Source organism: Cibotium barometz, chromosome 41 (genome assembly GCF_041138505.1).
Source record: "Cibotium barometz isolate CiBa-2024 chromosome 41, ASM4113850v1, whole genome shotgun sequence".
NCBI classification, from domain to species: domain Eukaryota; kingdom Viridiplantae; phylum Streptophyta; class Polypodiopsida; order Cyatheales; family Cibotiaceae; genus Cibotium; species Cibotium barometz.
In genome coordinates, this window is record NC_141086.1 from 32465707 (window position 1) to 32537795 (window position 72089).

Genomic DNA, 72089 nt, shown 5'->3' on the forward strand with positions numbered 1-72089 from the left:
AACACAATCCCCATTAACACAAGTTCAAAGGATTGCCCCTTGCAAGCATCCTCGTCAAGACCACCACATAAACAAAAGCCACTGGGACAAGTCTTAACTTATTGAATGTAAGAGACAAGTTCATTCAGAAGGCCCCTCTTAATGTATTAACACCTGATGAAAGTTAGGAGCAGAGTAGCTGCTCATACAGGTGAAGAGGCTTCCACCTCTCAACCATAAACCATAAAGGGCTTAAGGAGAGAAGGGCCAGTACATATCTTGTATACCATCACAAGCCCTGATAGCTATAGAAGGGCGAGCATTCACGCTCCCAGAGACATTGCTGGTCTCTTTGCCTTTCTATCTTCTCAAGTCCAGATGCCCATTGGCTCCTTGCTCTAAGGAAGGCCAAGCTTAAAGACTAGATGGATGGAATGCTTAGAGTAGGTAGAGCGAGCTTAATAATTCTTCTTTCGTTGCTTGGTGGTCCCAGTGGGCTATATACCCTGACCTATGCAAATGAGTGTATGGCCTAGCAACACTTGACCAAGTTCATCCCCTAGGGACCTACCTCAACATGGCCCCTTTACTTATAAGAGTAATCTATCAAGTTACTGACTCCTTGGATAACCTACCACCCCTGCTAACAATTGCAGGAGCAGGTGTCTAACTAAAGACACCGACCAAAGTCAAGAAAGAAAAGAGAGGACCTAAGGGAAGCAGTAGTGAGGAGCCACCTCCTAAGAAGCAAAAGTTTACTACTGGTAATAAGCAAGGGAAGATCACTATATTGAGTTTGGGTCAGAGCTTGAGATGGACACAGAAGAAGACAAAGAACTTGAAAAGAAAAAAGATAAAGGAAAGGTAGAAAAGGGCAAGGAAGTGCGGTAGAGCAATTGGTGAAGCGTGTATGTGTTTGGGGTAAGGTCTCATGATCGAGTCTTACTTCCATCTCTCATCCGTAAGGACACTGCTTGGTACAAATAAAAATCTCGCATTACACAAAAAAAAAAAGGGGAAAGGAAGCCAAAGCTAAGGTTGAGAATGAACAACAAAGCACACCAGTCCTATCGAAGCCAGCCACACATAGCCCTTAACATAACCACCACCACAACCTCAGTAGTATTCACCTCAATGTTGTTAGCTGGGCAGTTTATTACCAAGCTTTTTGAAAATGCCAAGTAGATAGCACAATTGTTGGATGTAGGAGACATTATTGACTATGCAGTCATGCCAAGCAAAAGCTAGAGGAGGGGTGTGCCAAAGCTATAGTGGACAATACCTTGTACCTTTTGCAGTCTCATGCAACCAAAGTGTAGATGTATGAAACCACATTGAAAGAAGCACAAAGTGCATAGCAAAGATATGCACAAGAGGCTAAGCCACTCTACATGGAAAGGATTGTGCTTGGAGATAAGATCAGACGCAGCAGCTAAAAGCAAAGGTAGAGATAAAAGAGAAAGTGTCTTTCGAGCTCATGCAAAAGATAGCCCTACTAGAAGAACACCTGTCAAAGTCCAACAAGATTGTACAACAAAAAAATCAAATCATCAACAAATGTAGCACAAATTTGGCAAAAGCAAGCTACAAGACTAGTGAAATATAGGGTTAAATTAGACAAAATGTACAGAGCCCTAGAGCAAAATACAAAAGATATGCTATAGTAGGTGGAGGTCAAGGATGACTATCAGAAGGCTTTGGAGGAGGAGGAGTTGCAATCTCTAAAAGATGAACAGAAATAGGATATTTTTATTTGAAAAGACACTGATGGATGTTTAGACAAACAATGCATTAAACTTATATAGCTAAAGAAGGTGCCAATGGATATGGCTATGTACCAAGCAGATCTTAAATAGCTTAAGGGCACAGGAAAGCAGTTGACTGCAAGGCCTACTGAAAGTCAACAGAGATGGCATAGCCGACCTATGAGCCCACAAACTTTTTACTGCTCTATATCATCAGAGTCCAAAAACAGCTGAAACTACATTAGAGGAAGTATTTTGAGAGGCAGAGGCCACAAACTCCTCCTTCATAAACTCTCAAAAGCTTCCCTCTGCGCCACCTAGTGAAGCCATAATCACATAATAGTGGATGCTTGAGGTAATGAGATAATAGTGGATGCTTGAGGTAATGAGCATGTTCATGGGGGGCAAGCACAAGGATTCTAAAGACTTGCATGTCCAAGCCACTTGCAAGATCTTTCATATGTTAGACTACCTATCTTGAAGGATAATAGTGGATGCTTGAGGTAATGAGCATGTTCATGGGCAAGCACAAGGATGCACAAGGATTCTAAAGACTTGCATGTCCAAGCCACTTGCAAGATCTTTTATATGTTAGACTACCTATCTTGAAGGATTCACAAGGTGAAGAGCTCTTAGGGGATGGCATATTTACCATGAAAGCAAAGGTCTTTGACTTCGCCACCACCATCGACCCAACTACTATGAGTGGGTCTCATACTTACCTTCCCATCATCAATGGACTTTTGAGGAGTGCTTCTTGACAAAATTCTTCCAATGTAGCATCATGTCGAAGATCTTCCAACCATTCTCTATCAATCCTCTACTTTGACATGATGCCATCAAAAACTTCTCTCTTGCACCGCTCTGCAATATAGGAACGCTTCCGAGGATTGAAGCTAAACTAGGCATGGGGTTGTTACTCCTTTTCCATACGCATTTCATAATCCCCACCTTAGCTTAGGTATTTCATATTACATATGACCAGGAGACCACCTTTGTAATGGAAGCCATAAAGGCTTATACATATGAGAAGAACATGTTTTGGTCACCCCATAAGTGTGGGCGGAAGCCGAGCAAAGCCTAGATGTATATAAGTAACTTATAAGGTTGTGGAAGGTCACTTTTTTGTAATATTGTCCCTACAATTGAGATAAAAATTAGCTCGAGCATCGTTTATCAGTCATAGTTAAGCGTAACCTTGTATCATCAGTAATCCGATGATCTATAGATTTTTATATCGCCATAGATACATGAAAATGTAATACATCCTTTCCATGAGGTCTCGATTTTGGTTGCTTAGGAATTGAGAAAGACCTATCCGCTAGTTCTCTGGGCTACTCCAACTTAGCTAAATAGTAGGTTAAGCTACAAATCTCACACACATCTCACACATCTTAAAGGCCAAATCACTTTTTTCTTATCAAAATTTGGTAAAACACAAAAATGACCAAAAAAAAAATGAATCTCTTAACACTCAGATTTTTAACTTCATGCCCTTGAAAAATAAAAACCATGCTTTTTAAAAAACCAAATTCCCTTGAATACAAGTGAAAGAGACCTAGCTATGTTATATGCTATCATCTCACATACATTTCACTCACTCAAATCTTGCATATGTCACACACGTCTCAAATACTTTTCACACTTCTCAAGGTAAATAGAGCAAGGTATATGCCATCAAAAGGCATCCCAACAAATGACCATAACTTATTAAATAAGCTCAAATGAGGCACAAACTATCAAATTTATTCATAATAAATCACAAGCATTTATATTCATCCATATTTAATCACAAATATGTATAAAATTTGACTTAAAAGAATAAAAAACAACCACAACCAACTTATCAAAAAGATAAGTTTTATGTATCTATACACTAATGTTTTTGAAGAAGTACATTGGTGTGGATAGCACATAGGTTTATATCCTCATACGTGCTTACCATGAAGGATTCTACCGCCTCTTGTGTGTACATGATTACATTGGGGATGAGCTACATATCAAACATGCTTACCACCATAAACGCTTCTACCACCTCTTGTGTTGAAATGGAGTGATCATAAAGCTACGATATGAGATATAATCACCCCATTGATTCATACAAGATTAAGAATATAATGTCATATAATAGCGATGATGCCTAAGTGAGTTAGCCTTCCACCAAGAGGATGGAAATAGCCTTCCACAAGCCAAGGTATGAAATCCATGAGGCTCCAAGAGTCAAGATGATCAAATATCATAATATGTCCCAAAGATACAATAGTGGTCATAAGCCCCCTTTTATTCTTGAGCCCATGACCATGATCCTAGACCTAATCTATAAGTTGTTGCTTCATTAAAAACCATCCCCTCCTATAATGATTTCGTCCTCGAAATCAAAGGGTGTTCATGCAAAAATCAAACATATACAAAAGGATATATATGGAAGCCAAAATACATGACCAAGTGTCACCATCACAGAGAACCAATACCAATAAGTGAATACCATGACCCCCGGGGTCAAATGAAAATGATAAAGGAATCTCGTCGTCGATGATGGCTAGTCGGGTATCCTCTAGGATCAAATGGAAACGATACAAGTATCACCCCGATGATGGCTAGTCGGGTATCCTCTAGGATCAAATGGAAATGATACAAGTATCACTCCGAAGATGAGGTAATCCATACAAATGTGACCGCATAGGTGGAATGTAAATCCAAACCATATAGACTCCAAAGAAATGGCTCTCAGACCGCCTGGATCGAATGGAAAATGTAGAGAGTCAATGTCATCAATGTCGTGGTTGGCCAATCCTCCTAGATCAAATGGATAGCCACCCATGTCGATGACGTAACACGCTATATATACGCATGGATCAAATCGATAGCTAAAGTATAGACTATCCAACCATGGGAAAAATGTGTGACCACCTGGATCGAGAAGGAAGTTTCCAAGTTCCTCATCCAAGGTGAAATGACCACCAAAAATACCATCAAATCCATGGTCCAAATAGCTTCTCAAGTGAAAATATAAATGTGATGCATGTAATTCCACATAATGTGCCACATAATTAAATACCATGCATCCCAAATGACATATACAGCATCCAAAAGTAAATGTCTTGGCTCCAAAGAAAATGGGATCATGAGACAACACCCATAGGAGCCAAAATAACATATCTCAAGGTTGGCATCATGCGAGGGTAAGATTGAACCAACGGCATGAACCCATGTAGCATCACTCGAAAAGTCAAAGACATGATCCACTACATTAATAGATACATGGGCATGAGCCAAACCATGCACTACCTTGTCATGTACAAAACCCTCTGTGTATGATGATCTCAGATATCAATACAATCATCAACATCATCATAGTCATCACTGAAAAATGAAGAGGTATCCTCACATGAAAGATAAATGGTATCATCTCCTAAATCATCATCTATGGCATCCCTAAGGCCTCCTAGGTCATCCTCATAAACATAGTTTATCTCCATTAATGATGTCCCTATGTGATCTACATCCATGATAAATCTATCTCCAACAATATACGATCTAAGGAGATGTCTAAATCAAACGCAAATCTCTCAAGATCTATGCCATATGATCTACTATGGATATGATCAATATAAAAAATCCTACTACGATGTCTCACCTTAATGAAATCATCACTACTCTCATGGAATAGCCTTAACTGCTCAAATATATGGACTCTATCCACATAAACGCTACCAAGAATACTATGAATACTAGGAGTAGTGGTCGTATCAATGATATCTCCACAAATAGAAATCCCAAAAGAATAGCCTGATGAATCTAACACTAGAAACTCAGGTCTATACTCATAGGTGTCTTTGTCACTCATATGCGGAGTATCACTAACCTCAAGTTTTCCTATGGATAAATCACTAATCAAATGCACACTATCCTCTAGAATGTCACCGTGATCAACTAGAGTGCCCACATGATCCATAGGAAAGATGATAGGCATAGAAGTGTCGATGCTCGATATTATCATTGCCATATCTACCCTCAAGATCATGCCCACATGATTTGACACACACATCACTATCACATATATCATCATCATGTGCATATGTGTCAGTGGCATCATGTGCACATATATCACTATGATCATGTGCATGTGTGTGATACATCAATGTCATCATGTGTGTGTGTGATACAACATCATCATCTCCATCATAAAAAAATGAATGAATCGGTGTAGGTAAGTGAATCAATTAGATGATGACTAGTCGATGTCATGGGTGAGTCATAGTAGAAGATATCGAGGCCCATGCAAACACCACTGCGATAGCGGCAAAAGTGTAAGCATGCTCAATACACATCCTCCAAGGATCCAAACCTGTCATGCCATAACTCACTACATGTATCCCCTGAATGACCACCATATAATCATCCATAGCCACATCACGAACATCATCTCATTACAAGTATCTATGTTGGTGTAGTCCACGTCCTCATCAAGAACATAATCACGATGAACTAAGAGTGTGGGAAAGTCAATCAAGTCACCAAAAGAAGAATCATCCCATGCGAACAATATTGAACCATCCGTGCCAATGTAGCCAGCAATGAAGCAATGAAACCACCGTGTATGGACCACCAAGACCAATTGGCACATATCTCCTCCCCATCGAACAAATGTCACATGACTAGGCATCAAACTATGAAGCTCGAACATCCAATATTGGTATTAATATGCTGCCTCATGATAGCAAGAAGTCGACGAGTGAAGATGTAGAGGTCTAATCCTCAAGTGAAGATGTGATAGCAAGAAGTCGACGAGTGAATATGTAGAGGTCTAAGCCTTGAAATACCAAGGCATGTGCGAATGCGGCAAAAGATATGCAATACATGACACGAGAGGGAAATCATAAAATGGCAATCATAGAGCCACGATGATAGTGTATGAACAGCTCTCCTACAATCACAATCAGAAATGCTGCCAAAATGATGTTGATGATACGATCTAAATTTGCAACATGGCGATCAAACGAAGGATAAAACTAATAGGTATAACCCATGGTTGCATCTGAACACTACCCAAAGTGTATGCAATAAAACACAATGCACAACAAATGTGAACACACCTCTCAAACACAAGGCGTATAGGATGTATGAACAACCAACCAATAAGGACTAAGGTGTGAAAAAACTCACAAAATCCCCCAAATGTGTGACACAAGCCCACAATGTGCTAACGCGCATGATCAAGGCTATAAAAGCACAAATAGTATGAGAAAATGCTAGCAATGTCCAAATGTGCCTGAATAAAGGCTAGCAATGCACATCGCACGTGAACAAGCCCAAATACTCATCTCAATACATGTGACACACCTTGCACGCATGAAAAATCCCTAAATGTGAGTGACCTCCAAGAACACTCACAGTGTGTGAACACTCCTCATCAAACACCACCCATGTGAATAGCCCTAAACTCAAATAATCAACGTGTGTGAACACACCTCAACAAGCTCAACAAGTGTAGAACAAGATTGGACAAAGGTAATATGAATACCTAGTGATCAATGGTTAAAGATTTTAGTGGCCCCACAATTAAGAGATAAATGCTTGAGTGGGTCAGTGATTAAGCGGGCAAAACTTAGGTTAAGGGAAATTTGAAAGAGAGAGTGTGAAAAGTAAGGAAAATTAGCCTAGAAAGAAGAAAGTCCCTTCTCCCTCTTTTACGTTTGTCAAGATTTTATTTTCTTTCCCTTCTTTCTCAAGCATTGGTGCCTAGAGCTGAGAGCATATTTTTCTTCCCCCCTTCTTTCTCAAGCATTGGCACCTAGAGCTGAGAGCTGATTTTCTCTTCTCTTTCACTCTAGCGGACCAGATGTGCTTGAAGTGGCTGAGCTTTTTTAAAAGGCTATGAAGCTATTTTTTTAAAATAAATCTTTTCTCTATGTGCTGTGTTGTTTGAACGCTGAACTTCAATAATAAACAAAGGCATGTACACACATGTAATGAAGCAACAACTTATAGATTAGCTCTAGGATCATGGTCATGGGCTCAAGTATTAAACCCGCTCATGAACCACTGTTGTATCTTTTCGACATATTATGATATTTGATCATCCTGACTCTTGGAGCCTCTTGGCTTTCATACCTTGGCTTGTGGAAGGCTATTTCCATCCTCTTGGTGGGAGGTTAACTCACTTAGGCATCATGGCTAATGTATGAGATTATCTCTTTAATCTTATATTAATCCATGGTGATTATTCTATATCTCAGCTTTATGATCACTCCGTTTGAAACGGTATCAGAGTTCTTGACTTAGATTCTTGTTTAGGGAGTGATTAAAAGATTAATCATTTTCGGATTACTATTATTATAATATTTCAGAATGCATTTTCTTGATCATGATTAGTGATAATCATTTTTGGATTTAATGCTAATACATTTTTTAAAACAAATTTTCTTGATCATGATTAGTGTTAATCATTCTCGGATTAGGAATTTCCACAGTTTTCAAAATGCGTTTTCTTGATTTTCTTGCATTTCTTGATGTTCTTGAAATCTTCTTGATTTTCTTGAATTTTAGAGAAATTCTACATGGATTAGAGTTTATTTTCATCAAATCTTTACACAAACCTTAGTTTACGGCTATCATTTGCAAGATCCTTTCAGTTTCTTGCATTCTTGGGGAGATTCTTGGTTGTTGTGTAGTTTTGATGAAAGATTCATCAAGAAAGGTGCTAATTATCAAAGAAATTAGAGACAAATTGTAAATATTGTGAAACCTTGGTGCAATTTCAAGAAAGTTTACAAAATACAATTGCAAAATACATTATTGTGCAGTTTCAAGTGCAGAGTTGAAGAACATCGAAGATTTATTTCAAGATCAGTCTAGAGTTAAAGATTATAGCGTAGAGTATTGTTCTATTTGCAGAATTGGAGATTATAGTGCATAGTACTTTTCTGTTGTTGCAGATCTACAAGTACTTTTCTGTTGTTGCAGATCTACAGTGCAGAGACTAGAGCAATTTACAAATTATGAAAAGCTTATTGTGCTGAAACCAAATCTTGATGTAGAACAGCAACAAACAGTAAGTGATTATTGATCATAATCTTTCTAATCTTGTCACTTTCTTGCAAAGATATTGGACAAAGATTATAAATCTATTGGAATAGTATAAATCTACATAGATTAGGGTGAATCTTGATGTACTGCAAGTAAAGATAGAAAGAAAAGTGTTGAGAAAACATTGTTTGCAAGCACACATTGTGGATTACAGCATTTTAGTACATTTTTCATCAAGAAATGTATAGCATGTTGTTCTATTACAGATCTAGGCATTAATGTTAAGCAGAGAGCATGTTGATGAATAATTATTGCAAGAGTGTGTAAGCTTAACAAATTCAAGTGCAAAAATGGCCCTACTGGGAATTGAACCCAATCCACTAGTGTGAGCCAATGTGCACCATACACCACATGGTTTCCGAACTTGCAAACACATGGTGCAATGTAGTTCATATGGTATAAGTGTAGTGATTTACCCAGTGCAAGACTTCTGCAAGTCATTTCAGAGTTTCACGCTATTTTGGGGTACTATTTTACCACTAGGCAAAGTGAAGATAGGGTCAATGACTTGAGACAAGAGAAGGCATAGTGCAACAAGCAAGCAGTGGGGAAGGACTTTACAGGGGTTTCACACCTCATAACAGGATGAGAATGATATGACAAGAGATGGTGAGACTAACAACACATACTAGTGATGTGGTTGTTGAGTTCAAGGCCACCATGATGCTTATCAAGAGGTGGGAACTACATCAATTTATCTTATATGGTCTACGTTTGGCTTGGCTTTATTCAAGCATCAGTAAGTCTTCTGCATAAGCCTATATCAGAAGCAGCTGAGAAGCAACCATCAAACAGCAACTACTAAGGCAGCTATATCATTTCCCTGGTTAACTGCAAAGAGAAGAAACAAATGATCAAAACAAGGACAATCTAATCGCACTGCCCTGAGTGTCATGTAAAGAATGAGGGGATATCCTTTATAATCGCACTGCCCTGAGTGTCATGTAAAGAATGAGGGGATATCCTTTATAATCTTATGATTGGCTATTTATAGTTATTCTAAATTTGCATTTTGAAATAAGTTACTCTAACTATAAGCTTATGATTGGCTATTTATAGTTATTCTAAATTTGCATTTTGAAACAAGTTACTCTTCCTATAAGGTTATGATTGACTATTTAAAGTTATTCTAAATTTGCATTTTAAAATAAGTTGCTCTTCCTATACAAAAGAACCATAAACTCTAACCTATTGACTTTATAATCAAATTTTAAGTTCTTATTTAGTAACCAAAATTTTAAAAATCCTTAACACCCAAAGTTTAACTTAGGGTACTGAAGTCCCCTTTTTCCATTGCATTCCCCTATAGATTTGTGTTTGATGCCATGTAGTATGTCTCAAGGGATGTTTTGAGAGCCCTAGAAATGGCAAACTACTTTTCTCTTTCTTTTGATTTCAAATCCTAAACACACATTGATGAAACTAACTGAACATTTTCAACAATAACTTGATAGGCATTAGATCCCCACCATGCCTTTTGTTCTTGAAATATGATTCTCTAGCTCTGAAGCGAGATTCTTCCAAGCCTTGTGTACTTTCATATGCTCAAAGAGTTGTACGTTTTTGTATATAATTGTCCATGCATATACAAGTTATGTTTCATAACAAATTTACACAAAATTGTTATAACTGGGAAGAGGCAAACATAGGATTATGAGCATAATATGTAATGTGATATGTGTTTCTCTCCAATCTTGTCTTTCTCAAGTTTGTCATTGCATTCATAAAATCCTTGTGGTAGTCTCTTCTCTTACCAACATTGCCAGCATGGATAACTATTCTATTCAACATTTCTTCTACCCTCTTCATGTCTCATTTAGGTGATTACATTGTATGCTCAACTAGCGTGGCGCAACCAATGTGCAATTCCAAGCTCTTGTTCATTTGTGGTGTTGTCACTCTTCAGTGTTGAACTCTGTTTTAAAAAAAAGGCCATTTTGTGGCTTTTAAAGACTTTTGCAAAAAGTTCATTTCTTGTTAACTATAATGTTTTAATCAAATTTCTTCTACGTAATCCATGAGATACTAGTAGAAAAAATATTAACTCTAAAAAAAGTTTACAAAACATTACTTTTAATTGTTATCATTAATTCACTTGCAAGAAAAGGTTATTATTTGTTAATTTTTTCTTTGAAAACACCTTAAGTTTTTGAGTATTTAGGCACATTTTTTTACAAATACAATACAAAAACTTTCCTATATGTATTTAAGACATACATTTTTTCATTGTTCTCCTCAAAGGTGAAGCTAACACTTTTATAGTATTTTTAGTATTTTCAAAAATTCACAAATTTACAAGGCATGTGTTTTTTTAAAATTAAAAAAATGGCATATGTAGATTCATGCATACTCAAGTAATTTCCTGGGATTTTAACTACTTGGGGCATTTTTTGGTTGAAGCCACTTCTATAGCTCATTTATCAACCAAGTGAAAAGAGTCTCTTGGCTTTCTTTGGGAATTCTAAATGCATCACCACATGAACCATGGCACCATTTGTGAGTGTAATACTAAAACATTCTAGCTTGTTTCCCCTTAGTCACGAGTGTATCAACCTAATAAGCTCAGTATATTCAAATACAATTGCATCCTTTATTTAGGGGCACAGATTCATTCTTTCTTTAATCTAAGCATACTTCCAAAAATAACTTTTCATGTCCTTTATCACTACTCTATCTAGTAAGCCTCCCTTTCCATGGCCTTGGAAGAATCAGAGCTACAACCCCCTCTTTAAGGGTATACTTCATGATATGAAATCTAGCTTCATTTCCATGGACTTAAATATAAGGCATTTCATGACAATGTAATGCTTCAAATTGACGAGAATTTTGTGTTAAAAGTTAAGAGAAAGACTTAGGTTGTTTCAAGGTGTGAGAGAGGGTTCTGAAACACATACCACAAGGGTTGATCTGAACCCTGTAACTCTCATTTGGGAGGCAAGGGTGCAGCTATGCCTACAAGTTCTATGTCTTTTACCACTGCATTACCATTTGAAACATACACAATCTATTTTTTTCACCGATTGCATAGCTTCGGTCGTGCCCAAAGGAAGAATACATGTCCATGGTCAACTTGTTCAAGCATGCTGATTTATCCACACCAAACTTTGGGAAAAAACTTGATTTTAGTTGCTACACGCGCATGCTAGATTTTTTTTTTTAAAGAAATAAGCCAAAATCAAAAATTATTTGGGTGTTTCGTCACACACACACACACACACATGCTAGATTGGAGAACCAAAAAGAAAAAACAAAAAACAAAAAGGTTGATTTTCTTCAAGTGTTCACATATTGACCCTCTTACCCTACATGCATGATCCCACTAAATGAAAAGTGAAATCAAATCCAAAACTCTAAATCATATCAGCTCTTAAATACCAATTACTACAGCCACAATATAGAAACAATGTACTCTCTGGAGCTCCATAGCAGAAAACATGGAAGATTTCCTGCTGCAGTCTCAACAAAATCTTTTCGAGACCACATACTTATGGCCTGCAAACTCATAAAAGGAATTTGAACAATATCCGGCACACCCTGCTAGTCTCTCTTCTTTCATTGCATATTTACAAGCCTTTTATAAAACAACAAATACGCTTGATCCTGCAAAACCCTGCTAGCTCCTACTACCGACACCACTCCATCATCATACCGCAACCACTGACCATCAAGTTGCTTTGAATGTGCTGTGTAGTGCCCACGAGAGGGATCCTTCCCATGGTGAGTTACAGTGGCCACCAACTCATAAATCCGTGACTGTTAAAAGCATAAGAAAGAAGTTAAGCTAACCTGAAAAAGCACAATAAGATTAGCAGGCATTAAAGCTATGTCATACGTGCGCCCACCCAGCCCACCACCACCCCGAGGTCGGAAATTTCGTATAGACAATCTATGGGATTTACCTCGGATCCAGAGCTGACTGTATTGGTCAGTAGATCCCGTCCCAATGTAAGATTGAAGGGGAAACGCAGAGCCTTATGCAACTTGCTGCTGCCTTGGGCACCATAGCTGAACCTCTTTACATGAAGGATTAACACCTGGGGCAAGGACTGAAGCTTCACTGACTTGCTCGCACTGACCACGGCAGCCTGAAAATAACAGGAAAAACTGTCAAATGAAATTCCGAGCAAAGACCACTTACAACAAACCTCAACACTTCGTATGGTATGCAAACCATACACTGTACACAGCTCACCCCTGCCCACTATGGTATACACTTAACAGTTCATAAAAATAGAAGTAACTAGAGCTTGAAAACAAAGCTGATATATCAAATGAGCTAAGAGGACCTTTCCAGCCATAGTTTTGTAGCCTTCAAGAGTCTCGGGGGCAGCAAACAACTTCAGTGCATCCTCCACAGTATGGACAGCTTCCGGCAGGATGTCTAAATGTAAAACCAAAAATGGTTGCACAGTTGCTGAAGCTTTGCTTCCTGTTCAGAGCACAGCTAGAACCGTCAAAAAATCCAGTGTGCAATCTAACCAGCATAAAGCACAATAACTCCAGCAAGACACTTCGAATTGTATGAAGAATAATAATGACCCATTAAAACAGCAGACCAAGTAGTAAGTGTTGCAAAGATGGGCTTTTCCCAAAGAACATGCTGCTCGTGAACAGCGGGGCCTTCTAAACAGCAGGCACCCCCCTCTCCTTGCCAAGGCTGTAACAGCCAAGACTGTCCGGAATCGGACTGAACATCCGATCTGCATGAGCACCTGCTTCACAGAAAGGGCTGTATGGACAGCTCCTCGGTGGACAGGCTTTAGAGCCAAACTGTATTGACAGGAGTGCAGAATAATCTGTGCAGGCAGTGTAATGGAAGGGCAGCTGTAACACCGAAATCTTATCAATCATGGATACTGATCAAACACATGAACATGCCATTACTAGGGCTTCTAGGTACTACATAAGGGTGGGCTGGATATGCATCTCAATTCTTCCAATTGAGCCTTTTGCACAGCATTTCTCTGGTCTAGGGCTGATTGAACGTTGATCTACAGCAGTGTCTGGGCTGCAATCAGCGATCAACATTTTTCAGTATCATTTTATATTTGGAGAGTACTATTGTACCACATTTCCTGTACATAAATATACAATAATTTAGGCAGTTGTGTATTGTGCATGTGTGTCGCTAAACCGATGTTGCTATTCACTTGCACATTAGACACAAGTCCACCATATTTGGTATTAGAGCATAACCTTGCTTCAACTAGATTTACACGCAGGTTGTTCCAAATGCAAACGAGGGTATACCCTAAACAGTGAGCTCACCACCAAGCTCAATCGGCAGGATATGTAGACACTCTACAGTTGGACACCACTGCTAATTTAGCTTTGGAGCTTAGGACAAGCCTAGGGCACCTGCAAATTTTTTCTTTTCCAGCACCTGTGTACATTGATGCTTGGCAAGGGTGGAGCCATACAGTCATAGAATCCAGGAGTGTACAAGGTCAAGTTTGGGGAAAGATTTTATTAAGGTTCTCTCGCGCTGATTGGAACACAGCTTTCATGAACAAAGACCCAATTGCAGCATTGCTTGCTAGTGTACAGGCTAGTATGGATGCATACGCAGCTCACATGAACAAGTGTTTGACAGCTTTATCTGCTCGTATATCCACAACATGTCCGAGGCACCTTCTATTCCAAATTTGGTGTCCATCCTGGCACAAGCTTTTGAGCAAGGGGTGAACCATTTCGAGGATGAAATTTAGGTCCAAGGAGGAAGGGGCTGCCAAAGGGTTGTGGGGGGGGGCGGGGGTGTGTGGTGGCCTTGGTGCATTGATGTAGGTTGTCATTTGTTGGTCAAGTTCCTATATCCGGCCCAACACGAGGGTATGGGTGTTGTTGCCATTGTTTCCCTGAAAGCAAACCCTAGTCTTTGATTCTTTCACAAAGACCATGCTTTGGTGAGCCCCTAGGCCATGCTCATAATTGAGCCTCTGAATTTGAAGCAGAGAGCATGCTTTGTCCTTGCTATAGTGGAGTTCGTGGTACAGTCTAGATACCAATTCATTATGACTATTGAAGGCATTCTCAAGCATCTCCACCTTCGCTCCAAAAGGGGATTTGTTGGGATTCAGTCATGTGTGTGTGTCCCCTCCTATGTGTGAACCCCTGTTTGTGTATCCATGCATGCGTGCGTGCGTGTGTGTGTGTGTGTGAACAACCCCTAAAAGGGTCAGTATGCTAGTAGTGTGTGAACACTCTCTTATGAGTGGATAGTGAAACCGATAGGGGACCCGGAACAATTGAATAGACCAACACTTCAAATACGAAAGACAGAGCATCACGACACAACGGAAGAACCTTAAATAATACAATAACACCACACTAAGCCGGAATAGCCGGCCCCCCCGTAGAAACTTCTTTATTCACACAGAAGCTTTTACAAGATACCAAGGTGCGGGTGCATACAGCACCGGATTTTCCACAAAGCATCAGCACAGATCTTGCCCAGATTTCTATCCAGTGCCAAGATACAAACATCTCTAGGAGCTGTCCAAAACTGTCCCAAAACAGTCCTCCAAAATCAGCTCATAAACCATCCATAAATCAGCCCGGTACGGAGCCAAAAGCTCCCCTGAACTCCGTGCCAAATCAGCCCCAAAGCTGGGCCTCAAATTAGCCCCCGAAGAGCTCTCAAATCAGCCCTGAAAACAATCCATAAAAACAGCCAAAAATACCCCTTTGCTGTGGAAACCTGTAACGCCTTCTGTACGGCTGCAAGACCACTGTATAGCTGCTGTACTGTCATGACCCTGTGAAAATGGAACAGCACAAGTGTGGGCATGGTGGTTGCTGAGCAAAAATATTAAATGATTCACATTTGGGGTGCCCGGACAAAGAGTATGATGTGTGGACATCTCCAAGTGTGAAGGGGGACCAAGAACATTAATATAAATAATGTTTGAATCATGGGTGGCCCCTAGACCTAAGTGGCCCCTAGGAAACTTTAATAAACATTAAAGTTGGGGGCCTAGGATAATTTTAGAACTACACATTGGTCAAGCAAGCATGAAAACAGCATGCAATTTCAATTGCAAGCAAGCACATAAAGATGCTATGCAATACAGCATTGGTATAGACAATCCCCGTTCACGAGACTATACCAAAATAGACGTGCTCCAGGCAAGAACATGAAGTACCAGACCCAATGGAACACCAATCCACCATGCATTTCCGGGCATGTACACAGAGGCACAAGTCCCAACGGAAAGCCAAGTCCACAGTATCACATGAGTGGCATCAATCCCCGGCATATACAACTGCCATGGACACCAGTCCAATGTACATACATGATGAGAAAGCACGGGTGGACCAATTGGGTGACCAAATGGTGACAACCACGAAGGGCTAGATACAAACTCGCCTCCATGTGCAGAGCGGGGATCAAAGGATCAAAGGTGGAGAAAGATGCACTTCTCCTCCGGCTGGCCGCTCTACGAGGAGAAGGCTATCTCATACAAGAGGGGGGGGGGAGGGGGGGATATAACCGCACAGGTGGTCTGTAATGCCAAGTGGAATCACCATCTCTATCTGTGAGAAAAGGGCCACGCCGCCAGAGCCTCAAGAAAACTTCCCACCGCTTCTGCATGCGGTCAAAGCTACCCTGCAACTTCCCCCAATGACCATCGAGGCTATGAATGATGTCAAGCCAAATGCTCCTAATGGACTCGGCAGGTGAAGTGTGGGTACCCTCAATGGCTTCGCTCCATCAAGCTCTCCATATGTGTCAGGCTGCAATGATGCTACAAATCTCCCACCTCTAGCACGAGCCTGGTGTCTAGTGATCAGTAGGGACTGGTACTCTTGAAATGCAAAGGTGAGAGACTTGATAATTTTGAGGAGATAGTGGCTGCAAGAAACGATGAATCAAATGGCCAACGGAGCTCCTTGGCCGGCAAGCCTCTCCCAACACCCTCCCTCGTCGATGGATCACTCCCAACCGCTCCTATCTCCCTCTTCTCCACCCCCCCCCCCTCCTCATCCTCCATCCTCGCCTCCAACTCTTCCCGTAGCAGCCCCCCCGCCTCGTCCTCTTCGTCCGAGCCCGCACTCCACCCTCCCTCCGCCTCTCTAGAGCACTCCCAGTGCCCTCCAACAGCACCCAACCTGGAGCGGAGCTGGCCTCATTGGAATCCGAGAACCGGAGAAAGGGTCTCAGCAAGGTAACGGCCGCCAAACCAAAGGGGTTGGAGTGACTGGAGGGGGCCCATCGTCGACAGGTGGGTGCTGCAATAAATGCTTGAAACGGTTCTCTGACAGAACCGAATCCTCCTGCACTCTCTGCCATCCTAGCGCGCACCACGGCGACGCTTAGCTCTAGAAGCCGGCTGACGGCCCTGGCATAGACCAATGGTCTGCCACTCTCTAGCAACAGAGTCGTCCGCGGTCGTGTCCTGGTGCTCGGCTGCCTGATAGCCTTTCTCTCTCTCTACCCCCTCGTGAAGATCTGAGCTAGGACCGATGGGGACCACCGGAGGCGGTCTCCTAGATTGGCGCCAAGGGCAGGCTCTGGCGAGGTGTCCCATCTGCCTACAAATGAAGCATTGGCCAGGAAGGCCTGAGTACTCCACTCTGGAGGATGGTGTTGGTGTCTCCCCGAACGCAAGGTAGGGATATGACATGAGGCCCTGTCTCCAGCGAGGTAATACAGATGGAAAGGGATGGAATCCCGGCCGCACGAGCAAGGGACAAAGCAGCAGTTGGGGGGGGGGGGGATCGCATCACTCTCCCAATGGCTCCACCAATAAGAGGAAGGTATTCCTTCCTAAATCTTGGGAAGCAAACTGTCACGGGCAAGCCTGAAACGCCAGCCATTGGGTCATATGCGGGGCTACCTCCTCGCAAAGAAGGCCTGGGCCGTACGCAATGCGACGAGGCCCAGCTCCATGACTCGATCTGACACCTCTGGCGAGTCAAACTCAACCTGGTAGTAGCCGCGCCCCAAAGGATGAATGTCTATGATCTTTGCAGGCTCTTCAAGGAGGCTAGCCTGAAGAAGATCTCTGAGTTGTCCACATGCAGGGCAGCTACCAACAATCTTGCATGCCAGAGTGGAGGACTATAAAAAAGATGCAACTATCGTAGCGAGGAGCTGGAGGTCCGCTTCAGAGAAAGATAGGCAAGAAACGGCAGCCTTGGTCGGGTACCATGGAGTCCTCCTGAGGGGTGAAGACCAAAAAGGGCCGAGGCTTGCCAAAAGAGAAATACCCAAGAACAGAGAATCTACCCAACAGAGCAGAGGGAAAAGGGAAGACGGAACCGAGAAGGAAACCCGCCGGGAGGAGGGGAAGGGGGGGGGAGGGCACGGTTTGAGGGAGCAGCTCGCGTATTTGCTAGGGTTTTCAGAGTGCAGCAGAATCACACATACAGCGCACACGAGTCCTAAACTACTGCCTGTATTACGTGCAAGAAAGAGGTGTTACAACTGGAATTCAAGTACAAGGAAAATGACTCAGAGGAAAAACGCAGTACTGATTCCCGAATATTCCTGACCTGAACTTGCACTGTAGCGAAGATGCTCCGTAGAAGTTCAACGCTGATATTTGCAGATGAAAATTACCAGGGCCACGTATATATATGGTACACTTTTGCTGGTCGCCCTGTAGAACCACTGTCACCGACTTGCCATGTGTGAGGCAGCCTGCCATGTGGCACTGGCAGCTGGTGCCGGGCTGGCCAAACCATCTGCCGGACCTCTGCTAGCCATCCCCTGGCTGTCCTGTACCAGGGAAATGTGCCCGGAAAACCCTAAGGTGTGTCAAAAAAGGCTTAACCCTCTCTTATGCAAACCTGGGGAAGTAAAAAGCAGGATCAAAAGCTCTTCCTTAATGTAGAAGGATCTAACACTCTTTCTTCCTGGTAATGCCTGAACATCAATGAAATGTGCATGTTTCTGCCCCACCCTATTCCTCCCGTGTCCCACTACTGCCTGGGTGTCTGGGAAGTGCTTCCTAGAATTTTCATCCATGTTAAATTGCACTGGGTGGCTGTATGAACAATCCTCCAAATTGAAATATTATGTGGCCATACATTTTTGCTTCACTTCACTCACAACTTTGATGAGCTGGGAGCTGTTAACTCGTCATGTATTTGCACTGTGGGAACAAAGTCCATGATGCTGTTGAGTATCCATATACATACGATACATGCTTAGATTGCTCTGCATTTACTACGATCAACTCGATCAGTCGACTCCACCTTGTTAGCCGGAGTCTCAATATTGTTGACATCATCACTCCCCATGTTGAATGCACAAGCTTCTCATTAACTAGAGTGCTTGGGGAGCATAAGATCCATTCTGTCACCTGGAACCCCGCCATACTAGCGCAACATTCTCTACATTGTGCGAATTCTTCTACAAAAGACTTAAAGGACCATAATATTCTAGATGGAGTCATTGGTACAATTCTCATTGGGCATTCTTAGATTCGGCTCAGAGAGAAAAGGCATTCACCCACCACAGGGACAAGTTCCACAGATCCCTCAAACCTTCAATGGGACTAACAAAAAATTCCCAAAGTGCATGTTCAATAGCAAAGTATCTTCATACCTCTTGTCTTGACCACGCTGCACAACTCCCCTCCAAATATATCACTGAGAGCAGATTTGCTGAAGGTATGGGTGCGAATGACAGCAGTACGATTCTTAGGACCCACAGTCTCCCAATCATCCTCTTCATTAGCCACTATTGTTGTGTGGTTTCTTATTACAGCAGCATTTTGGTCTGTTCCTACTAAGCGGAGCAGCTCGTCATGTAAGTGATCCATCATGAAACTGAGAAACTCCTGAGCATCTTCCTGCCTGTGTTCCAAAAATCAAAAAATAATGGTTCCCATTAAAAAAAGATACTCCTGCACAATCATTCCAAGCTACAGAGGGACGCCATGCCATAAATTGTATGAGAGCTGGCAATTTTTTTTTGGGTAGAAGCTAAGACAACTTGGTACCTGCTTCTTGCAGCACCAGTGGTGGGCTGTTGTGGATTGAAGCTGTGGAGAACACCGTCGAACATTAACGGCACAAAAGGCTTTCCAACATTGATTGATCCTCTAGCCCTACTATCATCATTTTGCTGGAATTCAAACTCTTTGAAGAAATCCACACATGCTCGTAGAGTTGGGTAGCCCACCTGACAAAGAAACGCTGTAATCAATCTCTCTCTCTCTCTCTCTCTCTCTCTCTCTCTCTCTCTCTCAGAGCATGGCGTGAGCCTCCGCCACTGGCCTCTGCTCGCGCGCTGTACACAGGCACTCTGTTCTGGCTGCACACAGGCGCTCTGCTCTGTCCGCGCTGCACTGCTCTAGTCTGTCTGCTATGCGCGCGATACAACAGAACTTGGTACCTGCGTCTTGCAGCACCAGTGGTGGGCTGTTGAGGATTGAAGCTGTGGAGAACATTGTCAAACATTGATGGCACAAAAGGCTTTCCAACCTCTAGCCCTACTATCATTGTTTTGCTGGAATTCAAACTCCTTGAAGAAATTCACAAATGCCCATACAGTTAGGTAGGCTGTAGCCCACCTGACAAAGGACAATGACACGTGGAGCACGAGCGATACCCTGCAGCTCTCGACACAATGACAGTACCCGCCACTTCTTCGACTCACCTTCACGAAAGAGTGGATTTTAGTTTGTATCCTGTCAATTCGAGTCTTTGAGAACCACACACTTTACAAGTAAAGTCAATCAAATCCAAAGTGAGTTGACGGGATTGAAAGCATGTTGGCATTGGTATAGATGCTCCATTGTCTCTAATGGATGGAGTGACATGGTAAGTGACTCCTTTTCCCTCTTTTAATATCTTACAAGCAACAAGTTACATTGCAATGACTTGAATGTTGACTCTTGAGACTTGAAAACTCATTATAACTCAGACTTGTGAGTGTCTTGACTCTTAACTCTTATGACTTGTCTCTTTTTATGTTATGAAATTTCCAGAGGCAACGACACATGATCAACATCTTGGTGTCTTGTTGTGCTGGCACAACATTATTGCATGTCGTTGATGCCTCCCCTCCCAGCTTGCACATTACTAGAGAGTGGATTTATAAGCACATTAGGCAGGCTATTGAAGAGATTGGGCCACAAAATGTGGTCCAAGTCATCACAGACAATGGTTCAAATTGCAGAAAGATGGGAGAATTTGTAGAAAGGGATTATTCAACCATTGTGTGGACTCCATGTGCTTCTTATTCTCTTGATTTGATGATGGAGGATGTGGCATCGCTTAGTTGGGTAGAGCCTGTCTTGGAGAAAGCTTTGCGCATCATAAGGTTTATCACTTCTCATTCTCTTGATTTGATGATGGAGGATGCGGCATCGCTTAGTTGGGTAAAGCCTGTCTTGGAGAAAGCTTTGCGCATCACAAGGTTTATCACTTGCAAGACACAAGCTTTGGCACTTTTTAGAGAGATTTGCCATTACGATCTTGTTAAGCCGGCAAAGACTCGCTTCGGCTATCTCTTTCTTGTACTTCAGAGGTGTGAAAATTATAATTTAAATCATGATTCATGAATGTCATCTTTATCTCTACTAGACTCTGTCACTCTTGACATGAATTTGAAGTTGTAATTTATGACTCTAGCCTCTCGCATAATCCATTTCAAGATGGTGCAAACCAAAGACTCCCTGCGCCGACTTGTTTATAGCAAGGAGTGGGGAATTGGGGTTGGAAGTCCGAAGCCTGATGCTCATCTCATTGTAGAATACATCTTGAGCATGGACTTTTGGGATGAGGCTGAGGCTATTAAGCAAGCCGTTGCACCTCTCTATTTCATCTTACGACTCTTTGATCATGAGGGGGGTGCACCATGAGCTTATTGTACCACTATAAGCGGCGCTTAGAGCCTTAGGCAATCCATGACGACATGTAGAGCTTTGTCGAGGGACAAGTATGCAATTGCAACTCTCTTTGCTCAATCACCAATGTCATGACTTATGACTAATGGATAATTGGACAACTTCCCACTTGATAGTATCATAGTATTGAAATTTATAAAATGTAATGTATAACTTGCAAGCTTTCGGACCTCTCTCTCATTTGGACTGAAAGATGGAATTGGTTTCATATCATACATGCTTCATCCTTTGTACAAGGATGCAACCCACTGGAATGATCACAAGTTGATTTTTGGCTGGACTTCCTACTTGGATAGAGTCTTTCCCACGGAGTAACAAGCCACATTACTCTTGAGTCTTACCTCAAGTTTTAAATTTTCAAGTTTCAAATAAGAACTTACAAACTTAAGTTCTTTTATCTTGATTCTTGAATCAAATGTATATACTATGAATAGAATTGAGGAGGATGTCATTCTCTTTACACACGATCGTGACCAATTTGCGTGGGAGGTTGCCATGAGACATAAGCAAAGACGGCCTTCCGTCCAAGCCGTCTCTTGGTGGAAAATAAATTAACGCTTAACACCAAGTTTGCAGACTTCACTCTTTGAGTACTCTCCCAAGAGTGTACGAGTGGTGCAACCAAGCACATATGGAGCATATGCGCAGATATTCACACCAAGAAGAGAAATAGGTATATGTCCATTGTATTAGAGTCTTGAGAATCAAAACTTTAAATTTTAAATTTTGAAGTATGTACTACGAATCTTAAAAGATAGAAATCAAAATCATGGACCAAGTTCCAACTTCCAATCCTGTGGTTGATTTGTCACAGGCTCAGCACTAGCTAACTAGATAAATTGGTGTATTTCAATGCAAAGCTTCGCTTGCTTGAGAAGCTCAAAGGCAAGGATAGGAGCATCCAAGGAGGAGAAATTCTCCAATGGAAAGTGAAGGAGGTTGACAGCTAGAGCAAGGCCTTGAGCGCGGTGGGCACATTGATCTCACATTCATTCAGAGACGCACAGATGAGGATATGCCATATGATTTCCTTCGGGAGGATAAGGCACGCTTCAGACGCATGACACGTACCCACACACGTACCATTCTTGCTACTACAGAGTCATGTGATCTTCATGAGGACTTACCTTCACCACAACTCCAAGATAATCATGCGGGTACATCCTCAAGTGCTCATCTCCAGACATGCAGAAGACGAGGCAGTAGCAATGCCCGTCGGTATAGAGCTACTACAATTACTTGCAAGGGTGGCCATGGTGAGCGGGGTCATGGCAATGGTTCACTTCATGTGAGAGATGATGCCGTAAGATGCTTCAGACGAGGGAGAGCTAGAGACCTCCGATTCTCCTAGTAGTACTCATACCTCCGACATTAGTGGTTCTTCGGAGAGAGAATCCATAGAGGGCTAGCTTCTAGGCTCCTAGAGACTAGCATGTTGACTTTCATGTGACATTGTCACATGAGACACTTTACATTTACTTTTTTTATCTACTTTTTAGATCATGGATTCATGTCATGTATCTAGATTCTACTATCTATTCACTACTTTGATTAATCATGTATGATATATGGTGTATCGTGTCGACAGAGCTGAGATGACTGTTGAGTCTTGACATGGATTTATGTGACAATTTTGAGTTGGTTTATGAATGATGACTCATGACTTCATGAATGATGAAATGTAATATATATCTTATGTTTTGAAGTTTATGTTTTATGTGTTTTTTTATCATTACACTATGCTTTTAGGTAGCTTCTATAAGTTTTTTTTATTTATTTAAGAATTATTGAAAATATTGATTTTTCGAAACCTCACGGTTCTTAGCCGAAGGACAAAACATTTCGAAACAAAACCCCAAAAACCTCGAAACATTTCTTGTGACTATGCACCAATCTCTCTCTTCTTCTCTCTCCTCTATCTTTTTTTTCCCCAGAAAAAGATCCTTCTATTAGTTAATGAAAAACAACCACAAAAGGGCTAAATACAACCACAAAGGGCTAGATACAAACTCGCCTCATGTACACAAGGCGGGGATCAAATAATCAAAAAGAAGAAAGATGCACTTCCCCTCCGGCTGGCCACTCTATGAGGAGAAGGCTATCCTGGGGAGAGGGGGAGGGGGGGGGGGGGGGGGGGGAGGGGACAACCACACTAGTGGTCTGTAATGCCAAGTGGGATCACCACCTCTATTGATGAGGAAAGGTCCAGGCCGCCAAAGCCTCAAGAAAGGTTCCCGCCGCTTCCGCATGCGATCAGAGCCACCCTGCATCTTCCCCCACTAACCGCGGCGGAGGGTATGGATGTGTTAGCAATCATCTCATGTCTGTACCATATTACTCAGTAGGGAGTGAGGGCCTCTGTTGTGGGTGTGCCCGCCTAGTTAGGAGTATTCTCCATTTTTCCTCATGTTCCATATTTTCCCTGTTTTTTCTGGTTGTGGAGGGGCTGTCTTCTGCAAGCCAACATGGTCTGATTGATACCCGACTTGATCATGTGCTGGCCGACATGTTGCAGGAGCTGGCCGACTGGATTTTCCCAGTCATGGGCCTCATTTATGGGCTGTCGGCTTGTTCTATACTGGCCAACCTGCTACCCATAGTAGTATATATAGCACCTTGTCCCACCACACCATTCTTGTATCATTTGTACTGGATCTAGTATATATAGCAGAGTTTATACAGGTTCTCTCTCTCTCTACACTTGTGCGTTTTGTTTCTCACAACAATTGTCTCATTTTCCGCTGTGCATTCCGACATGGTATCAAAGCCCCAAGTGGCTTGATAGTATGAGCTTGAGGGTTGGTTGTTTTTTACTGCTAATTGGAGAGTTTCTAGGCTGTTCGGGGCATGGAGACACAGGTAGAAGGTGGCCATCATTGTTGGACAGCCACCTTGCATAGTGTTTGCAGCCTCTTCTTCAATTTTTTTCCCTCCCACCCTCCCTTCACAAGACCTTGTGAACCCTTGAGATGGCAGATTTGCTTGAGATGGCTGAGAAGCATGTGAAGATCCCCACCCTCCCGACATTCCCGGTGGACCGACAGTTGGACAGGACCAATTATGGCATCTAGAAGGTAATGATGGAGTCTGTCCTAGAATCTTATGATTTGGCTGATTTCATTGTGATTAGAGTTCCATGGCCAGAGTTAGAGGAGGGTGAGCTTTTACCCTCTACTAGGAAAGAGCGGGAGGCTCATGCACAGTTATGGGATCGTATCAATGCCCGTGTGCGTTCTTTCATCTTCCTTAATTCCACACCCCAAGTGATCAATCACATCAAACACATGACACTGGCCCGAGGGATCTGGCAGCACTTGGCTTCTTTGCATAACAGGGTATCGCCCGTGAAGAGGATTTCCTTGGAAGTACAGATGCAAGTGATGAATCCTGCAAAGTCTTCGACAATGCAAAAGCACATCAACAAACTCCAGGCTCTTCAACAAGAGGTTCTTCAGGCTGGGAAGGAGATATCTTCAGAGGATATGACCATCACTTTGTTGTCTCATCTCACCCCTCAATATTCAGCTTTCTATTCTTCTTTGATCACCACTAGGAGGCTCAGCACCATCACATGGAAGGAGCTTGTGCTGCTGGTTTTGAATCAGGGAGAGCGGTTTATGAACCCTCCACAAGGCGGAGGTTCTAAAGCAGTGGTCGAAAGGCTGCAACAACAACAACAACAACAACAAGGGCAAAGGGAAGTCTTCACAGGCGAAGTCTTCTAAGCAGGAGCCCTACTCGGATCGTGATGCCTTGAAGGCAGAGCGGACATGTAACGATTGTGGCAAGAAGGGTCACTATTGGAGGAAATGTCCTCAGCGGAGTATCGAGAAAGGTGCAGATTCCTCAACGGTAACCGTGAAGACTCCAACTTTTGTGCACTTGGAGATTTTGGACACCGGAGTTTTATCTTCTTTGAGCAGGGAGGCGGTTGGACTCACCATTGGGGATACTCGGGGGTGGATTCTAGACAGTGGTGCTTCTAGGCAAATGACTCCTTCTCAAGAGTTGTTATAGAATCTTCGCAGGCAAACAAACAGGTCACATCCTTATTGGTGATGCATCCACTATCCCGATTCATAGTGAGGGCAGATTGGAGAACGTTCCCAGTGGCAAAGGGGGAAAGCATTCCTCCGAGGCTCTTTTTTATGTCCCATCTCTTGGTTTTCATCTTTTGTCAGTGCATGAGGTTTGCAAGACTGGCATACGGGTGGAGTTTGATGAGCATTTTGTTGCTCTCCGGGACAAAGCAACAGGCCAGGTTGTTTGGGAAGGTGGAGTGGAGAATGGGATTTATAGACTCTCAGCACTCTCTCTTGTAGGTCCTCAACTAGGTGATTTGTGGCAGTTTCGTCATGGCCACTTGAATGTGGATACGTTGCGGCGGGCTTTCCGGGACCAGATGGTGGATGGCTTGCTAGATGTTTGTAGCAGGCAGGGACATTCCAGTTCTTGCGTTAGTCAATCAGAGGAGCTTTTACAGGTGAGGTATGCTTTGTTGTCTCGTATCATTCGGGACAAAGAGCCCACTTCCATTAAGGAAGCTCTTTCCCAGGAGACTTGGAGGAAACCCATGCAAGTGGAACTTGAAGCCATACAAAAGAATAACACTTGGGAGTTGGTTCCGAGGCCGTCAAAACAGTCAGTCATTGGTGTCAAGTGGGTCTACAAGACCAAGTATATGTCTAATGGGATGGTGGACAAGCACAAGGCCAAACTTGTGGCTAAGGACTATGCTCAACGTCCTAGCATCGACTATGAGGACACCTTTGCACCGACAGCAAGGATGACCACGATTCAGACAGTTCTTGCCCTTGCCTCTTCTCAATGGTGGCCGGTATATCAGTTCTCAATGGTGGCCAGTATATCAGATGGATGTAAAATCTGTGTTCCTCAATGGTGACTTGCAAGAGGAGGTGTATGTTGAGCAACCTCCAGGCTTTGGGGTTCTGGGATTAAAGGGGATGGTTTACAGGTTATGGAAGGCGTTGTATGGTCTTAAGCATGCTCCCAGGGCTTGGAATCGGAAGATTGATTCCTTCTTTCTACGAAAGGGTTTCCAAAGATCAATTGCAGATCTAAACTTGTATCTCTTTCGGGAACGCGGTATGGTCACCTTGATTATCCTTTATGTGGATGATCTTATTCTCACTGGCGGTCATGTGGAGCACACAGCTATGACGAAGGCTGCCTTGTCAAAGGAGTTTGAGATGACAGATTTTGGCTTACTCCATTTCTTTTTGGGATTAGAGATTTGGCAGACCCAGAGGGGATTCTTTGTTTCTTAGTAGCGGTATGTTCATGAGTTGTTGGAGGTCTTTGGGGTAGAGAACTACAAGCCTATTTCTTCACCGATGGACCCGAATACCAAACTTACAGTTACTGATCCTTGTGAGCAGGTTGATGCCTCCTTGTATTGGAAGCTCGTTGGTTCATTGATTTGGTTGCTGAACACTAAATTGGACTTGAGTTTTCCAATGGGGCTGTTTAGCTCATTCGTGCATACACCTTTGAAGACTCATTGGGACGCAAGATTGCAGATCTTGCGGTATTTGCAAGGTACGAAGGATCGTGGACTCTTCTATGACACTGGAGGGGAAACGAAGGATGGAGTCAGACTCCAAGGTTGGAGTGACTCAAATTGGGGAGGAGATCACCAAAGAAAGACAGTGATCATTCTCGACCGAAAAATGTCCCAAAGGCTCTTCCAAAAATCTGAGAGGCAACGCTAGGAGAAGCCCTGTGACTGCCAATGTACTGTTGTTGTCGGGGTGCCATCAATCTCTAGCATCTAGAGTCTCCTCTCGATCAGCGGGATCATGCCAAGTCTGTTCTCTCAGGTCCCACTTGAGGCGCATGAGAGGTCGGCTTTCCCATATCCATAGCCGCCAAAATCTCTCCCTAGCCACCTCGGCCGGTGGGGGGTCTATCTGCTACTCACGTGACTGAAATCCAATCACCCTTGCGCGCTGTAAGGTGCATCGACTAAAATCCTCCAAGGGGGCTCGAATCTCCCTAATCTACCATGGCAACCAATAGAAAAAGAGAGCAAACACTGCCCTCATCCGCCCCATGGACTGCCAAAAGAATATCATGCCGAGTAAACACTCCTAGCCACAGTGGGGGGATCAGGTCTGGGATAGGTGTCAGCCACTCTTGAGGACTAGCACAATCGATATCAATGCTGAGCGTGTCTCTACCCCGGATCTCTGCCAGGCCTCTCTCCTGAACCTCCGGGGTAATTGCCTATGTGCAAGCCAATCTCCAAGGGACCTGGCAGGTCCAAAGCTCAATGCGGCCCATGATACATGAGGTCGGGCGCCCAACATGTGGCCACTAGGTAAACGGATTAAGGGGTTCCAACTTCCAAATCAATGACTGCCGAAGTGTAACATACACCGGAAGTATTTGTAATTAAGGATCTTGTCACACAAGTCTCACACCGCCTTCTGTATCTTGAGTTTCGCGAGTTTAGCAATCCACTTTTATGACTTCAAACTTTAAGAGATTTAGAGAGAGAGAGAGAGAGAGAGAGAGAGAGAGAGAGAGAGAGAGAGAGAGAAACTGTACACCGTACGGGGTCTCGAATTACCCATTGAAGGGCCCCCTATCCCGTTACCGGAATAGTATTTGCTTTATTTCTTTGAAGAGAATGACTTTGAACTGACGATAAGTGTCATGGCCCTGTGAAAATGGAACAGCACAAGTGTAGGCATGGTGGGTGCTGAGTCAGAATATTGAATGATTCACATGGGGGGTGCTCGGACAGAGTTAATGATGTGTGGACATCCCTAGGTGTGAAGGGGGGGAACTAGAACATTAGAATTCTAATGTTTTATTAAAAGTTGCCCCTAGGCCTTAGTGGCCCCTAGGGAACTTTAATAACAATTAAAGTGGGGGGTCCTAGGATTATTATGAAGAGGGGGCAACTCCACTTTTGGAGTGTGTGCTTCTCTCTCCTCTCTCTCTCTCTAGCTTTTGGAAAACGTGGAGCAAAAGGAGTTGTGGGGAAGCATGGAAAAGCAAGGGGAAGAACTGGTCGACTGCTGAAGGTTGTTGCTGCTGTTTTTCTCTGTACAAACCAGCCGTACAGTTCTATACGGACAGGTTGCAGCAGGTACAGGCTGCGCTGAGTGTTTTCTGCACCAGGAGAGTGGGCGGCGGCTGTTACAGACGGCTGCAGTTGCTGCTACAGGCTGTGCAGACAAGTACAACTGTAGGTACAGCACTGTACGACTGTCGTACAGTGTACGGACAGTTCAAGTACAACAGTACTGCTGCTGGTGGCGCTGGACAGATCTGGTACAGGCTGACTGCACAGGTACAGTCGTGTACAGATACTGGCTGCAGGCGGCGTATGCAAGGACAGCTTCTGGCACGTGTTCCGAGGCAGTACAGACTGGTACAGTGCTGTTTTTCAGGACTGTACAGACAGGTACAGCACTGAGGTGGATACAAGGAGGAGGGTACAGACAAGTACATACACACGTGTGAAGCAGGGTTGTGGAAACAAGTGCCTGCAAGTACAGATTGGTACCGTTACTTCCTCCAGTGCAGATATACGGGCTGATTTTGGTAAGCTCCGCATCTGTTCATCTATCTCTCTTTCTACTGCTTTATGTCTGTTGCAGATTTGAGCTATCTGGCCCCTTGTGAGAGGAGGGGTATGGCAGATTGACAAGGGTGGAGACAGAGGTTGAACAGTACATGTATAGAGCTGAGATGTTGAATCATGTGCTTGAGTTATGCCAGATGTATGCTCATGGCTGCCCTGCTTAGTGGTCTTGGCTGATCAGAGGGAGGCACAGTGTGTTGCTTTGAGACACAGATCTGTGTGCGTGAATCCTCTCTGCTAAGAGGGATTGTGGGCCGTCAGATTGGACATACAGGTGTAATCTCTTGGCTGATTTTGGTTGTACTCAGCCTTTCATACTTTTGGAATTGAATAAAGAAATACCGCAAGGGGCGCCAAGCTTTGGGGCCAACAGGTGTCGCTTTGTTTTCAGATTCGGGCACTCTAGCCCCAATCTTTTCTGTTTCCATATCTAGACTACAAGTGGACGGGTGACTGCTAGTCTACCGCACTCTGGTTTCTATCAGAGGCCGGTTTCAAGGTTCCGTTGCCGGGACCAATCATCAACTTTCTAAAGGGGGTGAGCTCGTGGTTGACTCGAAGAAAGACATCGCTGAAAATTCAGCAAACATGTCTGATACAGAGGATGAGTACTTCTATCATGAAGAAGAAGACCAAGAGACTTCTCTTGAGAGAGATGTATCTGAGGATATTCATGCAAGAGAACAGGCTGCAGATGTTGAGCCTTATGAGGATGTAACACAACCAGAGGATGTAAACGGTAAAGAGGATGATGCTCGGTTCAAAGATCGTTTGGCTAGTGTTGAAGCTGCCCTCGCGGGCCTCGAGATTGCTGCCGCCCTCGGCTGCATAAAGCAGGTGCACGTCTGCACTAGATCCAGGCTCCAAGACCATAGAGCTCTCACAAACTCGCGAGACTCTCTATATCCCAATAACTAACCTTGGCCACCCTTTTATAGGCTCTTGGCCGGTCATCGGGCGTCCACACTTGGGCGCCCGCCCGTCCATACCTTGGTGCCCGCCCGTTAGTATATCCCTAACTCAGCTCGTCAATCAGCCTGCCTAGCTCCAAGCTTCCCCAAGCCTCGAAACTAGTCTTGCGTGCGTGTAGCACACGGTAGATACACACTGTGCACATGACACGAATGATGGACAGGATATTTCAACCCCATCATAAGTTTACAGGTGTATTCTTTGATGATATCTTGGTTTTCTCCAAGAATGAAGAGGAGCATGACACGTGCACACCCATCAGGTGTACAAGTGGCATGACATCATCAAGCATTAATCAGGATATTTATTCAAGCATATGTCAGTATGAGCATGTATATGGGGGTGTTTCATCACCATGTATATGGGGGTGTTTCATCACCAACATCAACACTTTAGTCATCATGAGCATTGTAAGGCATTTAGCTACATCAGGTCAACAGTGTTAAGCCTCCGCCGACAGCACCTTAGCACCAGCCGACAGCATTTATAACCAGCCGACTGGCATTTATGGCCAATCGTGAGCATTCAGGAGCTGACCGACTGCAGTAAGGCTGGCCGACCAGCATCATGCACACATATAAATAGAGGCGCATCCATTCAGTCCGTGAATCATCAGCGTTTTCAGCATACATCATCGCATCTCCAGCATCTCAGTTCAGCAAACGCATCCATCTCCTCAGAGTTTCCTTCTCAGGCAACAAGGAGAACATCTGCGTTTCATCATCAATTCAGCATCGCATCAGTTCCAAAGCCATCCCTTCAGCGTTTTCTTCCCAAGAGACAAGGGAAAGTCAATGGGACAGCAATTCATCCAACATATCAGCATATTCAGCATATAGGCAGCATATTCAGCATATAAGTCATCATTCCTATCTCCTACATAGAGGGAAGCCGGCATCGAAGGGTGGACCTCAGCATTGGAGCAAGGAACAATCCTCAGCATCAACATTCAGCCCATTCTTCTCATCCCGAGAAGGATCTCCATCTAGGATAGCATCATAGATCTATTTAGATCTCATTGTAACCCATTCATCTTATATAGCAGCACTGCATTGCATTGACACTATCTATCTATTTCTTAAGCATCATTAAGTGCTGTTTAGTTAGCCTAAGGTTGTGTTTACGACGGTCAAATCCCCTGCATGTCACATTGGTATCAAAGCGTTACAGGATAACCAGCCTTAGATCATTTTCATTCCATCAGACATCATGTTAATCGCTTCCGCACAGTTAAACCCAGTTCTCAAAATCTTGCAAGCCATCCTTAGGGATTTTCCCTTAGGTATGCATTAGTAACCCATCCATCTGCATTCTTGCACAACATATAGGGTTGCAAATGGCTTGCATAGCAGTCATCTTAGCAGTCAGCCTTGCATCTGCAAGGCATACATGTTTGCCCATGAATTTTCTGGGGAAGAATGACATCCATCATCAAAGGAGTACATAGGTTTTGGGCTTCAACTGGCAGCAGTAGGGGGTTCTCTTCCACAGAAGAAGACAGAAGTTGGCTCCAACATCACCTCAGGAGGTTCAGAGCTTCAGGGAACGACGGAGATGGTAGGTGAAGGCTTCCACAGACAGGTCAGGGGTGACTCAAGTATTTCCAAGCAGTTTTAGCAGCATTTGCCATTCAGTTCCCACAGTAGACAAGTCTTTGGCTCAAAGGATTCCACTCCTACAGTCGACCTCAATCCCGACAGAAGAAGTCAGAAGGGGACAGTGGTTCAGTGGAGCAGGATCACCAGAGAAGTCGAAAGGTTGCCAGGTATACCACCCGGCAACAGTTTAGCAGAGGGGAATGTCACGTGCACACCCATCAGGTGTACAAGTGGCATGGCATCATCAAGCATTAATCAGGATATTTATTCAGGCATATATCAATATGAGCATGTATATGGGGGTGTTTCATCACCAACATCAGCACTTTAGTCATCATGAGCATTATAAGGCATTTAGCTACATCAGGTCAGCAGTGTTAGCCTCAGCCGACAGCACCTTAGCACCAGCCAACAGCATTTATAACCAGCCGATTGGCATTTATGGCCAGTTGTGAGCATTCAGGAGCTGGCCGACTGCAGTAAGCTGGCCGACCAGCATCATGCACACATATAAATAGAGGCGCATCCATTCAGTCCATGAATCATCAGCGTTTTAAGCATACATCATCGCATCTCAGTTCAGCACATACCAGCATCTCAATTCAGCAAACGCATCCATCTCCTTAGCGTTCAGGCAACAAGGAGAACATCTACGTTTCAGCATCAGTTCAGCATCGCATCAGTTCCAAAGCCATCCCTTCAGCGTTTCCTTCTCAGGCAACAAGGAGAACATCTACATTTCAGCATCAGTTCAGCAAACGCATCCATCTCCTCAGCGTTTCCTTCTCAGGCAACAAGGAGAACATCTACATTTCAGCATCAATTCAGCATCGCATCAGTTCCAAAGCCATCCCTTCAGCGTTTTCTTCCCAAGAGACAAGGGAAAGTCAGTGGGACAGCAGTTCATCTAGCATATCAGCATATTCAGCATATAGGCAGCATATTCAGCATATAAGTCATCATTCCTATCTCCTACATAGAGGGAAGCTGGCATCGAAGGGTGGACCTCAGCATTGGAGCAAGGAACAGTCCTCAGCATCAGCATTCAGCCCATTCTTCTCATCCCGAGAAGGATCTCCATCTAGGACAGCATCATAGATCTATTTAGATCTCATTGTAACCCATTCATCTAATATAGCTACATTGCATTGCATTGACACTAGCTGTCTTTTCTCAAGCATCATTAAGTGCAGTTTAGTTAGCCTAAGGTTGTGTTTACGACGGTCAAATCCCCTGCATGTCACAAAGCATAAGACTCATTTGGCTACAGTATTTGAAGAGTTGTGAAAGCATAAACTTTTCATAAATGCTAAGATAAGTGAGTTCTTCCTCTCAGAGATACACTATTTGGGGCATATCGTATCGAAAGAGGGTGTAAGAATGGATCCTGCTAAAATTGAAACCATTCGGAATTGGCCAAAGTTGCAAAATGTACATGAAGTGCGTAGCTTTCTTGGGTTGTGTTCATACTATAGGCGATTCATAAGGCATTTCACCAAGATTGCCTCTCCATTGCATGATCTTACAAAGAAGAAAGCCACCTTCAAATGGACTTCGAATGAGCAAGATGCTTTCTTGCAACTCAAAAAATGCAATGATTTGTGGACCCATGTTGATTGTTTCCGACTTACAAAAGCCTTTCACGATGGAATATAATGCATGTGGGAATTGTATAGGAGTTGTCCTAAATCAAGAGGATCATGCAGTTGCTTATGAAAGCCGTCGATTGCATGATGCCGAGATCCATATGGACATTTATGAAAAAGAGCTCTTGGTTGTAATTTATGCCTTAAAAATATGGAAGCATTATCTTCTTGGGGCTGAATTTGTAGTCAAGACAGATCACCAAAGCTTGAGATATTTTCTATCTAAAACAAAACTTTCGGAGAAGCAAATGAGAATGGCAAACTTTCTTTCCATGTTTCATTTTCAGGTTGCACACACTCCTGGAAAGAAGAATTTGGTGGTAGATGCTTTGTCCAAGAAGCCTTATATAGCTACAGTTTCAGTGGTCTCATGGGGACTTATGTAACACACGGAAGCTCTAGGAGTCTTCTTTCAGCCCTAAACACCTCTGAGAACATGCTGATGCAAAAACACAGACAGAAGGGAGAGTGTAGAGAGAGAGAGAGAGAGAGAGAGAGAGAGAGAGAGAGAGAGAGAGAGAGAGAGAGATATGCTGGAAATTCAGTATATTCATATGGTACAAAAAGGTACTCAGTCTATAGCCCTAGGTTGCCTTGCAAAAAAGGTTTAACACACCAAAATATGTCCTACTCTAAGGACCCATTCCTTAAGGGAATGAATGATTATAACAATGAGCTTTCAATATCCTCAACATCTATGATTTCTTGAGGAGTAACTAACTGGTCTGTTCTACCCAGTAATTCCTTAAGTCTACTGACATGAAATACAGGATGAACTTTCACATGAGAAGGCAAATCCAATTCATATGCAACTAAACCAATCCGTCGTGTAATACGAAATGGTCCACAGTATCTAGGGGATAATTTCGGAGATCGACCTATCTGTAAAGTGTCAGAATCTTTCGGAACTCGCAAATACACCATCGTTCCTTCAGAGAACTCTCTGGGTGAACGATGTCTATTAGAATAAAATCTGTCTCGGTCTTGAGCACTTTTAATAGATTCCTTCGCAACTTGTAACATTTCTTGCATATCTTGCAAAAAATTACGTGCTACATTATGCAGAAGTTCTGAGAATCCCACTGTAACAAGTGATTTAGGTTGAAAACCATACATAAGCATGAAAGGACTAAAATCTATACTCGTATGCTTAGTACTGTTATATGCAAATTCTAACATAGGAAGATAATCCTCCCATGAACTCTGTCTTTTGGATACATATGCCCGAAGCATATCCTCCAAAATCTGATTCACTCTTTCAGTCTGGCCATTAGATTGAGTCAAGCGATCTACCATAACCCAAATAAAATCTGCCCATCCTCATCACCTCTGCCAAGAATCTTGCATGCATGGTTATCACCCAAATAAACCACTCCTTCATTGCCAGCAGTATACCTGACAAACAAGTCTCTGCAACCTGTGACATGAAAGGAGGCACCTGTGACATGAAAGGAGGCACCTGAATCAATGATCCATGAGTGCATACCATGACCATCTCCTGTAAGAAGTGAATGGGCATCAAGTGAAGACGTGAATAGGACCTCATCCTCATTGTCACCTGCATGTGACACATTGATTTCTTCAATCTTGACTCCACTTTTGCCCTTTGGCTTTACATCTTTGGCTTCATCTTTGTCTTTGCCTTTTCCCTTTTCTTTTTGATCATTTTTCCATTTGTAGCATTGCTTTTTGATGTGTCCATTCTTGCCACAATAATGGCATTCCAAGTCCTTTTTGGAGCGAGACTTGCTCCTTCCCCTTTCTTGGCTTTTACCCCTTTGCTGGGATCTCCCACGTGCATTCATTGCATTGGACTTTCCAACAGAGTTGTTTTTCTCTTCTTGAAGAAGAGCACCCTCAACATCTGCATATGACAGCATAGCATTCGAATTGCTAGTGGCTGTCCTGAATGTGTCCCAACTCTCTGGCAAAGTGCATAAGAGAAAAGTGGCTTTGAACTCATCGTCCATTGCCAACTTCTGATTTATAACTTGGCTGACAATACCATTAAACTCATTTAGATGGGCTGTCATAGACGCCCCTTCCTTCATCTGAAGACCTATGAGTTTCTTCAACCAATACACTTTGCTTGAGGCACTTTGTTGGGCATACAAGTCCTGCAATCTTTGCCACATTCCCGAAGCTGTTTTCTCTTCACGAATGCTGAAAAGTAAAGAGTCTGACACAGACAACATGATAGTAGATCTTGCCAGCTCATCCATATCTTCCCACTCTTCAGCAGTAAGAGAAACAGGTATTACACCCCTTTCTTTGATAGGCTTGTGCTGCTTCTTCTGGAGCAACACATTATAGCACTGGGTTTGCCAAATATCATAGTTATGTGAGCCTTCAAGCTTCTTGATGTGAAGCAATGAAGAGCTCTCACCTGTGGTTGCCATACCAATATGCAACCTGTCAATGCCTGACTCCCTGCAAGTGTGCAAACACTGCACCAAAAGCACACAAAGTGCTTACAGTTGTTCTCCCAAGCTTTATCTCCCATTGCGGAAGCAAGAATGCAACTTTTCTCCCACTTTATGTGATGAAATCACCAAAATCTGGTTGCTGCAGATTTAGGACAGCATTTTAAATGTGCTCTGTTGCCCTTCCAAAGTACTGTACACAATACTAAGTGCTCACCAATGATGTACCAAACCTGTACCGGCAAGTACAGCAGCTGAAATTGAACCTTTTCCTCACTCAAATCAGTGTACAGCCATGCCAAAACTTGTACAAAGCTGTACCAAATCTGTACCAACAGGTACAGTAGCAATAAATGCTCTCCTGGCTGTCCAAATGAGTGAAAATCAGACTTTTACAGTCCCGAACACTGCATACAACAGTCCCGAACAGAAATTGGGCAAAAGCCCCTACTGCAAGCTGATTTTTGAGGATTCAAGGCATAAATGTCTTGCCTGCTGCTTTGCCAAGCTCAACAAGCATAAAATCTTGAAAAGCCCCTTGATTTAAGATCAATTGCTGATCATACATGGTACATTGACGCACATGAAGGCATCCAAAGTCTTCACGATGCTTCCCCCTGGCATCCAATACATGAAAGCCCCTTGATTTACAGGCACATTGAGTGCTTGTCAGGCATCAACACATTGCCCAAAGCATCAAATGCTATTGCTTGCATGCAAATCAATCCAATCGGCACAAAAGCCCCTTGATTTGCACTGCAATTTGCTGTAATTTTGCCCTAATGTGCGATTTCTCACATCATACAACATGTATGAGTGCTTAATTGCACAATTACATCAAAAGCCCCAAATTTCGACATCCAATTTCCTGCAAATTGATCCTGATTGTGACCAATGTCACCCAATTTTGCCAATTTTGCTCAAAAATTGAGCAATTGGCACTTGTACCTGCTCAATTGATGATTGTACTTGCTCAATTGCAAATCCCAAGAAAAATTGAAGCAAAATACCTTGTAATTTTCTGATTTTTTGTTGCAGGAAAGGAGGGTTTGCTGATGTTGCTGCAGAAAGAGTGCTGCACGATGCTGCTGCTGCTGCTCGTCAGGCTTCTACAGTCGTATTGAAACGGAGGAGGCGCCCGTGGGTTTCTGCCCGGCTGTTGGCTACCTGCGCTAGGCAGCCTGGGCTTCGCTGGTACACGCACCACAGCTATTCCGTTCGCCTGTCTCGCCTATGCGCTGCCCTGTAGCTCGCGTGAGTGCTTTGCTCACGTGTGTGTTCGCCTGAGTTCGCCTGACCACCACCACGTAGGCGTGTCGCCTTCGCTTACTTACGCGGACCACTACCACGTAGGCGTGTCGCCTTCGCCCACTTACGCGGACCACCACCAGGTAGGCTTTGATTGGCCACCACTCGAATCCAGGTACCACGCTCACGTATTGCTGCCCAGCGTTGACACCTAGTCGACGTATTGTTGGCGGCGTTTAGCTCCTCACCTGCTGCAAGCCTACGACTGGCAGTTGGCTACCTGCGCTAGGCAGCCTGAGCTTCTTCCTCGTCCCAGATATGCCACCACGACCTCTGCGCCAGGTGTGGGTTGCTATGCTGCGCTGCCTGTCATGGCAGCTTTTGACACCTGCAAGCTACTCAAGTCCGGCTGTGGGAAATCCTTTGCACCTTTTCCTCCTGGTTGCTACTTCTCCAGCAACATGGGCCTGCGAAGCTATGAGCACCCTTGAGAACAAAACCCTAAAACCAGGGCTCTGATACCAGTTGAATGGGAGTGATAATTAGGGTAGAGATTCATGTGTGGGAGACATACACAGAGAAGCAAGGGAGAGAGAGAGAGAGAGAGAGAGAGAGAGAGAGTTGTGGGGATAAGTCAACTCATCAAGATGAGTGTGTGACTCCCCTATCACACATGTATATTGCACTAGTACACATAGTGCACTTAGTACATTAAAAGTACTAAGTGTACTATGTACTATAACTTATGGGCTTGTACACACTATAAGGGTGGGCATAATGCCTTTACCCCAACACCCACTAGGGGTGGGAGACAGTCCCAGCTCACAGATTTCTTCCAGAGAGCTATGCCAGTGCCAGCTGATGTACCACGTGGGGTGACCGCACAGAGAGCAGAGGAATTGAGAGCCAGGAGGAGACCTAGACAGACCGGACATAGAGCACCCCGACTCCGTCACCGAGAGATAGCAGCTATCCGAATGAGACACCAGATGGAGACACAGGAGAGGCTAGCTCGCTTTCATTCAGACTCAGGGTACATGTTCATGTCATTCACAGCCTCAGCATCGGCGATGTATGATATCTTATATCCCTCTTATGGCACTGGATGGAGTTAGACATAGATCTGCATAGCATGCTTGTACTACCCCTTCAGCATATAAAGATGCATCTTGCCTTGGCACTCCATCCACATCCCCACCCCCCTTATATTGTTTGTATATGGGCTCCACCGATCCATGATGATTCTTAGTTGTATCACATGCACACTTTTTCTTTTGTTTCTTTTCTTCCGATGACCGGAAGAACACAGTTGTATTATTTTTTGTCTCATAGGCCGACTTTGGCCTCTCGTAGACGTTAATATATCTTTCTTTCTTTCTTTCTTTCTCTCTCTCTTACAAACAGCCGACAGGCTTTTCTTTTTTCTCTCTCTTCAAACTGTTCAAACAGTTGCAACAACACAACCTTTCTTCTTGCTAAGCAAACCAACCCAACTAGACCACAATCTCCATCATCACGGGCTCCTACGATGAAAAAACAACATACTGAAGCTGGAAAAACAGCAACTTCTCAAACTCATACCTTTTCTTCGACCTCTTTTTCTCTACCTACCGACTTGCTCGTTCACGAGGCATGCTCTGATACCACTGTGAAAACCCCATAGGATCTCCTCGTGGAACGCTCCTGGTACATGACTCGAAACCTGCAATCAAACCAAACAAACAAGACGGGGGTGCAAGCCTGACTCACCACCCAACCTCGACAGCCGTGGGCAAGCCCACAAAACTTGGCTGTCCCCACTGAGCCACGAGCTGAGCTAACTAGATGGACGTACCGACCAATCTCTACCTCGTGACGTCCCATACCGCCACGAAGCTACCCTCGCGGGCCTCAAGACTGCTGCCGGCCTCAGCTGCATGAAGCAGGTGCACGTCAGCGCTAGATCCAGGCTCCTGACCATAGAGCTCTCACAAAGTCACGCGAGACTCTATATGACTAATGACTAACCTTGGCCACCCTTTTATAGGCTTTTGGCCGGTCATCGGGCGTCCACACCGGGGCGCCCACCTGTCCATACTTGGGTGCCCACCCGTTAGTCTATCCCTAACTCAGCTCGCCAATCAGCCTATCTAGCTCCAAGCTTCCCCAAACCTCGAAGCTAGTCTTCTGTGCGTGTAGCACACGGTAGATACACACTGTGCACATGACACCTGCCCCTAGGGCTGTCCTACAGCCCCTCCATGGCTAGTGGGTTCAGCCAGGGCCTTCTTGGCCCTCATGGGGGTGGTTTCACACCATCCCCATGCCCACACTAAGACTTGGGGTAGCCCTATGGGCTGGTCCCTTGTTCTAAAAGCAAACCCTAACTAACTACACAATGAATTGGCGTTTGGTACCATACCAGATACACAGAATCACTAACATCATTCCAGAGGGAGACAGTGCCATAGTTACCGTGGAACGGGAACGTTCCGGGAACGTCGGATGCTAGAACGGGAGCGAGAACGGGAACGGGAGCGGATCGGGAACGTCGCGGAACGCCACGTCATATGACATGTCAGCATATGACACAAAAAAATGTAACTTTTTGTATACGGATAGCCAAATATGCTTCATAATATTTGCTCCCCAAGACATGAGTATACATTTCTGCAAGCAAAACTTTTTTTTTAAAAAAAAAAAATCGGAACGTTTCGGACGTTCCAAGAACGTGCCTTCGCCCGGAACGGCGTTCTGGCGTTCCAGGAAGGCGGAACGACGTTCCGTGGTAACTATGGACAGTGCACACCTGACCTTGGACTCCTGTGTAGGACAATGCACACCTGTGTAGGACAATGCACACCTGACCTCGGACGACTGAGATGGATCCCTGGTTGACTTGTCTCGGACTGGGCTCACATGGGACCAGTTCACCATCCCAGGTCCTGCACCTTCTGTACAGATATGTCTATGTGGCATCCAAGTGCGGGATGCACGTGACATCCCCTTTTGCTTAACTTGACGGAAGCTGCATAGCCTCCAAATTATCCGTCAATAACGCCGGATAGTCTTCGAAAAACTCTTTGTCAAGCCATACCGCTTCGTGGGTCCCTCGGTCCTGAAACTTCGTGAGGAACTGTCTTAGTCTTTGGCCTGAGCCATGCCTGAAACGGTGCAAAAGGATCTGTTCTGGAACCATAACTTCTGCTTCATCAACAATATCTGGTTCCGCTTCGTCTTTGACTTCTGAAGGGATAGGACTTGCATATGGCTTTAACCAACTAACGTGAACACATCGTGCATAGTCCAACTCGGAGGTAGCTTTAACTGCATAGACACCTCATTAATCTTTTTCCTGATGGGAAAAGGTCCGAAGCTCCTGAAAGACAACTTTGGGCATCGCTTGCCCACCTGTTTCAACCTTTGCTTCATAATCCAAAGATAAACCCAATCCCCTTCCGAAAACTTCATATCCCTTCGATCTTTATTGGCTGTCAAGTGTAGGCTGTCGAGTGTAGGCCTCTTGCGCTTGAGCCAACCTGTCTTTAACTGACTCTAAAATCTCCTGGTAAGACTCTGTCACTCTGTTCGCTTCAGGTACTAAAGACGAGGTCCTGGTCAACAGCGACTGGAAAGGTCTTCCAAACGCTGCCTCATATGGAGTCCTACCGATAGCTGAAGAAAAAGAATCATTCAAAACAGCTTGAACTAAAGGCAAATATGATTCCCACTTACCTTGCTGATCGTGGACACAACACTTCAGCACATCAAAGGCCAGCTGGTTGTATATCTCTGTTTGGCAGTTCGTCTGTGGGTGGAATGCAATGGAAAAATTCAGCTTAGTACCAAAGTTATCAAACAATGCCCTCCAAAAATGACTGGTAAACTTGGCATCTCGGTCTGACACTATGGTCCTAGGAATCTCGCCAATCAGGTACCAATGCCGAATGAACAACTAGGCATATGCTTACTCGGATTGGGAGACAGATTCGTGACAAAGTTTATCGAAATATCTTGGAAAGGACGCTCACAAATTGGCAAGGGCTGTAACAACCCTATCTTCTTTCCACGAGGAGCTTTCACCTTTTGACAAATATCACAGCGTTGTACATATGTAAACACATCTCAATTCATCTTTGGCCAATAATATTGTCGTTCCAATTTCTCCAAAGTCGAATTCATGCCCCTATGACCACCTGTAATGGCGTCATGGGCATCATGGAGAAGAGCTGCCCTGAATGGCTTCATGACACACAGTTGGCCTTTGTAGAAAAGCCAACCATCGCGTATCAAAAAGTGGCATGGTCTTGTGGCATCCAATGCCTGTTCCCACTGTGCACCGAATTCCTCGGAATCTGCGTACGTGTGCTTCATGTCATCGAGTCCTGTACCAACAAGATCGAGTCTAGTGGTTTGAATCGTAGTCACTTGTCCCTTCTTGGTCAAAGCATCGACCACAGGATTGGCCTTTCCTGAAAGGTACTCAATCATACCACCAAATTGCTGGAATATCTGACTCCAGCGATGTTGTCGATCACTCCACTGTGCACTTGGCATTGTCTGAATCCAGCATAATGCCTGATGGTCAATGCGAACCTCAAAGTCACCGCCATACAGAAAATGTTTCCAATATTTCAAGGCCTGTATAACGGCTAGGAGTTCACGATCATAGACTGAGTAGTTTTTCTCTGCGGGCAGTAACTTACGAGAATGTAAGCTACTGGATGACCATTCTGTTGCAATACACCTCCAATTGCGATGTTACTCGCATCAGTGATCACCTGAAATGGCTCGTCCCACGAGGCAAGTGCTAAACAAGGCGCCTTTGATAAAGCCACCTTGAGGTTCTTGAATGCCTCCAACGCTCGTGGAGTCATTCGAATCTTTTGCATTCTTGTCTTCACTCCCTTTAGCATATCGGTGAGATCTGCCGAGAGGTCAGAAAACTTGTCGATGTGGGTGGAGTATGCCTGGCATATACCCACAAAGGATCTAATGTCATAGGCTATCTGAGGTACTTCCCAGTTGACAATCTCGGCCACTTTAGCCGGATCAAGCCGAATGCCTTCAGCACTAATTATGTATCCCAAGTAATGCACCTGGAACAGATAAAATTCCGACTTCTTCTCATTGACGTAGAGCTCGTGGCTTTCCAGCAACTTAAGAACTTTCTCCACATCAATGTCATGCTGCTCAACCGTAGCTAAAAATACCAGTATGTCGTCCAGAAATATGAACACACACTTTCCAATCAAATCCCAGAAAACACGCATCATCATGCGGTTAAATGTAGCTAGGGCGTTCGTCAAGCCAAATGGCATGACTACAAATTCATAGTGGGCCCGTTCCGTATGGAAGGCTATCTTGGGGATGTCCCCCTCCACAATCCGCACTTGGTGGTACCCACTCTTTAAATCAAGTTTCGAGATCGCCTTTACTCCATTCAGCCTCTCGAGAATATAATCTATTCGAGGCACCGAGAATCTGCTCTTGATAGTCAGCTTGTTGAGTGCACGATAATTGACACACAAACGAGAAGACCCATCTTTCTTCTTGACAAATAAGATCGGGGCTACAAATGGCGACACGCTGGGGCGGATGAAGCCACATTGCAACAATTCTTGGAGTTGGCGGTCCAACTCCGATTCCATTGCCTTGGAAAGGCGATACGGAAACTTGCTCAAAGGTTCCGAGCTTGGAAGGAGGTCAATCTTGTGGTCCTCCGGTCTGGACGGGGGAAGCTGGGGAGGGAGGCTGTCTCGAAGAAAAATCTTCTGGAACTTTTCATGGAGAGCTGAGTACTTCTAGGAAGCACTGGCCATCGTCTGGGCTGTCTGGATGTAAATCATCGCACACTGTGCACCTTTCCTGACTACTCACTTAGCCTGCAAGTGACTTATGAAGCTGAAGTCAAATATTCCAACAATTCGGTGGTATGATTGAGTACCTTCCAGGAAAGGCCAATCCAGTGGCCGATGCTTTGAGCAGGAAGGGACAAGTAACTATGATTCAAATCACTAGACTCGATCTTGTTGGTACAGGACCAGATGACATGAAGCACACGTATGCGAATTCCGAGGAATTCAGTACACAGTGGGAACAGGCATTGGATGCCACAGGACCATGCCACTTTCTGATATGTCATGGTTGGCTTTTCTACAGAGGCCGACTGTGTGTCATGAAGTCGTTCAGAGCAGCTCTTCTCCATGATGCCTATGACGCCATTACAGGTGGTCATAGGGGCATGAATTCGACTCTGGAGAAATTGGAACCGCAATATTATTGGCCAAAGATGAGGCGAGATGTGTTTACATATGTACAATGCTGTGATATTTGTCAAAAGGTGAAAGCTCCTCGTGGAAAGAAGATAGGGTTGTTACAGCCCTTGGCAATTCTTGAGGGTCCTTTCCAAGATATTTCGATGGACTTTGTCACGAATCTGCCTCCCACAGTCCGAGTAAGCATAATACGCAGTGCTTAACTATTGTTGATAGATTTAGTAAATTTGTTATGCTTATTCCTGCAGGGCCAATGTGACCGCCGAGGATGTTGCCCAGTTGTTCATTCGGCATTGGTACCCGATTGGCGGGATTCCTAAGACCATAGTGTCAGACCGAGATGCCAAGTTTACCAGTCATTTTTGGAGGGCATTGTTTGATAACTTTGGTACTAAGTTGAATTTTTCCAGTGCATTCCACCCACAAACGGACTGCCAAACAGAGATATACAACCAATTGGCCTTTGATGTGCAGAAGCGTTATGTTCACGATCAGCAAGGTAAGTGAAAATCATATTTGCCTTTAGTTCAAGCTGTTTTGAATGATTCTTTTTCTTCAGCTATTGGAAGGACTCCATGTGAGGCAGCGTTTGAAAGACCTTTCCAGTCGTTGTTGACCACGACCTCGTATTAAGTACCTAAAGTGAACAGAGTGACGGAGTCTTAACAGGAGATTTTAGAGTCAGTTAAAGACAAGTTGGCTAAAGCACAAGAGGCCTACACTTGACAGGCCAATAAAGACCGAAGGGATATGAAGTTTTCGAAAGGGGATTGGGCTTATCTTCGGATTATGAAGCAAAGGTTGAAACAGGTGGGCAAGCAATGCCCAAAGTTATCTTTCAGGAGCTTCGCACCTTTTTCCATCAGGAAAAAGATTAATGAGGGTCTATGCAGTTAAAGCTACCTCCGAGTTGGACTATGCACGATGTGTTCACGTTAGTTGGTTAAAGCCATATGCAAGTCCTATCCCTTCAGAAGTCAAAGACGAAGCGGAACCAGATATTGTTGATGAAGCAGAAGTTATGGTTCCAGAACAGATCCTTTTGCACCGTTTCAGGCATGGCTCAGGCCAAAGACTAAGACAGTTCCTCATGAAGTTTCAGGACCGAGGGACCCACGAAGCGGTATGGCTTGACAAAGAGTTTTTCGAAGACTATCCGACGTTATTGACGGATTATTTGGAGGCTATGCAGCTTCCGTCAAGTTAAGCAGAAGGGCATGTCACGTGCATCCCGCACTTGGATGCCACGTAGACATATCTGTACAGAAGGTGCTCCTGGGATGGTGAACTGGTCCCATGTGAGCCCAGTCCGGGACAAGTCAGCCAGGGATCCATCTCAGTCGTCCGAGGTCAAGTGTGCATTGTCCTGCACAAGAGTCCAAGGTCAGGTGTGCACTGTCCTGCACATGAAACAGTGCCAGTCCGCGCTGTGAGTCTCCTTCTAGAATGATGTGAGTGATTCTGTGTATCTGGTATGGTACCAAACGCCAAATCATTGTGTAGTTAGTTAGGGTTTGCTTTTAGAACAAGGGGCCAGCCCATAGGGCTACCCCAAGTCTTAGTGTGGGCATGGGGATGGTGTGAAACCACCCCCATGAGGGCCAAAAGGCCCTGAATGAACCCACCAGCCATGGAGGGGCTGTAGGACAGCCCTAGGGGCAGGCCAGGGTAGCTGACTAGTTATCCAACCCTAGGAGGGGTGTGGGGCAAGTATGGGGCAGTCCATACAGGCTGCCCAGTCCCCAAACAGCCTAGAAACAGTGCCCAAACCTGGCTTAAAGCAGGCGCCTGATGCCCAGCCATCTAGGGAATGATGCACAGCTTTTTATGTGATTTTTCCAGCATTTAATGCTGATTATCAGTCGTGGGACAAATCAGGGCTGGCCGACTGGACATAAGAGCTGGCCGACTACTGTTTAGAAGTAGTATAAATAGGAGAGCCCACAATCCCATTGTTTCATCTCAGATTTCACTAAGAGCTCAAGCATACAAGGGCTAGACAAGCCAAGAAGTTGCTAAGCAAAGGGCTAGAGGACTGCAGGTCAAGGGCAGGGATTTCTCAGCCAAGAAAGGACAAGATTTCTATATTTTCTTTTCAGATTCACATCATTCTAATAAAGCAAATACACCATTCGTGGTGGGGGCCCTACAAAGGGTATTTGGGACCCAATACTGTGTCCTCTCCATCTCTCCCTCTCCCAATACTTTCTCATTTTGTTGGGATGACAGAGGATACCCCATACAGGTACTCCGATTTGTCTCATAGGCCGAGTTCGGTCTTTTGGAAGACGTTAATAAAATCTTTCTTTCTTTCTTTCTTTCTTTCTCTCTTTATTTTTTGCACATCTTCATTCAGTTTTTGTGCGTTAAGTCCGTCACGAAAAGAGTGCTGATTTCTGAGCGTTGAAGTTACCGATCTTCTCCGAAGCTTCTGCATGTTACAGTGGTATCAGAGCATCAGGCTCAGCAAAGCTAAACACTGATTCAGTCCCATATGATGGTGTACAGGTCCAAGGTACAGGAAAGTGCACGGATACGAAGCCCAAGGCAAGGAACACAGAAACGGGAAGAGCTCCCAGGAGGTTTGTTGGTGGTGTTCCACAAAGCCAGAGGGGATGGCAATCCTATGAGCCAGATAGGTTCTCAAGCAACGGTCCCAAGGGAGGATTCTCCTCCAAGGGGTGTTGTGGGAGTGCCAGACTCATTTATCAGGAATGAAGACCAAGACAGTGTTTAGAGCCTAGGCAGGAATAGATTGGGGACTGGATGGAACAGATGCATAGATATTATTCAGAGTCAGAGTGGTTTTGGAGACTGGGCCGGGTTTTCAGTGAAAAGGGTTGCCAGAGATGGATGGATGACAAAGGGACTTCGAGAAAAGCATGGGATGATGACAGTCATCCAAGAACAGGTTGGAAAAACTTGATGACGGGATTCCAACCTGTTCTTGGATGACTGTCATCATCCCATGCTTTTTCCGAAGTCCCTCTATCATCCATCCATCTCTGGCAACCCTTATCACTGAAAACCCGGCCCGGTCTCCAAAACCACTCTGACTCTGAATAATATCTATGCATCTGCTCCATCCAATCCCAAATCCGTTCCTGCCTTGGCTCTGAACATTGTCTTGGTCTTCATTCCTGATAAATGAGTCTGGCACTCTCACAACACCCCTTGGAGGATAATCCTCCCTTGGGACCGTTGCCCGAGAACTTATCTAGTTCACAGGACTGCCATCCCCTCTGGCTTTGTGGAACACCACCAACAAACCTCCTGGAAGATCTTCTCGTTTCTGTGTTCCTTGCCTTGGGCTTCGTATCCGTGCACTTTCCTGTACCTTGGACCTGTACACCATCATATGGGACTGAATCAGTGTTTAGCTTTGCTGAGCCTGATACTCTGATACAAATGAACCACGCGGAAGCTCTAGGAGTCTTCTTTCAGCCCTAAACACCTCTGAGAACATTCTGATGCAAAAACGCAGACAGAAGGGAGAGTAGAGAGAGAGATATGCTGGAAATTCAGTATATTCATATGGTACAAAAAGGTACTTAGTCTACAGCCCTAGGCTGCCTTGCAAAAAAGGTTTAACACACCAAAATATGTCCTACTCTAAGGACCCATTCCTTAAGGGAATGAATGATTATAACAATGAGCTTTCATGCCTTTATATAGGCCTCTTGGACCAACAGAGTGCTGGCCGATTGCTGGTCGGCCAGCCGACTGGTCATAAAATCCATAAATGCAAATGCGCCTACAGCCGCCTTAGCCGACAGCTCCTGTGTTCTTATCTGATTCAGCCGACAGTGCATCCGAGTCCTTCTCCAAGTCCACACTTGCCAAATCTGCACAACATGCTCCTAAATTCTAGTTTTATCATCTTTTCCTTGGCTGCCCCTTCTGGACTAGCTCCAGAGAATGTACATGGCATATCTTGCACATGACAACTTATCTGCCATGCGTGATTTGTATCATTTGGATGCTGATTTTTCCCATATATGGACTGATTTGATGGCTGGTCATTCGCATGCCTCTTATGTGATCAAAGAGGGTTACCTTATGATGGATAACTGCTTATGTGTGGTGAAGGATATGCGTTCAAAGGTTACGGAGGAATGTCACGCTCCACCTTATCCTGGTCAGAGGGGTATTTTACCTACGACACGCATGATAGAAAGATATTTCTTTTGGCCAAGCATGCGTAAAGACATTGAGGCATATGTACGTGCATGTATTACTTGCAAAAAGGTGAAATTTGATAGGCAAAAGCCTCCCGGTTTGCTTCAGCCATTGCCTATTCTCTCACAGCCATGGGAAAGCATTACTATGGACTTCATTATGGATTTGCCTAGATCCCAGTATGGGAATGATGCTATTTGGACCATCGTTGACAGGTTTAGCAAGCAAGCTCACTTTTTGCCCATCAAGAAAACCATTAAAGTTGATCATGTGGCAAAGCTTTTCCTTGCTTACATATTCAAGCATCATGGTATGCCTAAGTCCATTGTTGGGGATAGAGATCCCAGGACTACGAGCCTCTTTTGGAGGGCTTTATTTGATAACATGGGCACTAAGCTTGAGTTCTCATCTGCTTATCACCTCCAAACACATGGTCAAAGTGAGGCTGCAAATTTTGCTGTATTGGATTTGTTGAAGTGTTGTGTGGCAAATCAAAAAGGTGCCTGGGAGAAGTATCTTCCACTTGTAGAGTTTGCCTACAATAACACAGTACATGCCTCCACGGGAAAGGCCCCGTTTGAGATTATTTATGGCAGAGTGGTCTTGCCACCCATCCTTCATACCAAAGATGAGATTTTTGCAGCCGATGAGTGTGCGTGAGACTTGGATGTAGCCTTTTCTCAAGTGCGGACAGCCATTGCAAGGTCACAAGACAAGCATAAGAGGGCTGCCGACAAGCATAGAAGAGACATGCAAGTCAAGGAAGGTGATTGGGTATTGCTGAAATTTGAGAAAGCTAGGCTTCGGAAGAGGCCAGGATGAGAGGGATCATATCCGAAGCTTTCTACCCAATATTATGGACCCTTCAAAGTGATTGACAAGATCAATGAAGTGTCCTACAAGCCTGCTTTACCCAGTCATTGGAAGATTCACAATGCTTTTCACGTGAGTCTTTTGCAGAGATATGTGCAGCCAGATTCGAAAGAGCCTGTCACAGAAGATCCGCCCGAGATTGATGAGCTTGAGAAGATTCTCCAGCCATAGCAGTTTGTATTTCACAAGGAGATAAAACTGCCACATGGGAAGCTTTCCAGGAGATACCTTGTGAAATTTAAGAACTACTTACCCATTGATGCAAAGCGAGTAGATGAGGATTATTTCGTTGACTACCCGCAGCTTTTACAGGCATATCTTGAAGCTTTTCAGTTGAGGTCAACTGTTTAGAAGCCGGGGGGATGTCACCATTTGGTCTATCTCCATTTCTGAAGCCACTTCTATGGGATTGTCACTCCATAGAGCGGCCAGATTTGTACCATGTTCACATGTGGCCATACCAGTGTCCCATGTGAAAGGGTCAGTTATCTTGTGTCACATGGACGGGAACCAGTTTTGTACCACCCATGTGTGACCAGTATTGTGCCATATGGACAGGAGCCTATTTGCTGCCACCCGTGTATGACCAAGATTGCGTCTTATCCATGGGACTGTCACTCCATGGCAAGACTGATATTTGTGCTGACCTCGTCTATGGGATTATCACTCCATATAGAGGCCCGTGCCAGGATGTGTGTTTTGCCTATGGGACTCACTCCATAGGAAAACCAGGACTTCACATTTCTGTCACGCAGTTTTGTGCCCGACAAGAAATCCTTGTACAAGTTTCATGAAAGGGAGATTTCGTCCATTGCATGTGCACATGCATTTATGTTTACATGCATAAACTTGTTTTCGCATGATTTGTTTTCGTGTGTTTGCCTGCTTTGACATGCCAGTACACTGGACGGGGACGCCCCCAGCTACCGTGGGTGTGCTGTCTGCTGACGAGTTGTTGTGGCATGTGAGCAGGTGGTAAGTATTGCCCTTTTTGGCCTTTTCAAATGTAAAATCCATGAAGTAATGTAAACCTTAATGTTTATAAGGTTGGATGTTCACACACATTTAAAATATTGAACGGACACTTTCTAGTGTGGGTGCCCAAGAGTTAACCTTTGAGTAAGGTTTAATAATATTTAAAGCATGTATTGCATGGGAAACTTTTCTTTCCCCACACGTGGAAGGTAAGTGGGAGGGGGGAGGGTATGAAAGGTAGCCGACTACAGTATTGAGGAGAGAAAGTAGTTTTGGCCTGTTTTTTTAGGCTGCAGAATTGTACCCACTTGTTGTCCTTGCACCCGGCTGCTACTGTATTGTACCTGCCTCTGTACCAGCACTGTACCCAACTGCAGCATCTGTACCCGCCTGCAAGTACTGTATACCCGACTGCAGCACCTGTACCCACCTACAAGTATTGTACTTGCTGCAGCACCTGTACCCGCCTATTATACTGTACTTCCTGAAGCATCTGTACCCGCCTGCAAGTACTGTACTTGCTACAACAGCTGTACCCGCCTACAAGTACTGTACTTGATGCAACACCTTTACCTACCTGTTGATTACCACGCCTACAGTACCGGCTGCTGCTGCTCCTTCATCAGCCATCAACCCGGTTGCTGCTGCTAATCAGTACCTGCCTACAACACATGTTTATTACTATCTGTACCTGCCACGACTTAACCGGTTGGCTGTCATATTTGTACCGGCTGGCTGCCCTGTTTGTACCTGCTGTTTGCACCAATTAGGAGTACATTAAAAGGGGATAATCTTCTCTCATGAGACCTGAATTGAAATCTTTGCCAGGTACTTGCTTCTATATTTTTCAAATTCAGATAAAATTAAAGTTAAATGTTGTTTTTTACAAGTTTTGTGTAGGCAAACATCACCCCCAATTGCCTTCACCATGGAAGGCCACCACGATAGTGACTTTTCCCATGATTACCCTGACCGCACCCTCACATTTAGAGGAGCCAATGAAGGTCATGTGGGTATGAGGTAAACTGGGAGCAAAGCTAACTTGGTAGCACCAGGTATTACTCCCTCCGCGGTGCTTCACCTTGCCAGGTGATAGTACAGGCGTGCCTCTTGGTGCACGGTTCCGGAAGACCAGCGAGGACAAGTGTGCAACCAGTGAAGGTGGGAGACTACCTATGATTTGATCTACTCCAACAACTGATTCTTCATCGACAAAATTTTATTGTTTTTCAGTTGTATTCACTCCATGTTATGGAGAAATCTCACCTTGAGGCCCCTGAATACTTGTACATATAAATACTCCAAGAAATACAAACTGTATTGAGGGGGGGGGCGGAAAGGTGTCAAGTGTTCCTTGTCATTTTCAGTTTTAATATTGCTAATAATGTCCATTGTTTGTATTAGTTAAGTGATCTTTAAAAAATGTGTATTTTGTCTTCTGATTTGTAGGCCTCCTATAGGGAGTGGTTACAAGATCTCAATTGCCTCAGCAAATCTTTGGAGATTCCCCATATCTCCACATAGGTAAGCTGCTGTATCATCTACAAACTCTGAGTCCAGCAGCTTCTCGTGAGTACGGAGGGAGAGACGCAATCCCTGTGAAACGAGGATGGACTCTTCTTCCAAGAGAAGGGAGTTGATGTCATCAAAATCCAACTTGCTTTCTGTGACCTGGCACAATAAAGCCCGAGAAACCACATTGTATTTCGGAGGAAGCTTTGTGAGGATAAGTGCAGCCAATAAGCAGAGGACAAGACAGCACCCATTGCCAGTAACTAGTCATGGATAACCTTGGCCTTCATTAAAAACGACTACATCAAGCTACTAGCAGAAAATACGATAGTAGAGTTACCCTTGCAAAGTAACTACCCTCATCGAGGAATTTGTTGCATAGAGATTCTCCGACTTAGACTAAACTTGATGTGCACTGGTGGCAAGAGTTTGCACGGCCAGTGAGACCTCCTTCGTAATGGTCCACACAAGCACCGAGTGCACATTCGAATCACGATCCTCCTAGTCTTGTAATTCCCCAAGGAATTCATCCTCCTGATCCTAGGTCCAACCTCTCCTCGGTGTCAAAGGACGCTTGGGCTTCTTCTCCCTACCCTTAACAATCTTCCATAGACCCTTATGAATAAACTAGACCCGCAAATTCAGCTCTCAATAAGCATAATTTGTCCCATCAAGCTTGTCCTCCTTGTTCATAAGGGGGGGGAGCCATATCCACAACAACAACAAATGCCGCAAAAACACCGCAAATCTTAGCACTCCAAGACTTCTCTCGTGCATTTCCAACGAAGTGAAGCACAAGGACCAATCAGCCCCCTCTCAAATCGGAGAGAGAAAGGGACTGGACAGCAGCAAACAGTCCACCAAAACGCACTAGAAAGCATCCACCGAAAGGGGAGGGATGACGATCCGTCAAAGCCACTTCTCGAGCCGCACCACACACAAACACATCTTTCAGGAGTAGCCCCAGTTGTTGGCGGACTACTTGGAAGACCTGAACCTGCCGCCAAGTTAAGCAAGACGGAATGTCACACACACCCTGCACTAGGGTACACACTGGCATGATCATCAGTGCAACATTTTATACAGAAGTAGTACCTTTTGTAGGAATATTTGTCGTACGCCGTGACCCCATTGTGAGCCCTCAATCCAAGGACAATCAAGCACGAGCTACGTAGGTCAGTCAAGAGTCGGTCCTCTTAACCCACTTGGAGAATTCATCAGATAGTGCATGTAGAGTCAGCCCTAGAAGTAGGTATGTTTCAGTAGCAGTAAGCCTAAAGCATGGCTTTGCCTATGGGCCAGCCAAAGGGCCAGCCCTTGGCTTTATTGGCCTGTCCAAGGGCTTCACAGCCCTAGACAGCAACATGGGCCAGCCGACAAAGTATTGGAGCCTTCATATACCAGTCGGCCAGCATTTACAGCAAGTCGACAATCTTATGCTTGTCAGGCTCCAATCGGCCACGTTGTTGCAGTCAGGCAGGACAGAAAAAGCAGCATTATCCCATGCGCAGCATTTATTACAACATTTAATGTTATTTTTGTCCATTTTGCTACTGGCCGACCAGCAGTCTAGGGGCATATAAAAGCAAGCACATCATTCTCATTCCATCATTCAGTATTTTCAGCAAAGTACAATAGCAGTTCAGTATCCAATCATCTTCAGGCTATCATCGAAGGTCCTCTTCAGCATTCAGCCAGCATATGTACAGTCCTACAGCTATCTGGACTTCCATCAGTGGCCCGAAAAGTCTTCACGAGAGCCTTGGATTGGTGGATACTCCGCCGACATACGGTCTTCCTCGTCCTTGAGTTGGGCATTCATATCACTTGTTTACTCAAGCATTGGACAGCATTCTCCAAAGAATAATATACACAAATACTCTTGCTTGCAGGAAAAAAAGGGAAGGGGGGGGGTGGCCGGGGGGTACTTCAATGGGTATTTGGGACCCAATAAGGTGTCGTCTACTTCACTCTGTCATTCTCTCCTCTCTCTAATCTATAAGTTGGATGCTAAAGAATCTAACCGCATAAAGGTTAAAAAAAGGCCCTGTTGTGCGTTACCATGATCAACCTCAATGCATGTAACAACCAGCTACTACAGAAATTGCTTGAAGAAGCAAAAAAAAACGCAGCCCACGAAGGTTGCACCGTGACGCCTTGCAGATGTAGGGACAGGAGCACCGCAAAAACGCTGATGAGGAGAGGAGCCCAAAGAAGAACAAAACACAGCCTCCAGAAGAAAACGCAGCCACTAAGAGAAACGCAGCAGCACCACCAAAATGCAGGAGGAGGAAGGGGGGATGCCAAATAGAAGCACAGCCAGAACCTAGAGCGATGATACCATGTTGGAGTGTGCAAAGTCCAAAGCGTAAACAATGAAAGAGAGAGAGAGAGACAAAGAGACAAAGAGAGAGAGATTGTAAACAAGATCACCTTGATTGATTAGCAAGAGGTTTACAATGGCGATACACGGCCAGCAGATGGTATTACAATGTGCTTGGAAAGGATGATTACAAGTGAGGGGAGAGAGGTCTTTTCGTAGCAGAGGGGGGCTTGGCCTCATTGATCCTGCTATTTAGAGCTGTGCCCTGCTAGGCAAGTTGATTGTCAGAGGACTCCTTCCCGGTAGTGAGCCCTAGAAGGATTTCTTATTGGCCCGGATTTCAGCCCGCACTCCGAGCCTAGGAGGCCCGTGGCCACAGAGTACTTGATGGATATTCACAGAGATGCCAGTCCATGGTTCTAGCCCAGCTTTTGAGGACAGATTTGTAGCCAGTTTACTTCGGGCTTGGGATCATCTCAGGCCAACCCTTAGACAAATAGTGCCAGTGGCCTCAGAGGAGTGGCTTCGGCAACCTTTGGTCTGAAACCCCCTGATCCGTTTACCCAGTGGCCACATGTTAGGGGCCCGACCGCATGTATCTTGGGGAGCCTTGAGCATGGGACCAGCCAAGTCTCTTGGAGATTGGTTTGCACACAGGCAGTTACGGTGTTACCATTGGAGGAGCAAGAGAGAGGCCTGACAGGGATCCGGGGTCGAGATAGGCTCAGTATCGACATTGACTCAACCATCCCTCAGGAGTGGTTGATACCTATTCTAGACCCGACCCCCCCAATATGGCTAGGATTGTTTACCATACACAATATCCTCGTGGCGGTCCACAGAGCAGATGAGGACGGTGGTCTACTCACTTTTTCTATTAGATCCCAAGGCAGACTAGAGAAATCAGAGCTTCCCTTGGAGGATTTCAAAGGCTACACCTTGCAGAGGGAGAGGGTGAGGGTGATTGGTTTCTAGGCATAGAAATGGCACATAGATCTAGTGCCGGCCAAGGTGGCCAGGGAGAGACTATGGCGGCTATGGATTTGGGAGTGCTGACCTCTCACGCGGATGCAGTGGGACCCGGGAGAGTGGACTTGGCATGATGGAGGAGACTCTGGAGTCTGGATGCCCATATACAGCATGGCTAGGCCGCAGGATCCAGATGCCGGAGATAGATGGCACACCGGCAGCAACAGCACATTGGCAGTCACAAGGCCTATCACAGCGCTTTCTTTCAGATTTCTAGAAGAGGCTCTGGGATAGCTTTCGGCCTAGAAAGATCGCACTCTTTCTTTGACTGGTGGCACACAGGAGTTTGGCAGTCGGTACTTGGCTGGCAATTGGAGGTCGGTCAACGGCTTGTCCGCAGTGCGACCACCATCAAGAGTCTCAGTGACATTGCCTTTGGGATTGCCTGAAGGCTCAACATATTTCGCAACGGATTCTCCGCATCGGGCATCGACCCGGATCATCACTGTCACTTGGGCCACAGAGGCTGGTGCGATTAGGACTTATGAGGACGATGGGGGGGGCTAGCCCTTCAGGTCTCTCACCATTGTATCGCAACAGTACCAGTCACAGCCTCTCCTACAGGTGCCTAGCAGCCAGGCTCATGCCAGAGATGGGAGATTTACAGTAGCATCGCAACCTGGCACATTTGGCGTGCTAGATGCAATGAGGCCATCGAGAGTACCCACACTCCGCCGGCTCATACCATCAAGAGCATATGGCTTGATATAATTCACACCCTCCGCGGTCAATGGGGGAAGTTGCAGGGACGTTCTGACCGCATGCGGAAGCAGCGGAAAGCCTTCTTAAGACTTTGGAGGCCAGGCCCTTTCCTCATCACAGATAGAGACGATGACCCCATTTGGCATTACAGAACAACTATGTGGTTGTTCCCCGTATAGCTTTCTCCTCACAGAGCGGCCAGCCCGAGGAGAAGCATCTCTTCCCCCTATGACTACTTGTTTCCCGCCCTTATATGAGGCGAGTTTGTATTTAGCCCTTCGTGGTTGTACTTAGTCCTTTGTGGTTGTTTTTTTCTTTAACTAATTGAAGGATCTTTTTCCCGGGGGGAAAAAAAAAAGTAGGCCTTCATTTCCTTGAGGCTAATATGAATGCAATGCAAGTAAAGCACATCACTACTGAAAACTGGAAAAAATCTCCAATCTAGAGACAAAGATCAAGTAGCTGTATAAACACAACACCAATTTCAGGACAAACAAAGGTTTGCATGCAATATCAGTGAATTGATCCTAGATCTACAATTAAGCTATGCTGATCTACATGAATATATACTTTGAAAATTGGAACCTTGATGATATGAAGGCCTGATCAAAACCATTGCCTGATCATGGGTGATTAGCTTTAACTACGTCAAACTACTGCTGAGTGCTCTACTGGAGATACGACAGCTGATTGAACTTGCTCGTCCACGCAAGGCTAAGCAGGTATAATAATGTGCGCAAAATGACTCAGCTTGTGCACTTCAAAGCATGCTCTAAAAAGAGCAGCTGTTCGAAGGTTGGTTGCAAAAATCTCCCTGCCCATAAGGCAGGCAGGGAGGGCATCAATCACGGGAAGCCTGGACAACCTCCCACAGATGGGCGCACCCATATCTGTCAGCAGCCTTAGTAAGGGGATTCTTGTTGCATCTCTCTGTGATAACTAAAGAAAAGCAAGCCAGAAAGACAGAAAATAATACACAAGGACAGGCATTTAAAAGTACCTGGGGAACTCCATGGGCTTGTAAAGTGTGGAGCAGGTGCACAAATGGGGAACACGAGAGGAGCGCTTGTAAGGTTGCATTCAGAAAGCACAAATTTCCTTTATTTATCAGACCTTTTGGCCACAGCCTTTTCCCAGCCACCTCCACTTCCTTTAAACTACACAGCCACAATTCGCCACTCAACTCTGTTACCTGCACTATTTTCAGATCCTTGGCACTAGCCTTCCCTGACAATTGACCGCTTTTCTGGTCTTTCTGTACACCTGCATGATGGCTTACATCTGTTTCTGTATCAAGGAGAGATGCCCAAGTTTTGGGCATGGCTTTACCCGGAGAAATAGAAATGTCACCATCAAAGCCTATGTCTCCATGTGCTGTATCAATATCTGATTTCCGGGGTGTAGTGATGCTGGTATCTGCCGGTGGGTCCTCGGCCGTCACAATCAGGCCAGTCACATTTTCTAGTTCGTGTGCTTTGTGATTATCCACGATCTCGGTACTTAGGCCTGATGCCTCTTTGTCCCTGGAAGCGCCATTTCCAATGTGAAGGCCTTGGGGTTCTTCATTTGAAATCTTTCCACCACCATTGCAAGACACTGGACCTGCTTCCCTTTCAACCAGACCAGCTTGGCTTATGCCCAAATCAAAGTTCCTTTCCTGCTTCCATTTTCGGTCACCTGTGACTATGGTGGGTGCTGCTGGGGAAGTTTTCTCCCGGTCACTTGAACTGCCTGACTGTGGCGAGTTGGGAGGCAAGAAGCTCGTCGAATGTTTGGGTTTAGAAGGAGACTCTGAAGAAAACTGGAAATGGCTAGCCTCGTCTTCGGAGAAAGATCCAAACACAAAAACCTGCAAGAACAACGTGTGCATCCATTCAAAAAAATGCCAAGTGAATTCAATACAAAAAACATGAAGTTGTTGGGATAGAAGAGCACCTGATTATCCATTTGTATGGACGGACCAAACATCACATGGCACTGTATGATGGGATAAGCCCTCTCTTTTGGTCAATAACAGAAATTTGAGCCACGGCGTCGCAAACCGACCTATCCGATGCGACAGTTAACAGTTCTCTGGAGATGGTTCATGCCAGACCTCTCAAGGAGGTGAGATTTGAGATGGACTAACATCAGACATGAAACCCTCACTCACAGCACAATGAGTCTCAAGAAAAATGACCAAAAAAATGCACCCAACAAAAAGCTAAAAATTATGCCCAGAAAATATTATCATTAAAAAAAAGTAAAATCGCAGGACCCATGAACATTGAACTGAAAAAAGCAGGGTGAAAATTGTTGAAAATTGAAAATTTAAAAAAAATATAAAAAAAAAGGTCTGATTGAACAACACAGCACAGTCACAATCTGTAAAAAAGGGATCAAAAGCAGGGAAAAAAAGGAAAATCCTGAAGACAAAAAAAGCAGAGCACAGAAGGATAATACCAATCAGAGGGCGGACTGAGCAGAAAAGCAGAAAAGCAGCCTCCCTTGATATGCTTTCTGGGATCGCCTCCCTCCGAGTAGAACAGAGAGGGGTTTTAGGAGGGTAGTATCCTCATCGATACGTAGGTCTACAACACTAGCATATAGTATGTAGCCGATTCGTATGGATGATGCTTTTTTACTCGAGCAACGCACGCACAAGAGAGAGAGAGAGTGTGTGTGTGTGTGTGTGAGAGAGCGCGCGCGTGTGGGTGTGTGGGTGTGAGAGTAGAGTCGAGACTCAATAAGAGAGTGTGTGTGTGTGAGAGAGTAGAGTCAATAAGCGTGAGACTCAATAGAATGGAAATGGTCTTATGTAGGTAGTATGTAGCTTTCTTATATGGATGGCATCTTATTCAGGCAATGCTTGCGTGTGTGAGCATGTGCGTGTTCTGACAGAGAAAGAGTGTATGTCAAAAGCGTGTGAATGGAAATGGAAATGGTAACCCAATTAGGCTATATGTGAGAGTGTGTGTGTGTGTGTGTGTGGATGGAAATGGTAACCCAATTAGGCCATGTGTGTGTATGTGTGTGGAAATGGTAACCTAATTAGGCCATGTGTGTGTGCATGCGCCGATGAGGGACTTGATTAGGTCATATGTCATGAGGGAGAGTGTGTGTGTGTGTGTGTGTGCACGCATGCACGTATCTGTGTGTGTGCGTGTGTGTGTGTGTGAGAGAGAGAGAGAGACACACAGACAGAGAGGTTAACGTCGGACGAGGGCGTGTGTGTGTGTGTGTGTGTGTGTGTGTGTGTGTGTGTGTGTGTGAGAGAGAGAGAGAGAGAGAAAGAGTGTGCGCATGTGTGTCTATAGAGAATGAACTTTTAATAGCATATATGTAGTTCTATCTTGTCTTTGGCATGCAATACTATGCTTTCATAAGCTCGGAAGAGCTACGACCAATAATGCTTTCAATATGTGGGATAGAAAACGTTGAAAACTTTCTCTGAATTATTGGGAGATGTTTACATTTTTTAAGTACCAGTACGTGGAATGGATTTAAAAGCATTCGGTAAGCTATACTTTTTTGATACCTAACATCGTGTTGAATTGCAGTAGCCTTATCTATGCTTGTTAAGTAGTGACATCAATCACACGTGGGCGGTGAGGTGATAACATTGTCAACATTTGTTCTAACTTTTCTCACTTGTGGATGGTGATATAGCTTCTCCCCCTCAACTCTACAATGTAGGATTGGTGAGAGAGAGATAGAGGCGGTTGCAAAAGAAACCAACACCATTATCCAATTAAGCTTGAAAAACCTTTCACTTATCCAAAATCAATCTCAACTAACTAATCGAATTTGATTTTCCACACATCGTAAGCCCCTATTAAGCTAATGTCCATAAATACTCAAGGGACATTGTAAACCGGGCATTTGCAGTCTTTTGTAGGTGGTCTTAACCAATTAGGGTAAATCTAAAACACACACAAATAGTCTCTTCCAGAATAACATAGACTTACCTTTGATGGTTGCTTCTTTAATTATATCTCGCAAGGCACTCATATAGCTAAGTTGTGTAAAGTTTGAATATTTTCTTTACTTTCCTTTGTATATAATTTAATAGTTTATAAACTGATAAAAATAAAGCATAGTAATATAGAGTTAGAGATTTATGAATTAAAAGAGAGTTTTATTTTCAATATACTTTCTCATGTTAGTATCATATTAAACCCACCCATGTGCATTAGCAAATCAATAGTTAATATGTTCATGATCAATTTCAACAATAATAACTATATTGCTTGTGATTTTTTGCGAGACAGTTGAATAATAAGATATAAATTAACTAGGTTTGCTGAATTTTAAAATAACAATGGAAAAACTAAATTTAATATCTTTTATATTACTTTTGTATAATATTCAATTCAAGTATAAAAATATGTGAAGTATGTGGACATGTAACTATAGTAAAAGAAATTGCACCAATTAGTGCATGTATTGATGGAAAAATCTATTGACAAATAATGCACATTATACGAGAATAAAGCTTTCAACACAAGAAAAATATTTAAAATAAAATCAAATTAAAAATATCTAGAAACGCAAAAAATGTAGAACTAAAGAATAGTTTTATTATGCAATCACCAAAACAATAATAACTACTATAGACCTAAAAGCTAATATAAAATAATACTGTAATATCACATCAAAATATACAAAGTAATACTAAAGCTAATCCACATCTTTAAAATATTAGTTCTAATGGAATCAAAGCACAGGCAAAAGAAATTAGAGACACATATTAATTCAAATGAAATTAGTTCTAATGGAATCAAAGCACAGGCAAAAGAAATTAGAGACACATATTAATTCAAATGAAATCAAATATTAGTTTTAATGGAATCAACGCACAAGCAAAAGAAATTAGAGACACATTAGGTATTTACTATAAAATTAAAAAGAACACAATCAAAATATTATTAAAACGAGAGAAATTAAAGTATATAAACCAACAATGATAAATTATAATTATTTGATATATTTTTTTGAACATCGATCTCTAGCAATAAGAAAGCATCTAAAAGGGAAATAAATGATACAAAAACAAATACAAAACCTTAGTAACAAACTATCTTGAAATAATAATTTTTGAAAGTAAATGAAATTATAATGATGTGATGATTTTTTAAAAATTTGTAAATATATTCAAAGAATAACAACAAATCACCTTATTTATCTTCATTGAACTGTAGGCTCAACAAGAGCATGAGTAGTGTTAAATCCTTCATGAGATAGAAGAATGTTAGGATTTTTCCAAATAAGAGAGTCAAGGTTTGATAAAACAATACCATAATCACATGTAAGTTAAACATATATCACCAGGTTTTGATTATTGTAGAGATACTTCATTTTCAAGAAAATGAAGAAACTAAAAAGGAAAGCAATGAAAGAATCAAGATGAGGATCATATAAAATAACATCTATAAACAAGTCATTCATTATAAAAATGTAGAATGATTGCACCTTGTGAATGTAAAAACCCATTGAGTATATTTAAAGACTTGTGCAAAATAAAGAGATGCAGTTTTCTTTTTTTGGAGGAGCAAGTTACCTTGTTACGCAAAAACGTCATTACCAAGAAGATGCAACCATGCTTTCTCAACTAATATTTTTACAAATATATGCTTTTGCAACTGATAGCAACCATGATTTTGCAACAATATATTTGTTTTTACAAAACAACTAAAGTGGTAATAAAGAAAATCTAGTATCAATATGGGTTGGATTACATAAAGCTTCCATGCAAAGGAACGTGTTAAGAGTCACTAATGTAATAAAAATTATAAATATATAAAGATTTCTAAAATCTAAGAACATATCCATATTATTTAAAAAATCATACTTGCTATGATGCAACAACTCGGACATCCAACATTTTTTGAAATTCATGTTTAAAAAAATATCATACATAGAAAATATTTGGTCACACCACTTGTGAGTTGTTAAAATTTTTTTGGACATCCAACATTTTTCAAAAATCTATCCTTACACGGAAAAAAATTTGGTCGTCACAGCACTTTGTGAGTTGTTAAAAAAAACCTAAATGAAAACCAAAATATTTGATAAGAAAACAATACAAAAATAATCTTCAACTTGTGCACAATACTATAATCACAAACTTTAATCTCTTTTAAACACACTTAAGAAGACAATGTAACATATTGAGCAAAAGACTACTTTTTTGCTAAAAAATTCAAGCCAGAGGAGGTAATCTTTAACATAATCATGGCTTGGTTACTGAGAGACAATCTTTGTGGTAAATGATCTTCATTACAACACACTAAAGCTTTAAGAAAGGGGGTTGTCAAGGTATCATTCTCTTGCAAGAGGGTATAAAGGTAAGTAAATACCCATTGGAATACATAGAAAGTACATAGAAATTGGTGCCAGCTTACCATCACTAATGCACAATTGGATCACTGATCCCACATTTGTATGCTGACCCAACTAGCATCTTGATCACTGATCTCAGCTCAAGAGCCGATCTTACATCGTCCCAAAAATTAGATCATTTAGAACTCGAATCGCCTCTCTTTCAAATCATTACCTTTTAGATAAGGCAATTCTAAAGCTAGATTGCACCATGGTCATTTCCCGATCATTGTCGCGATCATATCTCTAGATCTCATCAATCCATATCTCTAGATCTCATCAATCCATATCATTCAGATTGTTGGATTTTCGTATCATAGCTTATTCGAATTGTTCAACATTCAGATCATCCACCATTAGATATCCAGATTGCCGATCTGACTACATTCCCTAAAAGTAGAAAAAATAAGAAAGATAAAAATTCCTACTTGCATTGTTTATATGCATCTTGTATGTCATTTCTTTTTTGCAATAAGTTTGCTGTTTGTCTATCAAAAGAACCTTGAGAAACATAAAAACATTACAAAAAGATCATTAAACCCATTAAAAACTTTAAAAACCATAAAATTCTCTTAAAAAGAACTTCTGCTAGCTCTAGATCAAGTGCTTATGCATTTGTGATTAGGTCGAATCACTATACCCTGTCATATTATTCTAACCTAAGCTTTGAATATGAGGTGGTCTCCGACATTAGGGAGTGGTATTGGACCATAAGTGGAAATGACCCCCCTCATTATGCCAAACAATAGCTTAAAAAGCTTTACAAGAGTCATTCACAATAGAAGAGATGAGAGTAGTATTGTAAGCTTATAGAGTTAAATCTCTAATATAGAGTTAGAGATTTATGAATTATAGAGTTAAATCTCTAATATAGAGTTAGAGATTTATGAATTAAAAGAGATATACTTTCTCATCTTCATATTAAACCCACCCATGTGCATTAGCAAATCAATAGTTAATATGTTCATGATCAATTTCAACAATAATAACTATATTGCTTGTGATTTTTTGCAAGACAATTGAATAATAAGATATAAATTAAGTAGGTTTGCTAAATTTTAAAATAGTAATGGAAAATCTAAATTTAATATGTTTTATATTACTTTTGTATAATATTCAATTTAAGTATAAAAATGTGTGGAGTATGCGGACATGAAACTAAAGTACTTAAGCTAATCCACGTCTTTAAAATATTAGTTCTAATGAAATCAAAGCACGAGCAAGAGAAATTAGAGACACGTATCAATTCAAATGAAATCAAATATTAGTTCTAATGGAATCAACACACAAGCAAAAGAAATTAGAGACACATTAGTTATTTATTATAAAATTTAAAAGAACACAATCAAAATATTAATAAAAAGAGAGAAATTAAAGTATATAAACCAACAATGATAAATTATAATTATTTGATATATTTTTTTGAACGTCGATCTCTAGCAATAAGAAAGTGTCTAAAGGGGAAATAAATGATACTCCAAGCCATACTTGTGCATCATGTGGTATGCCATTTTTTGGTGCAAAAACAAATACAAAACCTTAGTAACCAACTATCTTGAAATAATAAATTTTGAAAGTAAATGAGATTATAATGATGTGATTATTATTTTTTAATTTTGTAAATATATTCAAAGAATAACAACAAATCACCTTATTTATCTTTATTAAACTTTAGGCTCAACAAGAGCATGAGTAATGAGATAGAAGAATGTTTGATATAACCAAGAATAGGACTTTTTGCAAATAAGAGAGTGAAGGTTTGGTAAACAATATCATAATCACATGTAAGTTAAACATATATCACCAGGTTTTGTGTTTTTTCATCAAGTTTGTTGATTATAATTAATAGGAAAACTGAGTATAAAATACAAATATGGCAATAATAAAAGAATTTCTTTTTAGCAAACTCTACAAGTAAGAAAATGTTTAAAATTTAAAAAATACTTCATTTTGAAGGAAATGCAAAAATTGAAAAGGAAAGTATTGAAACAATCGAGACAAGGAGCATATACATAATATAACATCTATAAACAAGTCATTGATTATAAAAATGTAGAATGGTTGCACCTTGTGAATGTAAAAACCCATTGAGTATTTTTAAAGACTAGTGCAAAATAAAGAGATGTAGTGTTCTTTTTTTGGAGGACCACATTACCAAGAAGATTCACATAATAGCAACCATGCTTTTGCAACAATATATTTGTTTTCACAAAACAATTAAAGTGGTAATAAAGAAAATCTAGTATCAATATGGGCTGGATTACATAAAGGTTCCATGCAAAGGAATGTGTTAAGAGTCACTAATGTAATAAAAAATACAAATATAAAAAGTATAATAAAGTTTAATATAGGATATAAAGATTTTTAAAATCCAAGAACATATCTAGATTATTAAAAAAAACATTTAAAAAATCATACTTGCTATGATGCAACAACTGGGACATCCAACATTTTTTGAAATTCATGTTTAAAAAAAATATCATACATCAAAAATATTTGGTCACACCACTTGTGAGTTGTAAAAAAAATTTTGGACATCCAGTTTTTTTTCAAAATTCTGTCCTTACACGGAAAAAAAATTGGTCGTCAGCACTTGAGAGTTATCTTAAAAAAAACTAGATGAAAACAAAAAAAAATGATAAGCGAACAATACAATAAAGTACTTAATACAAAAATATTTTTCAACTTGTGCACAATATTATAATCACAAACTTTAATCTCTTTTAAACACATATTGAGCAAAAGACTACTTTTTTGCTACAAAATTTCAAGCCAGAGGAGGTAATCGTTAACATAATCATGGCTTGCTATATGGATAGAAAGATATGGACAAAAATGCACCTAAATAAAATTTAAAACAATATAATGTCATTCGTAGATGCATAACTTCTAACTCTCTATTGCTTTCTAAAAATATACAAGGTATATACACAATCATGTAAAAAAAAAAGAAAAAGAAATAATAATGTCATTTTGGGTTTCCAACGTTGATATTCAAGCCTTAAGGAGAGATTATTTCTTTTAAAAAATCATTAAAAATACATAGAAATACAATACAAAATAAAAATATTAGTACATTTAGTGATTTACTAAACTATTTACATTTTAGTTATAGGTAGTTAGTAGATAAGCCAATAATATTTCTCCAACAAGATATTAAAGATATATATTCTAATTAATTTGATCCAAAATTATCTTTCATCATATGGCAAGCCAATATTAATATATAATATATTAGAAATCATTATCTGACAACCTATTATTGCACATCTTTATATAATAAAAAATGATACCTCGATAACAAAACTTTTATAACATATGATGCAAAATGTGTAGACAATAAAAGTGACATATAAGTAACATACAATGTAAAAATGTGTAGACAATAAACGTGGCATATAAGGTAACACACAGTGCAAAAATGTGTAGACAAATAAAAGTGACATATGTGATAGATTATTTATTGGTAACACATTTTTTGCAAAAGAATTTTATGGTGAAAAGGCATTTTAATGCATTTTTGCACGTTTCCCACGGAATGCTTTCAAATTTCTATCAATTTTGTGCTAATGGGTGCACACCTTTGCTTTTTCTTTTTCTTCATAAATCAACACAAGAAGTTAAACTTATAAATACAACTCCCTCCAATTGAGTCAAGATTTTTTCTTTTAAGACATAAAAACTCTTTAGATAAATAATTAGATCATAAATTATATAACATATAAATCAATTATTTGCAAACAAAACATTATGCTTGCATAAAAAATGTCTATTGAAAATACATCGTATTACACAATAGACAAAAGTAAAGCTTTGGAAAAAAAGGAGAAAAGTGACTATAATACACCATAATTTTTTTTAATAGAGAGAATATACTACTTTTTGTACCATCTTAAATCAATTATTTGCAAACAACATTATGCTTGCATAAAAAATGTCTATTGAAAATACATCGTATTACACAATAGACAAAAGTAAAGCTTTGGAAAAAAAGGAGAAAAGTGACTATAATACACCATAAAATTTTTTAATAGAGAGAATATACTACTTTTTGTACCATTTAAGGATTAACATCTTAAATTGCATTCTAATCCAAAAGAAACATATAAAGTTGATGTATAACAAATAAATAGAAATAAAAAATTAGGAAATTTAAAATTAGCACTACTAATGGCATACACTAGCAAATAAATTCAAAAAGTAGCAACCAATATAATTATTTTTACAAATTTATGCTTTTGCAAACTAATAAAAACCATGCTTTTGCAACAATATATTTGTTTTTACAAAATAAATAAATTGGTAATAAAGAAAATCTAGTATCATTATGGGTTGGATTACATAAAGGTTCCGTGCAAAGGAATGTGTCAAGAGTCACGGATGCAATAAAAAATATAAATATAAAAAGTATATTGAAGTTTAATATAGGATATAAAGATTTCTAAAATCTAAGAACATATGCAAATTATTTAAAAAATCGTGATTGCTAGGATGCAACAACTCGGACATCTAACATTTTTTGAAATTCATGTTTAAAAAAATATCATACATAGAAAATATCATACATAGAAAATATTTGGTCACACCAATTGTGAGCTGTTAAAAAAAGCTTGGATGGCCAACGTTTTCAGAATTCTCTCCTTACATGAAAAAACATTGGTCATCATCAGCACTTGTGAGTTGGTAAAAAAAAGCTACATGAAATAAAAAATATTTGATAAGAAAACAATACAATAAATTACTCAATACAAAAATAATCTTCAACTTGTGCACAATATTATAATCACAACTTTAATCTCTTTTAAACACACTTAAAAAGACAATGTCACATATTGAGCAAAAGACTACTTTTTTGCTACAAAATTTCAAGCGAGAGGAGGTAATCGTTAACATAATCATGGCTTACTATATGGATAGAAAGATATGGACAAAAAATGTACGCAAATAATTTTAAAACAATATAATGTCATTCTTAGATACATAACTTCTAGCATGTGTAGACAATAAAAGTGACATATATTATAGATAATAAAAGTAACATACAATGTAAAAATGTGTAGACAATAAAAGTGACATATATGATATACAATAAAAGTGACATATAAGGTAGCAAAACTTTTATAACTAACAATGCAAAAATGTGTAAACAAATAAAAGTGACACTAGGTAACACATTTTTGTGCAAAATAAATGAGTGCACACCATTGCTTTTTCTTTTATATTATTATCCTTACCTCTTCATAAATCAACACAAGAATTTAAACTTATAAATACAACTCCCTCTAATTCAATCAAAAGCTTTTCTTTTAAAACATAAAAACTCTTTAGATAAATAATTAGACCGTAGCTTATATAACATATAAAACAATTATTTGGAAACAACATCATGCTTACATAAAAAATGCATGTTGAAAGTACATCATATTACATAATAGACAAAACTAAAGCTTTGGAAAAAAAGGAGAAAAGAGACTATAATACACCATATAATTTTTTAATGGAAAGAATACATTACTTTTTATACCATTTAAGGATGAACATCTTAAATTGCATTCTAATGAGCAAGAAACATATAAAGTTGATGTATAACAAATAAATAAAAATAAAAAAAATTTAAATGGAGAGAATACATTACTTTTTATACCATTTAAGGATGAACGTCTTAAATTGAATTCTAATGAGAAAGAAACATATAAAGTTGATGTATAACAAATAAATAAAAATAAAAATTTCAGAAATTTAAAGAAATGAAACAAAAAAGCTAAAAAGGAGGCTAATCCAATAGAGTTGTGAAGAACTAATATCACAAGAAAAATCATGTTAAATACTTGGATCTCATTAGAATGCTCAACCATAAACATTTTGATGATATAATGGAAAATTTTTTGCCAAAGCCTAAATGAGAGTATTGTTTAGTATTAATTGGTGGTGTTGGCACACATAAAATGTTTTTGCTTTTTACGGTGTATATACAAGAATTACTATATTTTCATCAATATAACTTTAAAGATGAGTTTAATGTAGACTCATTATTAGCACTCCTAATGGCATACACTAGAAAATACATTCAAAAATTTACCCTATAATATGAATCTAAGCCTATAATTATGAATGGAAGAACAATACACTCCACATTTCCATGAATATGAAGGACTTAGCTAGCCTATCAACAAGAAGGACTTAGCTAACCATTATAATCTAAGCTTGTAATTATGTGGAAGCACAATATACTCCATATTTCCATAAATATGAAGGACTTAGCTAACCATTATTAGCACTACTAATGGCATACACTAGAAAATACATTCAAAAATTTACCCTATATTATAAATCTAAGCCTAATTATGAATGGAAGCACAATACACTCCACATTTCCATAAATATGAAGGACTTAGCTAAACTATTAGTCTTTGGTAAGATATCATTAATTTAAAAAGTACACTAAACTTTAGGTAGATGAATGCAATTAATTTTACATAACCATATTAGAGTAGGATTTGAGTTGTTTTGAGTAATTATGTGTGTTGTTTGAGTGTTTAGGAGTGGATATGTGTGATTAGAATAGGCTTTCCTTCTAATCTTGACCTTTTTGTGTTGATTAATTCATTTGAGTGATAGAATGAAGAGTAAGCTCTCTCGGGTGTGATTAAGGTAGGTTATCTCTCCACTTAGTTGATTTCATTAATACTATGAGCATTAGCCTTACATTAAGCATTAGCCTTACATTAAGGTAGGCGGCCCCGCCGGGATGAGGGCTGCTGGCAAACCCATCGTACATGTTTATAATCGTACATGCTTATAATCAACCCATCAAGGGTAGGTACCTACTAACGAGGCCCCCAAGACTTGAACACAAGATCTTGGGAGTAGAGACCAATGCTCTACCAGATGAGCTAGCACTCGTTGGTAGATGCGTTTTTTCACAAGAAAAAAACCGTCACTCTAAGGTTTTTTTATTTAAAAAAAAACTTTGAATCTTTTTATTATCCATTAAAAAAAAACCCTTCTCATCAAGGTTCTTTAATAACCTTTTTCTAAGGTTTTGTTTTAAACCTTTCTATCAAAGGTTTTCAAGCCTTGCTCATCCAAAGGATGTCACTCATCCTTGCTCATCCAAGGGCACGATAACTTTTTCATGAAAACCAATCCTCAAATTTTTTTATGAGCTCATGTGCATGGAAGTTTTTTACCATATTGTAATGCAGTTAGACACTACCCTTGTGTTAATAAACAAGTGGTAAGACCTCTCCTAAATCAATGTTCACATTGGTGCAAGTATTTTTGCATCATGATGAAGTGGAAGGTGGAAGCAAGAAGCATATTGAGAAGCACATGCATAACCTATTAAAACATGGGTGGCAACCATGTGTTAGTCTATATGGCATTGGACTAAGGAAGCTAGCATCATTGGAAGGAGATATGTACACATGAAGCGTGTCTACCACGAGAAAGGATTGGAGAAGCACGAAGATGTAACCAATGAAGCCAATGTAATGAAGAATGGTACATCCAAATCCCACTTGAAGATTTTCTTTTGCAAGAAGATGGTTTCATCAAAGCGAAGGAGCAACAAGGGTGGTGCACGAAGCCTTGTATTCACTCCAATATAGGTCAGAAAGCTTTACGAGAGTCATTCACAATAGAAGAGATGAGAGTAGTATTGTGGGGTATAAACCCTATAGAGCTTCTTGTTTGTCAGTGAGAATGGAGCCTGGTGTGAGCATCAGGAATTCATGGGTGAATCATTGAGAAGGTTTGAAAGAGCTTAATCAGCTCATTAAAATAGAGAGAGACTAGCTATTATTGAGAATGTTGAGAAACAACTTCACACTTGAATGGCAAGTGAAACCTATGTGCTAAAATGCGATGGTTATCATGAAACTATAAAGGTTTCAATCTACATTGACCATGACGGGCTGGTATTAGAGAGATGGTCTCTCTTCCAGCAATGCTAAAGCATGAACCAGAGATCTTGGATAACCCAAAAGTTGTCGTCATGTTGCTTTATGCAACAGACACAAATTCTATGTAGACCCAAAGGGAAATATGTATATCCCAATGTAAGTCTCCTCTAGTATCCGATCATTTAGCATGCCAATGAGCATAAGGACCTTATAGAGTCCTCAAGAGTTTAAGAGTTTGCATGAAGCCAATTGTGACTCGACCTCCAAATGTAATTGGATATATTATTTTTTAGGAGATTCAAGGTGATATAGGCCAGTATGAGGATGCCCCCAAGGGAACCTCTTTAGCATCACCATCGCTGCACAAAGAGATGTGGAGGAAAATCACAAGTTTCCAAACGTACCTCTAGTAGTCAGCAAGTATTATCATTCCACCAATGACCAAACAACTTATGTAGTTGAGGATGGTAACACATACAAACAAAAGGAAAGGTCTAGGTAGTTTTTCCATCCAACACAAACGTAGAACAGAAGACTAAGAGGCCAAACAAAGTGAGGCCCTCTCCTGAGGAAATCACCTTGCATAGTAGCAAGAGGAGATTTTTCTTTCTTTTCCACAAGGGGAAACAACCCACAAACCCAAAGGTGAAGTTGGGCTTCCCTCCACAACATGGGAGAAACACTCTGCTTCCACCACAAGGACGAGACCATTAGGCAAGAGCCTTTGGAAAGAACCTTATCGATAACCGTAGTTTAATCAAGAGTTCCAATCTAATTAGGATGGGGGAATCGCCAGAGTTTAGAGCCATGAATATAGGGCTTTAAGTGTGCTAAGAACTCTTGGAGCACTAGTATATGGATACCCAATGACGCATTTAGGCTTTTTCCCCCCTTAACAACCAAGAGAATAATCTTTTAGGGTGCCACCTTATGGATATGTGGGACCATCCTATACTCAGGTACCTCCCAAAATGGAACCTAGGCACATGACCATAATCTCTCCCAATCCAATTTTAGAATCAATAGACATCGAGTTCAGAACTCACATGACCCAATAAACAAGAAGAAACATAGATGTTGTTCTAACACTAATCAGACCTACCAAGGTATTGAGGGAGGAAATGGACAATGGTCATCCTAAGATAAGACCATCTAGCCAAGCGCATTTCAAAGTTCAATGGGGAGATCCCTACAGCTATCTAGCTACTTTCAAGTAAGTGTGTACTATTATAGAAAGAGTGACTGATCCTCCTCGAACAAAGATAGATGCATTTGGATTAACCTTAGAGAATAATGCTTTGCTATGGTTTCAATTGCGAGAAGATTCCCAAAGAGAAACCATGGAAGACTTGGAGCTAGTGTTTTATGATAGGATTCTCTAAGATGGGTGCCTATTAGCATTTAGATAGGATTCTCTAATTAGGATGGGGGCATTGCTAGAGTTTAGAGCCATGAATATAGGGATTCAAGTGTACTACTAGAAGAATATTTTAGGGTGCTAGCCTATGGGACCATCCTATACTCAGGTATCTCCCAAAATGGAACGTAGGCACATGATCGTAATGGCTCCCAAGCCAGTTGTAGAATTGATAGAACACCGGGTTCAGAACTCACATAACCCAATAAACAAGAAGAAACATAGATGTCATTCCAGCACTAATTAGACCTACCAAGGGATTGAGGGAGGAAATGGAGTATGGTCATCCTAAGATAAGACCCTCTAGATAAGCTGATTTCAAAGTTCGACAAAATGGGAGATCCATACAACCATCTAGCTACTTTCAACCAAGTCTATACTATTGTAGAAAGGGTGGTTGATCCTTGAACAAAGATAGATGCGTTTGGATTAACCTTAGAGAATAATGCTTTGCTCTGGTTTCAATTGTTAGAAGATTCCCAAAGAGAAACCATGGAAGACTTGGATCTAATGTTTACAATAGGATACTCTAAGACAGGTGTGAAGCTTAGGAACTCGACTCTATCAATTAAGGTAGCTTGAAAACGAAACAATGAGAGTTACATTAATTGTCAAGTACTTGAACAATAGGTACCCTACTCAGGAAAAACCGAGCCAAACTAGACTGATTTCATTATTCTTAGAGGGATTGAGGAGCAAGCAGCTACATGATGCATTGTATGCTAAAGGGCATCAAACGCTAGTGGAGCATTTCTTAGATGCCATAGACTTTGATGACAACTTTATTGGCATCCCATCCATCGCAAATAGTCTAAAATCACAATCATCTAAGAAATGCTAGTGGAGTGTTTCTTAGATGCCATAGATCTATAATATAATAATACCAAAGTAGAAGAAAGTTTATACAAGAATTAATTCCATGCAAGCCAGACCGGATCTCTTAATCTTTTCCTTTATACTGTCGATGATCTAGAATTCGGCCTTCCAGCCTCTACATGCTAGGCAAAACCCTACGGGACCATACACCTCGTTGGCGAGGACTCAAGCCGGCCTGTCATCCCCTCAGGCTCCATCGCTCGATGCTCCCGCCCCTGAGAGGGATGTCTACATGCTAGGGTGGGCTTATTCAATGCACTAGCCTGAGCCCTCAGAACTAGACAGCATCACAATCACTCACCTCAATCGGCAAACCTCATTCTCTCAATGGTATGAGGGATACCATGGGCCTATCTTGGGCTTTGCTAAAACGACACCACCGGGCTACACAAGCACGGAAATGGAGTTAGCGTCGAAGCTAGGAGAAAAAATACATGTATTCTTTCTCTTAAAGATAGCAATTTCAATACACACCATTGATTACAAAATACAACATCACTTCAAATA

At 42.1% G+C, this 72089-nt stretch overlaps 1 protein-coding gene across 1 annotated transcript; it reads right to left on the bottom strand.

The window, feature by feature from the left end:
* Window positions 1-12056: 12056 nt before the first annotated feature.
* UBP24 (ubiquitin-specific protease 24) lies at window positions 12057-57814 on the bottom strand. The gene is made up of 7 exons (XM_086780205.1): window positions 56961-57814; window positions 56026-56874; window positions 19763-19944; window positions 19366-19616; window positions 13100-13242; window positions 12713-12898; window positions 12057-12566 (listed from the first exon to the last, which is right to left on the bottom strand). Exons 1-7 carry the CDS (start codon window positions 56991-56993, stop codon window positions 12366-12368), a joined length of 1845 nt encoding a protein of 614 aa, XP_086636331.1. The 5' UTR covers window positions 56994-57814; the 3' UTR covers window positions 12057-12365.
* Window positions 57815-72089: the final 14275 nt, after the last annotated feature.

What these genes read in the sequence shown, in the direction of transcription:
- UBP24 (XM_086780205.1), bottom strand. Translation starts at nt 56,993, where the DNA reads ATGTTTGGTCCGTCCATACAAATGGATAATCAG. An exon ending in CAGCGTGGTCAAGACAAGAG is followed by an intron (nt 13,243 to 19,365) that starts GTATGAAGATAC and finishes TGCTCTGAACAG; the next exon opens with GAAGCAAAGCTTCAGCAACT. An exon ending in CAGTCAGCTCTGGATCCGAG is followed by an intron (nt 12,567 to 12,712) that starts GTAAATCCCATA and finishes TGCTTTTAACAG; the next exon opens with TCACGGATTTATGAGTTGGT.